This window comes from Zingiber officinale, chromosome 1B (assembly GCF_018446385.1).
Source record: "Zingiber officinale cultivar Zhangliang chromosome 1B, Zo_v1.1, whole genome shotgun sequence".
Lineage (NCBI taxonomy): Eukaryota > Viridiplantae > Streptophyta > Magnoliopsida > Zingiberales > Zingiberaceae > Zingiber > Zingiber officinale.
This window is the reverse complement of record NC_055986.1, coordinates 130,119,896-130,191,984: the sequence shown is the minus strand read 5'-3', so window position 1 is coordinate 130,191,984 and position 72,089 is coordinate 130,119,896.

Sequence of the window (72,089 nt, the reverse complement as noted above, 5' to 3'; positions counted from 1 at the left end):
CACAACAAACTCACTACACATCAACAATTACAACATAACAAACCCACAACACATCATAAATACGATAACAATCCATATGAACTAAAATGAATAATAGATACATAATAGTAAATGTAAACAAAAGTCCAAATTTAATACAAGATAAAGTTTGTCATCCTAATCAAAATAAGGAACAAGACAAAGTAATACAATACAATATATGCTAATCAACATCATGAGCAAAATCATCTCTAGGTTCTGCATGAAATTTTATTAAGATTAGTTGTGAATAGAAAATGTGATGTTAAATTACAAAAGATATAACTACTTATCTTAAATTGATGAGTAGTTTATTAGCCGACATTCTTTAAAAATACATATCTACGTCTCTAGAATAAAAATATGCAAAATCTGAAAACGATCATGGAAATGTATAATGCAACCAGAGATGCATATAATTATAAAAAAATAACATTATTTTTGATTGAAAATAAAAGTTAAGATAAACGATAACATACCTTAAAATAATCTACTTCGTAGGGGAATGATTAGGATCTTGAGTTTCCTGGGACTCCAAACGATGCAGATGGTATATTTGTGAATTCAGAGACAATATTACTGCAAATGCTTACATATGACGAACTATCTTCTCAGTCTGAGCCTGTTGCTGTAGCATCTCCCATATCTTTGCATCCCTTCCGGCCATCGTCTCCTCTAATGATGATAGTCAAGCCCGTAAGTCCTCATTTTGCTCCTGCAATTCTCGTACCTTTCTAGATGAGGAGGAAGAACTAGGACAACCCTTGATCCTTAGAGCCCTCATCCTCTTATAGATAACTTTGGTCTGAGAGCCAATCCCATAGAGGGATGTCTTCTTCATTCCATCAACGACATCATAATAAATGTCATTAACCACATCGTTAGAAAGAGATTGTGACCCTTCCCTTTTATTAAGGATTGGTGGCTGGTTAGAAGGGGGGTTGAATAGCTAGGTCACCCAAATTAAACTTTCTTTCTACAAGATGATTAGTGCGTAGTGGAAATACAAATAATAAGACAATGAAAGCAAAAAAATACAAATGCTAACATGTTTCTTTTTACGTGGTTAAGAGATTTTTTGCTCTTACTCCACGGCTTATCCTTGAGGTGGACGAATCCTTAATCCTTTAATGGATTAGTCCCTGACAATCTCCAACTAAATGAGCTCCTTCTCGGTGGAGCAAAACCTCCCACAAAGAAACTCTTCTTCTTTACAAGATTGGGAATTAGGTGTAGGAATAAGAGTGTACGCTTTGAAAGCTTGGAGGTAAAGACTAGGAGTATATCAACAAGATCAATAACCTCCTTCAATGTCCCAACCTCCTTATATATAGAGAGGAAAGAGTTGATCACACATCAACTCATTTCTTATCCATTAGTCGACTAGCAAACTCATCAGTCAATTGGTGCTACAGTTGGATGTAACCAACATCTACTTCATAGAATTAGGGATTCTGCCAATGGTCACCAATGGACACTTAACAGTCGATTGGTCGCTACTAGTTGAGCGAATAGAATACTTTTGTTCGCTCCTAGTTGACTGCTCAGTCGACTCGTAAACCCATCAGTCGATTAGTCCTAGTTACACACTCAACTGGCATCCTCTCTAAAGTCGCCCTTTGAAGCCCTCTTCCTTAGCATTCATCCCTCAGATGCACTTAAGCCCACGGATCCTCTCTATGCATCCTTCACGTTGTCTTGAAGTCCGCTTTCCTTGGCTCCACTCCATTGCTCATCGTTTGGTGGTCCCTGGAATGCCTTCCATATCATCCTTCATCATCTCAAGGACGCTAACCCTAGGATGAGCTTCCAAAACTTGGCTACACCAAGTTAACCATCAAGTCCTGCATGACTCAAACACATATCAAACCAATATGAAATATAACTTAAACTCTTTGACACACACATCAAAACCTATGATCGTACCTGATCAAAACTAGGTCGATTACACCCACACCCTTGCCCCAGGCTGAGATGCCTCAGCAACTCTAGTGGGCATTGCTTCCAGTGTCAAAATAATAATTTTATTAACCTCTACATAAAGTTTACAAATATATTCATGAAATTTAATATTGTTACATTAATTGCTGAAGAATGCCGATCAATAAATGACCCATATTTCTTCTTATGAGTTTTGTTAAATATCTCCCAACAAGTGGGAAGTATCTGTAATTCAGCAGCCTGTATATAAAAAAATACAAGTACATTAAAACTAATAAAAAATATATGTAAGAAATTTTTTATTTAACTTAATTTTAAAGTTACCAAGTCAGAGGCATGCTCCACAATCGAACGGGATCCAATAGTATGCTGTGGATCCGATGCTCGACCCAGCAGGCTTTGAATTGCAATTGCTTCAAGTAATCGCTGAATTATCCTACCAATGTTGGGTATCCCAAATGACTCTCCAAGATTTCCAAACTATATTAGGGACCTCAGATGGCTTGGTGTTCCTCTGCCTCCACTTGTACAACATGTCCCTGTATAGTTTAGAGCAGTAGACATTCTAAAATTTTTTGAACATTTCCTCTTGACTCTCCTCCCAAACATATCTCTTCTGTAACAATATATTTTGACAATTAATATCATATTAATTACAAATATATTTTTTATTCAAAATAATTATAAAAAATTTACCATAATAAAAATTCTTCATGTCATGGTCTACGAACCTCCATGTAGTATTAGTGAGAGACAATCATTCTTTAAACTTTTTTGATATATACAATGCTACCTAGTGACCATCTGGGATAAAACAACATGAAAAAATATAATGTATTAGATATGTGTGATAATTAAAAAGAAGATGAAGTACTCACATAATTACTTATCAGTCACCAACAACTCACAAAATAATTTGGTCACCATGTGGTCTCTATGCTAGCTGCATGACTATGTATGCAAAATCACAATATAAGATATACACATTTGATATAATATTGTCTTTTAACTAGGGAGATGAAAAAATAAAAAGAAAATCCATACAATATACTAAACATTGTTAATACTTTTTAATCACCTCATGTCATTCTGAATCAACTAAATTAACATTTTGTAAATTCTTATTGCTAAACTCCATTGATACATCTGTTAGGATCGATGATCGGGCTAAAGAGGGGGGTGTGAATAGCCGACCCCAAATCTTCGCGTTTCTTCCTACGATTAGGGTTAGCGCAGCGGAAATAAACAAAAGAAACGACAACGGAGAATAGCAAACCTCAAACTCGTCGATGTAACGAGGTTCGGAGATGATACTCCTACTCCTCGGCGTGTCCGTAAGGTGGACGAAGCCTATCAATCCGTCAGTGGATGAGACCCCGGAAAACCGGCTAATAACAACTCCTTCTGGGTGGAGAAACCTCGCCACAATAACTTGCAACAACAAGATAGAAATACAGCAAGAAATACAAACAATATGAATGTAAAACACCTTGCTTGCCTTCGACTGGTTTCCGTTGACGAAGCAGCAACTTCACGGAAGAACAGCAGCAGCTGACTAGCCGGGGAAGCTCACACGAAGCTTCACGAAACAGAGAGCTCAGCAAAGCTCAAGTGCAGCAAGAAGCAGGGGCAAGAAGGAAGTAGTAACTTCTTTGGAACAGTAGCTCCTCAACCCCTTTTATAACCTGCGAAGAAGACACAGAAGAGACTAGCCGTTGCTACGCAACGGCTAGGACGTGGACCGATCAGGCTTCATCCTGATCGGTCCACAAGGGTCCTGATCGGTCACAAGACCGATCAGGCCCTTCCCTGATCGGTCATGAGCACCGATCAGGTCCTTCCCTGATCGGTCCCATGACCGATCAGGACCTTTCCCTCCCGAAGGTGATCTCCTTCTGATCGATCACTGATCGGTCTGCTGACCGATAAGATAAGCAGCAGAATGCTTCTGTTTGGTTACTGATCGGTCACTAGACCGATCAGATAACCCAGCGTATCACTGGATCGGTCACCAGATCGATCCAGGTTTAGAGCTCCCAGCCCTAAACCCTACTTGGTCCAGAGAACGAGCTACCGAGCCCTCTCTGACTTCGTCCGGTCCAGAGAACGAGCTACCGAGCCCTCTCTGACCTAGTCCGGAGAACGAGCTACCGAGCCCTCTCCGACTTCGCATGCCAAGCTTCCATACTTGGACTTTTCCCGTGCCAAGTCTCCATACTTGGGCTTTTCCCGTGCCAAGCTCCCTGCTTGGACTTTTCCGTGCCAAGTCTCCATACTTGGACTTTACCCGTGCCAAGTCTCCATACTTGGACTTTTCACCAGATGTCTGGTCAACCTTGACCCATCTGGATTCCCCTTGCCTGGCTTCACTTACCAGGACTTCCGAACTGCCTAGCTTCACTCACTAGGTCTTTCCCCTGCCTGGCTTCACTCACCAGGTCTTTCCCAATTGCCTAGCTTCACTCACCAGGACTTTCTCCAACTGCCTGGCTTCACTCACCAGGACTTCCCGACTGCCTGGCTTCACTCACCAAGACTTTCCGAACTGCCTGACTTCACTCACCAGGACTTTCCGAACTGCCTGGCTTCACTCACCAGGACTTCCCAGTCAAGTATCCGGTCAACCTTGACCTACTTGACTCTTCTTCATCCAAACCTGATCAGACCCTAGTCAGTATCTCTCCGCATGGACAACTGCACCTGCATTGTCCATGTCTACATATCTTTCTGTATTGTCAAACATCGAAACCATGACCAAGGTTTATGCTTGGTCGACTAGGTCAACCTTGACCTACTGGAAATTGCACCAACAATCTTCCCCTTTTTGATGTTTGATAATACCTTTAAGTTAGGCTAATCCAATAGCCTCAACTTTCCTCATGCCACTAGGTAATGAAACATAAGTTACAACCTTACATTCTCCTTCTAAGAAGGCAACCTCCTTCTTAGATAAAGAAGGCCTAACTTAAACCCTTCATTCTCCCCCTATTGGCACACATCAACAAACTCTCCCCCTGAAGAGTAAGTTATCGTTGTTCACAACTTCACTCGTCGTGATCAACAAACTCTCCCACTAACTCCAATGTTCTTCCTTGAACATTCTCTAGACATTCTTCCCCTTTTTGACACACATCAAAAAGAGTGAATATTAAGGTCAAGAGTTTCTTCCTAATGAAAGTCTCATACCTTTCATTGAAACCCTTAATTTCCCCCTTGATACTAATGTCAATAGTCAATTTAGTGATAATCCCATATCACTCATGACAACTCCCCCTAAAGATCAACTTCCCCTTGACCATTGCACCAACAATGTCTTGGAGAGTTCCAAACCTTTAGAAACCTAAAACACCACTTCCCGAGCTGAAATTTCAGACAACCAGTCAAATTTCAGCAAGTTGGCACGCCCTGATCGGTCACCGGACCGATCAGGCTTCCTCTGGATCAGTCCAGTGACCGATCCACACAGACCTGGACCGATCAGAATCCTCTCTGATCGGTCCACAAGTCTGATATCAGAATTTCTGATTTTCCTCCCGAAATTCAGAAACTCCTAGAAAATTCCAGAAAATTCTAAAAATTGTAAAACTTTGAGGATACATTCCTCATAACATATATTATCAAGGAAAAATAGTTTTCTATGAAAATAGCTTCCATTTTTCAATCTTGATACAAAGTTCACAAGTCTTTGAAATAGCTCAAAGTTAACTCATCTTTGTATCACTTTGCTCAATGATGAATGCTATTACTAGAAAAGCTTCATCAAGGTTTTTCAAATCAATTTTGAAATGATTTTAAACCATTTAATTTAGGACCACAATCTTAGGGCTAAATGTACATGACTTGTACATAAGCTTTCCCTATGATCCCCAATTTCGAATTAGGCTCATCTAGGTACAAGAACTATGCACCTTGATCCTAACTCATAATCCTAATATCTCACACACATCTAAGGTGTATCAAACACATTCAAGTCAATTTTGATGTGAGATATGAGTTTAGGTTATCTTAGGCTAAGGTCTCATGCATTTTTCTAAACAACAATTTGATCTCCATATCAAATTGTGTTTCTTATCCTTAAATCAAGTTAATTGATCATTAATGCACAAGATGATGACATGGCATATAATGATATCATAAATGAAAACATGTGCCAATATCATGATGTCATGGCATAAAGTATGAAACTTAAATAAATCATGACATTTAACTAACCTAAGCATTATCATGACATTTCAAAAGATCATAGATTAAATATGATGTCATGACATGGCATATGACAAACAATATATGGCAAATAACATGTAAAGGTATAGAAAATACCTAATTCTAGCCTTAGTTGCCATTTTTGATAATTTTGATCATTTTGCCATAAATTCTATATTCCTAAGTGTGATAGACCTCAAATCATATACCAAAGATGTTTAGATCACTATGTGCCAATTAGATTGACTCTAGACAACTCCTCAAATTTGGTTGGCACATCCTAATTATCTTAGGAATAACTTTCCATTTCATTTTCAAGGCTTGATTACACCTTGAAAATTCTCAAAGTGCCACCTTTTGCCATGATTAGGTTAACTACCTATTCAAGTAAGGTTGGCACACTCTAATCCATCTAGCGTGATGGAATCATGCTCTTAGGAACCCAATACCTATTGGAGCTCATTGGGTTCACTAAGTATTCACTAGGGATGACTTCCCTAGCAACCCTTCTAATGACCCTCCTAGGCTTTGAAGCCTTGGTCATTTGGGACTCATCAAGATCAACTCTAGGGGTAACTCCCCTTGTGACCTTGGTGATGGTCTTCCTAGCCCTAGATTTTGTTCCATAATCGAATGGAACATTGTGATAAGTGGGCTTGACCATTTGGGACTTAGGTTTGTGACCCAAACCTTTCTTGTCCTTGGACATTGGTTTTTGACCCTTAAACCCTAGAGATGACTTCTCCAAGTTCTTAAGAGCCTTTTCCAAAGTATCAAGTCTTGACCTCAAGACTTGATTCTCCTTCTCTAATACCTCAATTTTTAATTTTTCATTTTTCTTTGAGGTATTCCTAGGCATGTGTCTAGTTGTTTTGGGGTTTCTACCTAGGTTCTCCCTAACCTTAGATGAACTAATCCTAGGGTTGGTATTTCTAGTGTTATCCTTATCTAGGCTCACATGTTTGGCACCTAAGCATGTGTATCGATTTCTATAATTATCATGCTTACCATTGTTATCAATTGCAATCAAACTACTAGCATGCATCTTATTAGAATTGCGATAATGAGCCTTAAAGGTTACCTTAGGGTTTGCCTTAGCTCCCCCTATCGATGTGCTTGGTTTCTTGTCCTTGTGAGGTTGCCTCCCCCTCGGACATTGGCTCCGATAATGTCCCCTTCGCTTGCATTGGAAGCACACCACGTGCTCCTTGCTCTTGTGTATTGGGACTCCAACTTCCTTGATCTTTGGCGCCGGTGGAGTCTTCCTAACCCTCTTTGGACATTTACTCTTGTAGTGTCCAAATTCCCTACACTCAAAGCACATTATGTGTAATTTATTTGAAATTGAAATGCTTGAGTTACCTAGGTTTGAGAGTGGATGAGAGCTCTCTTCTTCATCCCTTCCGGAGGTAGACGCTTCTTCTTCTTGCTCCGAACTTGAAGAAGAACTCTCCTCCTCTTCTTCTTTAGATGTTGGGTGACCCTCAACTTCTAAATCCATTCCTCCATGAAATGAGCTCCTTGGCTCACTTGACTCCTCTTCATGACTTGAAGTGGAGTTCTCCTCATGGAGCTTTGCCAAGTTATTCCACAACTCCTTGGCATCGTTATATCCACCTATCCTACACAAAACATCATTAGGTAAAGAAAATTCAATGATTTTCGTTACCTCATCGTTGATGGTTGATTGGTGGATTTGCTCCTTCGTCCACCCCTACTTCTTGAGAGGTTTTCCTTCTTCATCCTCCAGAGGAGTGAAACCTACTTGCACACACCTCCAATTCTCAAGATTAGTCATAAGAAAATATTTCATTCTTACCTTCCAAAACGCGAAGTCGTCGCGATCGTAGAAGGGTGGAATCGTGATGTCCTCTCCGAGTTGATCCATCTCTAGCTTGTGCTCCCTCGGGTGTTAATCCGGCGAAGAGCGACCTCGCTCTGATACCACTTGTTAGGATCGATGATCGCGGCTAGAGAGGGGGGTGTGAATAGCCGACCCCAAATCTTCGCGTTTCTTCCTACGATTAGGGTTAGCGCAGCGGAAATAAACAAAAGAAACGACAACGGAGAATAGCAAACCTCAAACTCGTCGATGTAACGAGGTTCGGAGATGATACTCCTACTCCTCGGCGTGTCCGTAAGGTGGACGAAGCCTATCAATCCGTCGGTGGATGAGACCCCAGAAAACCGGCTAATAACAACTCCTTCTGGGTGGAGAAACCTCGCCACAATAACTTGCAACAACAAGATAGAAATACAGCAAGAAATTCAAATAATATGAATGTAAAACACCTTGCTTGCCTTCGACTGGTTTCCATTGACGAAGCAGCAACTTCACGGAAGAACAGCAGCAGCTGACCGGCCGGGGAAGCTCACACGAAGCTTCACGAAACAGAGAGCTCAGCAAAGCTCAAGTGCAGCAAGAAGCAGGGGCAAGAAGGAAATAGTAACTTCTTTGGAACAGTAGCTCCTCAACCCCTTTTATAACCTGCGAAGAAGACACAGAAGAGACTAGCTGTTGCTACGCAACGGCTAGGACGTGGATCGATCAGGCTTCATCCTGATCGGTCCACAAGGGTCCTGATCGGTCACAAGACCGATCAGGCCCTTCCCTGATCGGTCATGAGGACCGATCAGGACCTTTCCCTCCCGAAGGTGATCTCCTTCTGATCGATCACTGATCGGTCTGCTGACCGATAAGATAAGCAGCAGAATGCTTCTGTTTGGTTACTGATCGGTCACCAGACCGATCAGATAACCCAGCGTATCACTGGATCGGTCACCAGACCGATCCAGGTTTAGAGCTCCCAGCCCTAAACCCTACTTGGTCCTGAGAACGAGCTACCGAGCCCTCTCCGACTTCGTCCGGTCCAGAGAACGAGCTACCGAGCCCTCTCTGACCTAGTCCGGAGAACGAGCTACCGAGCCCTCTCCGACTTCGCATGGCAAGCTTCCATACTTGGACTTTTCCCGTGCCAAGTCTTCATACTTGGGCTTTTCCCGTGCCAAGCTCCCTGCTTGGACTTTTCCGTGCCAAGTCTCCATACTTGGACTTTACCCGTGCCAAGTCTCCATACTTGGACTTTTCACCGGATGTCTGGTCAACCTTGACCCATCTGGATTCCCCTTGCCTGGCTTCACTTACCAGGACTTCCGAACTGCCTAGCTTCACTCACTAGGTCTTTCCCCTGCCTGGCTTCACTCACCAGGTCTTTCCCAATTTCCTAGCTTCACTCACCAGGACTTTCTCCAACTGCCTGGCTTCACTCACCAGGACTTCCCGACTGCCTGGCTTCACTCACCAGGACTTTCCGAACTGCCTGGCTTCACTCACCAGGACTTCCCAGTCAAGTATCCGGTCAACCTTGACCTACTTGACTCTTCTTCATCCAACCTGATCAGACCCTGATCAGTATCTCTCCGCATGGACAATTGCACCTGCATTGTCCATGTCTACATATCTTTCTGTATTGTCAAACATCGAAACCATGACCAAGGTTTACGCTTGGTCGACTAGGTCAACCTTGACCTACTGGAAATTGCACCAACAACATCAACTTCCTCATTGTTAGACATCTCTCCATTATCTATTTCCTGATAAGTGACATTAACATCTACAAGTTACATCTCTCCATTATCTATTTCCTCATAAGTGGCATTAACATCTATAAGTAATTATGATGTGAATTGTATTTCTAAATCAACTGAGTATATCTCAACTTCTTCATTTTGATATACATCATGGTTTTAAGCAATTATAGTGTTTGACATTTCTATGGTTGACTAAGGCTTTACCTGACACACTGCTAACCATTCAGTAGGTCTTCTTCTTTTTGTTGGATACTCAAGATAGAATACTTAACCAACTTGTACCGTAAAACTGAAAGGTTCAAACTTGTTGAATCTTTTGTCTATGATAACCTTAACTAAATTGTAGAAATGATGCATTCTAGTATCTATTTTTGGAGTTATATCATACCATAAACATATAAATAATACACACCTTTTTAAGGGTAAAGTTGGATACTCAATCTCAATGATTTCCTCAAGTCTATCATAATAATCAAATTGAGTATTATTGTTGTTTATGGATCCTTTTACGCAAATACTAGAATTATAGAATTATATGTAAGACTTCGTGAATTGCATTAGGCCACATGAAATTTGAATCCATTAATATAATAACTTGAGTAGACTGTTATGTTACGGAAAGGTCCCGATGTAAGATATTTTTTGTCTTTCATCTTGCACATTTGATATTCTATGGTTGTTGGCCTATAACAGTAGTAATTATATAAATTAGATGGATATACAATACAGTTGCATTGTAATAAATAATTTAATCGCTAACTTACATAAATTTGAAACCAATATATAAATTCATCCTCTAACTTGGGTTCTACCTCACATGCCCTTATTGATAGATTTTGTACATACAGTTGTTGTTCATACAAGCTATCAAAAAGGTAATTTGAGGACATATTAGATAACATGTCAAATATTCTTCAATACTGTATTATATATATACTTGAACTAATGCCTTATGTATGGTTTGACCTCTTCATAGTTCAAGAGTATATATGTCCTAGCAACATGATATTCTTGTTCATTTAACTGTCTAGAAATAGTTGCACCCATTGTCTTACCATGAAACTTGAAAATAGAAAGCATCTCTAGGTCTGTTGGTTGAGTTTCATCAGAATTTTGAGGACGCTTATCTTATTTGGTTTTTACATTATCAGCAAAATAATAAGAGTAGAAGGAAGTTGCTCTTTAACCAAATATGCATTACATATTAATCCCTCAACTCTTACTTTGTTATGAATATTATTCTTTAATTTCCTCATAAATCTTTCAAATGGGTACATCCATCTATATTGCACAAGACTACTTAGTTGTGTCTTATAAGATAAATGAATAGGTAAATATTCCATAGAATAAAAAAAAACTAGGTGGGAATATTCGTTCAAGCTTACAGAGTTATCATTGGAATGTCTGTCTGAAGCTAAAGCATATCTGGTGTCATAATAACCCTTGAAGTCAAATCTTTAAGAAAGAGACTCAAATCTATAAGTGTTTGTCAAATATTGTTAGGAAGTAGGTTATGGAATGCTATTGAAATTAGTCTTTGCATGAATATGTGATAATCGTGACTCTTCCTTCCAAACATTTTTAATCTATTTATATCAATACAGCGAGATGTATTTGAGGCATATCCATCAAGAAATTTGGTTGCTTTCAACCAAGTACAGAATGCTTGCTTACCTTCTTTGTCTAATATATAACATGCTTTCAGATATTTACCAGTTGTTTCATTCTGATGCAACTTAGGTCTGTTTACTAATTGTCTTAATTCCTCACGTGATTTTGCTACATCTTTAGTTTTTCCATGAATATTCATCACAGTATTAAAGATGTTTATTGAGGAAATTTTTTTCAACATGCATCATATCTAAATTATGTCGAATGAGTAAATACTTCTAATATGGCAGCTCCTTGAAGGATCGAAAGATGCGATAGAGAGGGGGGGGGGTGAATATTGTGTTGGACCCTAGGGTTGTTTTGAAGTGATCAACCAAGTTAGGTTAGGTCCTATTTGGTTTTGATACCTATGTCTAAGTGTGCAAGAGCTTAGGAGCATAGGAAGTCGAGTGGAAGACGCAGCTGGCGAGAAGGATGGAACGGGAAGGGAGCTGATGGGCTCGATGCGTCCGAGGGACGAAAGAGCTGTGGAAGAGTACACTGATGGACGAGAAGAATGTACGCGACGTTCGAGGGATGAGAAGCCAAAGAGGAAGCCTGCTCGAGGAGAAGGTCGGAAATTAGGTTCGGATGAGCCCTATTTCGGTTGGCTGTAATCACCCAAGCAATCGGAGCTTCAGAAGGTCAAAAGGAGCTGGAAAAGAAAACTGAAGGTGCCTCCGAGGTGACCCAGGCGCCTTCGCCTTCTTCAGGCGGGAGGGCACCCTCCATGCCTTGAGGGTGCCCTCCATAACTATCCGAGGCACCCTCAAAGACATTGAGGGTGCCCTCGACCAATCAAAGATGACCGTTTCAGCGGTGGATAAAGTTTTATCCACCGCCACGCTGGAGGCGCCCTCCAAGCCTCTTGGAGGTGCCCTCAACGTTGTAGATAGAATTTCTAAGAGCTATAAAAAGGCCCCTGGAGCTAGGAAATAGAGAATCTACTCTTGTACTAATTTCCTAGCAACTCTTAGAGCTTTTAGTGTGTAAAAGGCTTCTCCGCCTTCAAAGAAGGAGATTCTTAGTGAGCTGTTCAACCGTCTTAGATTAACAACCACCCAGGTTGTAACCAAGTCAACTGCTGGGTCTTCTTTAGTTCTGTTATTTTATTGTTGTTGCATTCCTAGAGTTGAAAGAATGAGGAGGGTATTTTTTTTGTTTCAGGCAATTCACCCCTCCTCTCTTGCCGACCCGCTATGCCAACAAGTGGTATCAGAGCCCAACAGCCTCAGAAGGACTAATCGTTGTCTGAAGCAACAAAGATCAAGACAATGGTCGGTGCAAGTATTCACCCCCCAAAATTCGACGGAAACTTCGTAACATGGAAATGCCGAATGGAGGTCAACCGAATTGGCAGCTACGTCTCCACCAAAGATCTCTAGGAGAAGTTCCTGGAGCTCCACGAAGGTACTTCAGAAGTGAAGTTAGCAAGGCGGGACATCCTCCGAACTCAGCTAACAAATCTCTGGATGACCAATGGAGAAAATGTAGCACAACTCCAAGCATGAATCAAGTACCTGATAACTCAGCTAAACAATCTCGGAGAATCGGTAACAAATCAAGATTCAATCCGGTATGTGCTCAACGCCTTCCTGAGAACTTCAAAATGGGCATCCTTAGTAGATGCATACTACATCTCTAAGGACTTTGAGGTAAGTACACTAGAAAATCTATTTTCTACTTTCGAACTTCACGAATCTCGAATCACAGATTCAAAAGACATAGAAAAGACAAACCTCAACATTACCCTAAAGGCAAGAATGGAAGATCAAGAGTCTGAGACATCCATTGATGAAGACGAAACGACTCTACTGGTAAAAAGGTTCAATAAATTTCTTAAGTCTAATAAGTTTAAATCGTAGTCAAGAAGGCATCAATGAAACAAAAGGACCGTTCGTTGCTACAACTGTAATGAAGAAGGGCATATCAAAGACGGCTGCCCAAAATTGAAGAGCAAAGATAAGGAAAAGAACAAGAAACCAGCTCGGTCCAAACATAACCTCAAAGTCACGTGGGATGATTCATCATCCTTCGAATATGAAGTCGAAGCATACGCCGGACTAGCCCTAACGGCAATCCATCCAGAAGAAGATGAGACCAGCTCAAAGATGAGCATAGATGAAGGGGGAGGATCATCGGAAGAAAGCAGCAATGAAGAGGGAGCATTAACACTTATGGTAAGTGAGGTACATACTCTTTCACCTGAGCACTCTTTGAAGTTCATTAAAGTACTTTCAAAAGATTTAGTAAAAATAGAAAAAGAGAATGCTGAGTTAAACAGAATGTTAGATAACTTCAAATCAGAAAATGAAAAATTAAAATTACAAATTGAAAATTTGAAAACAGATATATGTTGTCAAAAACCAAACAATTTTCAAAAATCAAAACTTAAGATTTATGAAAATTAAACTAATACATTAGAAAATATCAAGGACAACTTAGAAGAATACCTAAAGGATATGTACCCCTCAGATATCTAACCAACCCAGTAGGAAGGAACCTCTATTGGGTTCTAAAATCATATTTAGATTAAACCTTCTGTTAATCAAGACTTTCAGAAGAAATTAATTGTTTAAATTTCTTAAAAGGCTTTGTTTAGAAGTGGTTGATGATCAAATAACCAAGAAGGTCTAGTGTCTCGCCACAGCCTGAAAGTCGATTATCGAATTAAATGTTTAATTGACAAACTGATAAGCAATTACGAAAATGCTTTTAAATTCTTGTCAACTAGTTAAACTTTTCAAATTCTTTTTGGAAATTTCTAACTTGGAAATTATTTCAAACTTTGTTTAACTTGAAAATTTGTAACTTGAAATTTTTTTCAAAATTTTTAAAAAATTTTGTACATTGATTTTTTTTATGTGATCAAAGGAGGAAAAATAGGTACAAGTTTAGGGGGAGAAAATTATTATAACTTCGGAGAATATTTTTACTTTAGCTTAGAAAATTTTTAATTTAAATGTTGCAATTTCTTTTATTGTAATTTTTATGCTTAAATTATTAGTATGGTAATTTCTTTAAATTATTACTTGTTTATTTTTCAATTACTACTAGTTAGTTTTTACCCTAACTTGAACTTGGGTTGATGCATATCAAAAATGGGGAGATTGTTGGATCCTATGGTTGTTTTAATGTGATCAACTAAGTTTGGTTATGTCCTGTTTGATTTTGATCCCTATGTCTAAGTGTGTAGGAGCTTAGGACCACAGGAAGTCGAGTGAAAGACGCAGTTGGCGAGAAGGACGGCACGGGAAGGGAGCCGACAGGCTCGGTGCGCCCGAGGGACAGAAGACCTGCGGAAGATACATCGGTGGACGAGAAGAACGTACTCGATGTTCGAGGGATGAGAAGCCAAAGTGGAAGCCTACTCGAGGAGAAGGATGAAAATTGGGTTCGGGTGAGCCCTATTTCGGTTGGTCGCAATCACCCAAGCGATCGGATCTTCAGAAGGTTAAAAGGAGCTAGAAAAGCAAACTGAAAGCACCTTAGAGGCGACCCAGGCGCCTCCGCCTTCTTCAGGCGGGAGGGCACCCTCTATGCCTTGAGGGCACCCTCCATAACTATCCGAGGCGCCCTCAATGGCATTGAGGGCACCCTCGACAAGTCAAAGATGGCTGTTTCAGCGATGGATAAAGTTTTATCCACCGCCGCGCTGGAGGCGCCCTCAACGTTTTAGATAGAATTTTCAGGAGCTATAAAAAGGCCCCTGGAGCTAGGAAATAGAGAATCAACTCTTGTACTAACTTCCTAGCAACTCTTAGAGCTTTCAGTATGTAAAAGGCTTCTCCGCCTTCAAACAAGAAGATTCTTAGTGAACTGTTCAACCATCTTAGATTAACAACCACCCAGGTTGTAACCAAGTCAACTGCTGGGTCTTCTTTAGTTATGTTATTTTATTGTTGTTGCATTCCGAGAGTTGAAAGAACGAGGAGGGTATTTTTTTTGTTTCAGGAAATTCACCCTCCCTCTTGTCGGCCCGCTATGCCAACATAAACTTTTCCTTTTCTCATAAAAACAAGAGTAGTACAGCAGAAAGTAAAGAACACATTTCAGTTACTTGGTTCGGAGCCTAGGTTGACTCCTACTCCAAGACCCGCGATCCTTAATCGCACCATTGGGTAATCCACTAAAACTCTTCTTTCCAACATCTTTGGAAAGAAGCAATGAGTAAATATGAAGAATGTAAGATAGTAACACACTACTATCTTTTGGAAATTAAAACAATGCAAGCTTAAATAAAAAATTATATCGACACTAGATAAAAGCTGAAGCTCTGTCGGCACTTCTAGATGGAGCAGTTTGCTTTGTGAAGGTGAAGCACAGAGTAGCCGAACGAAAGGAGCTTGGCACAATGTTGACTTGAAAATTGATGCCTTTCCTCGGACCTCAAGCTCTGTTTATATAAGCCTTGATCGGTCGACTGATTAAATGTTTGGTCGACCGAACACCCTATCGGTTGACTGAATCCGCGCCTTTCCTTCTTTGCCGAGATCTGATTTTCACACATTTATGAGTATAATGGTTCAGTCTACCAATCTCCTTGTTTGATCGACCAAATAGTGAACTTTCCCTATTCGCTATGATTCGCACTTAATGTTTCATTAATAAGATGATCGTTTAGTCGACTGATCCATGGGTTCGGTCAATCGATCAACCTGGCTTCCTTCTTTACTTCAGCTTGATCTGACCTGCGCTCAGTGTCATATCATCAAGGTTCGGTCGATCAATCTTGTAGATTGGTTGATCGATCAGGCTTTGATCGGACTTTATTCTGCTCTGGTATGATCTCTGGTCTGAGTCGATTTGGTTTGGTCAACCGATCCCTTGGTTCAATCGACCGATCATGTCGGTTCCTATAAAACAGAGGTTAGCATAGTTATATGATGCATGAGCAATATTTGACAGTAATACTGTCTTGATCTCAACTTGGAAACCTTTTCGATTTCTTCAGTTGGATGAGCGACCTAGGGTTTGCTCCTTTCCGAAATATGGCCTCACTGTCACTCCTCTCCAGTTGCTTATCTCAACCTACCTAACAAACATTGGTCCTCCAGACCTGTTTGGACTTTACTAGTAAGTATCAGATCAGCTCACCAAAACTTTCCCTCAATTTTCGGTCCTCTAGACCTATCGAGCTTCCCTGCCAAGTATCGAGTCCTCTCGACCACTTGCGCTTCCACGATCTGCTAAGACTTTCCCGGTTGAGTAAACTGCCTGTACACTTAGTCAACTTATTAGATCACAACAAGACTTAACATAAACCTTTGACAACATCAAAACTCAAGTTCGATTCTGGTGCATCCTGCACCAACACTCCCAAAATATGATTCTTTTCCTCCAACCATACTTGTTCACTCTAATAATATACTTATTTATATCATCAGAACCATCTTGATATACTGGTAAAAATTTATAACTGTCAATTTCATCAAGAATTTCTTCACCTAACTTTGATATTGGAGGAAGTTTCCTAACCATTTCATTCCTTTTGAAAATTTTCTTATTTCTTCTGAATGGGTGATCAACTAGTAAATTTTTTTGATAATTATTAAACCAGAATATCTTTCTACTACAAGACAATGAAAACACATCAGACTCACTCATGTAATATGGACATGCTAACTTGTCAGCCATGCTCTATCCTAACAACATTGAGTAAGCTGGAAAATCACTAATTGTCTATAACAAAGTAGCATGCATTGTAAAGTTTGATTTACTTGCAATGTCATAAGTCTCAGACCCTACATTCCATGAATGGTATAGCTTAGCAATCAAAGGTAAAAAATATCTATTTGGCCTTTTAGATTTTGAGGACCTAAAATAAGCATAGTAAGAAACATGATTTCATCTTTCATCACATCCATGGAGGTAAGTTATATGATGTTAATATAACTGGCTAAGATGAATGTTGTTGTCCATAACTTCCAAATGGCTGAGATCTATCTACAAAAAGTCCAAGTCTCACATTATGTGGTTCTATTGCAAAGGAGAAAAATATTATATCAAGATGTTTCCACGTAGGTGAGTCACAAGGATGACACATGATATCTCATTCATGTATATGGTTTTAATGCTACCTTATGTGGCTTGCTGTTGCAGCAGATGAATACAAGTGTTGGAGCATAGTAGTTAACAGGAAGTAATACATGACTTTCAAGGGAATACTTTTCTTCTAATTCCTAGACATACGACTACTTTGTTTATAACAAAGGTATAAACAGAGGTGATTATACATTCTGCATTCCATTAGTTCACTATGATGAATACAAGTGTTGGAGCATAGCAGTTAACAGGAAGTAATATATGACTTTCAAGGGAATTCTTTTCTTCTTCTTCCCAGACATGCGACTACTTTGCTTATAACAAAGGTGATTATATATTTTGTATTCCATCAGCTCATTATCTTCATTCCAAAAGATCATGTAATTATTGATACAATAATGAATCTTCTGTACTAGTAAACTCAAATCTCTAATCAATTTCTTTGTATCCTAGAAGCTATCAGTCATGTAGTTATTAGCGGAAAGCAAGTTTGACATCAATTGACATATTTCATCGTAACATTATTTATAGAAATGATGTTCTACCTTCATGTTTAGTAAACTTACAGTAGCTGATAGTTGAGAATGGACAAAAGTAATTCCTTCCCATAATTCTCTCTCACTAGCCTTCAACATGTCATATATTTTCTAAACTTTGGACGTAGCTGTTTCCTCTATATTCGATTGATCATATGTATTCATTTGTCGTAAATCATTGATTGCATTTAGGGCTGGATTTTTTTACAAAATTCCTAACCCTTCCTGACTCCCAACCCGTTCCCGTCCCGAATTTTTCCCGACCCGAATCTTTCCCAACCTGAGTGGTCGGGATTTTTCCCGACCTGACCGAAATCAGGAAAAGGATCGGGGACACAAGTTCTACTTGACGGGATTCCTGACCTAACCCAAATATAATAATAATAATTTTTAATTCATCTTTTTTTTAAAAAATAATATAGAAAACTAGATTTAAAAATTAAAATATCTAAAAACTGAAGTATGATTTTAAAAAACACAAAAAGAAAATTAGAAAAGTAAATAAACAGTAAACTAGGGTACTTACGTTGTTACGCATCTCAAATTCTCATTCACTCATTCAGCTGTTCACTTCACGCCACACACGAATCACGCCATTTGACATTCACCGTTCGCCCTTCGCCATTCGTCGTTCACCCTTCGCCCTCACCCTTGCAGTCTCGCCCTCGCCCTTCACCCTTCGCCCTTCACCGTTCGCCGACTTATTCCATTGGAACCCTAGCCCACGCCCACACGGCCACACCTCCTTTTCGATCCGCTGCTTTCGCCTTCCCATTCGGGAGCTCTCTTATCTCTCTTCCATTTCTCTGCGTGTTCGGCTACAGTGTCCCTAACAACAGTCGAAACCACACTACCTCCTCTGTTCCCGTATCGGGTCTTCACGGCTGACGTTTCCCTCCGGACCCTCCCTCCCTTAGTCTGTGCTCTACTGGCCAGTAAGCCAAGGCAGCAAAGAACCACATTGATCTATAAAGGTATTTGCCAAAACTCATGATGGTTATGTATCTGAACCCCTTTTTGGTTATGTATATGGAATTAGAAATGTTTAAGCCAAAGTCAAGATAGGCATAGAAGTGGATGTTATTGTAGAAGATATTATGAAATGTCATGCATTAGTAGAGTTATAACAAACTGTTGCGGTTACGGAGTCAACAACGACGCATAAGAAAAAAAAAATACTTTGATACAAATTGGACATTCAATTAACTGATCACAGTGCATCATAGGAGATGACTGATGCTCCTAGAGGAGTCATTTTTGATGGAACCCATCTTTCGGAGACCGTGGACATCTTTGGAATAATTTTACCATTTATCATAGTTCCTTGTTGTCTGAAAAATGTTCAAATACTACCTGCCATTTAAGTTCCTTTTCATCTATCTTTTTTTGTCCATTTTTTTTCCATATGAAGATCATAAATGGACAAATTTTGGATTCTCTAGTTTCTTTTTATATTGGAGTATGATTATTTTAATGTTTTTAGTTTGATGTGGTTAAAATGTATTCTTGGTAACCTTTCTTCCTTTAAAATGAATCCAAGATATAGTGAATAGGGATGTAATTTCTATTTTCTAGTTGTTCATTGTGATATGTCCAATAAGTATAAATGGATCCTGGGGCAATTTTTGCTTATAGTTATCAGATTGCCTGTGGATTCTGGTCCTAGATTATGTTGAATTTTGTATGGTTATGGTAGTTTATGGAAATATCCAGGTCAATTTTTTTTTTGTATTGTATGACTAGTGTTCAAGTTACTAGCATGAGTACTACATGATTACAATCATAGCTTATGTTTGATGTTGTTGCTTTCATATGGATTCAATCAATTTATTCACCATGATGGTATGTGTATTATGTTTCTGGTGAACTGAATTTCTTATAATGTTCTCTACGTGTTATATAGGTTTTATATTTTTCTTAAATCTTACTCCCTAATTACTTGAGTATCGTGAACATGCATTTGTATGCTATTTTGTCTAGTACAACTATCTAAATATTGTGTTCTACCTTGTGATAAGTTCCTTAGGGGCTCAGTAAAGTGTTGATTCAAAAGTGTTCTGTCTTGCGATAGATTTCTATATACATGTTTAACATGATGTCAAATTGTCAATCTCTATTTTTCTTAAATCTTGCTCACCTATAATTCTCTTTTTAGTAATATTTGAATGTTTCTAACTGTGCGGCTATCTGATTCTGAACGATATTCATATTATTGTAGTCGTTCATAAGTTCATTCATGGATGCATCTAGCGGAAGTGGTAGCTCTCCTTCCATCACTCAACCTCACACAGTATCTCCATCCAAAACATCAATCATTCATGAGGAAGTAGTAGATATTGGAGGCAAAAGGAAAAAAGTAGCGGATGCATGGTCGCACGCCAAGAAAATTATAAGGAGAAATGACAAAAATGAGATCACTGCTGTTGTTGCTATTTGCAATTATTGAAAAACTAAAGTTCCTGCCCATATCAAAACACATGGGAATAATGGCATTGATGGGCATGTGAAGAACTGCAAAAAGAATCCTCATAATGCGGTGAAGTCAGGTTCTTCTCAACCAATCTTAACACAGTCATCCATGAATAATGCTTTGACACCCCACATCTTTTGCCAAAAAAGCTTGAAGATAAGGTTGTTGCATTTGTTGTTAAAGATGAGATGCCATTTAGGGTAGTGGAAGGGGCAAGGTTTGTAGAGATGATGAAGGAAGCTCAACCTCGATTCAAGATTCCCAACAAAAAGAAAATTGCATCTCTTGTATGGGATTTATATGCACTAGAAATGGCTAAGATAAAGAGTGTCATTGGTGATCAAAGGGTAAGTATCACAATCGATACTTGGATCTCAATTCAGAATATCAATTACATGGTAATCACAGCTCAGTTCTTGGATAATGATTGGAAGTTGCATAAACGAATAATAAATTTCACCAAGATTACCTCTCACAAAGGAGATGCCATTGGCAAAGTTTTAGAAACGTGCTTGAGCGATTGGGAGATAGATAAAGTTTTCACTATCACAGTTGATAATGCTAGCACGAATGATAAAGCGATGGAGTACATGGGAAAGAGGCTAAAGGAAATGGGCACTCTATTATTTGATGGTAAATACTTGCATTTGAGATGTTGTTGTCATATTATAAATTTAATTGTTAAGAGTGGATTGAAGTTTCCTAATGAGTCAGTTGAGTCCATTAGAAACTGTGTGAAATATATTCACTCTTCTGGGGCACGGTTGGACCAATTTAGGGAGTGTGCTATCCTATTGAAGATGGATAAAATGTCAACCGTTCCAATGGATGTGCCTACGAGATGGAATTCTACCTATATATATAATGCTTTTTGTTGCATACAAGTTTAAAAAAGTGTTTGGTAGGATGGCAGAGAATGTTTAATTTGTTGAATACTTTGAAGAGGTAGATGGTTCAGAGAAGAAAAAGAGAGTGGGGCCTCCTATGGAAAAAGATTGGAAGAAGGCACAAGTCTTTGTGAATTTTCTCAAGAGGTTTCATGATACTACATTGCAACTTAGTGCTACCAAGAAAACTACATAACCCTTGATTTGGGAGGAAATAGTTGTAATGAGGATGATCATTGATGAGACAATACTTGACACTACTGATCCTTCATTACAAGAAGTTGCTAAGAGAATGGAGAGTAAGTTCAATAAGTATTGGGGTAATCTTGAGAAGGTGAACAAGCTTGTTTTCCTAGGTCACATTCTAGATCCTTGTTATAAACTTCAAATGATTGGGATCCATTTGGGAGATATGAAATTGGATGCTAGTAAAATACAATCCTTTGTTGACGGTTTAAAGAATTGTCTAATGGAGTTGTATCATGCATATAAAGGGAATTCACCTTTGGATCATATTAATGGGATTGATGATGGTGATGTAGATAAAGATTTGATGGAAATGTATAAGAATGATCCCATTAAACTAAACTATCATCTAAAAATGGCTCAACTAAGAAAATCTCAAAAGCAAGCAGAAAAAACCAATGAGGTGGACAAATACTTCTCAGATCCTTTTATGAAATGGAGCTCAAGCTTCGATATTTTGGAATGGTGGAAAGGAAATACAATGACATTTCTGTTGGTTGCTACTCGGAAAGCCTAGAGGTTCCACTGTACAAAAATTTTGTACAAAGGTCTGAACCTTTTCCTAGCTACCATGTGTTCTTTTAAATTAAATTTTGGATCGCCTGCGGAACTTAACACGTTTGATCCAAAACTTAATCTATTTGTTCTTTTAGGTTTTGACTTGGATCTCCTGCGGAACTTAACACGTTCGACACAAATCACCTTAAGTTATTAATTCCATTAAATATTAATTTTCATAATCGGTTCCCAGTACTGACGTGGCGAGGCACATGGCCTTCTTGGATATGGGAGCAACCACCACCGACTAGACAAAACCTTTTATAGAAAGCTAATATTTAATTTCCTAAAATAACGTTAGGTTAACCGAAAAGAACAATCAAATCACAAGGAAAAGAAAAAACAAAAGAACACAACATCGAAAAACATATTCGAAATTCTAGAATCGTAAGCCTCTTGTATTTGGTATTATTTCCAAAAATAACTAGTATGATGCGGAAAGAAAAATTACTAGTTATACCTTTTAGAAAGACCTCTTGATCTTCTACCGTATTCCTCTTCTAACCTCGGACGTTGTGTGGGCAACGATCTTCCGAGATGAGAAATCACCAACCACCTTCTTCTCCTCCTAGCTAGGTTCGGCCACAAAAAGCTTAACCAAGGATGAAGAACAAAACACCAACCAAGCTCCAAGAGATGCTAGCTTTCTCTCCTTCTTCTTCTTCTTCTTCTCCAAGTAGTATCCAGCCGCCACAAGAGCTCCAAGCCTTTGAGAGTTTTGGCCACCACAAAGAGGGAGAGAGGAAGAGGATGGCCGGCCACCCCAAGGAATAAAAGAGGGAGAGAAATAATAGAGGTTGTGTCTCATGAAGGCACCCTCACCCATTCTTTTATATTCCTTGGCCTAGATAAATTAGGAAATTTAATTACAATAAAATTTCCTTAATTCCCTTGACATGATTTAATTGAGAAAAATAAAATAAAATTTTCCCAATTAATCTCTAATGGCCGACCACATTAAAAGAGATAAATTAGACAAGTTTTAATCAACAATTAAAACTTCTTAATTTGTTTTCGGAAATTTTAAAATTAAAATTTCTCTTTAAAAATCTCTTCATGGTTGATAAAAATAAATTTCTATAATTTTAATTTTATCAACATGTGGATAATTTTAAAGAGAAAATAAAATATCTCACCAATCTATAAATAAGGAAAGAGATCTAATCTCTTTCTTTAATCTTTTATAGATCTTTTACAAGAGAGATATTTTAATTTTAATTCTCTTTAATAAATTATTTCTTTCACATAATAAAAATTAAAATTAAAATTCTTTTTAAATTTAATTTGGCCGGCCCCCACTAGCTTGGGTTCAAGCTAGGGCCGGCCACCCCAATTTATACCTAGGCCGGCCCTAGCTTGGTTCCCAAGCTAGCTTGGCCGACCCCCTATTGGTGGGTATAGAAGGTGGGTATAGGTGGGTATAGTACTCTATAAATAAGAGGCTACGATAGGGACCGAGAGGAAGAATTGGTTTTGGTCTCCCGATAAAATTAAGCATCCCGTGTTCGCCCCGAACACACAACTTAATTTTATCAATAATAATTCATTCCACTAGAGAACTATTATTGAACTACCACACCAATCCCAAATTACATTTTTGGGCTCCTTCTTATTATGAGTGTGTTAGTCTCCCCGTGTTTAAGATATCGAATGTCCACTAATTAAGTGAGTTACTAACAACTCATTTAATTAATATCTTAGTCAAAGAGTAGTACCACTCAACCTTATCATCATGTCGGACTAAGTCCACCTGCAGGGTTTAACATGACAATCCTTATGAGCTCCTCTTGAGGACATTATCAACCTAGTATCTCTAGGACACAGTTTCCTTCTATAATCAACAACACACACTATAAGTGATACCATTTCCCAACTTATCGGGTTTATTGATTCATCAAACTAAATCTCACCCATTGATAAATTAAAGAAATAAATATCAAATATATGTGCTTGTTATTATATTAGGATTAAGAGCACACACTTCCATAATAACTGAGGTCTTTGTTCCTTTATAAAGTCAGTATAAAAGAAACGACCTCAAATGGTCCTACTCAATACACTTTGAGTGTACTAGTGTAATTATATAGTCAAGATAAAATAATACCTAATTACACTACGACCTTATAATGGTTTGTTCCTTTCCATTTTGGTCGTGAGCTACTGTTTATAATTTATAAGGTACTGATAACATTATCTTCTGCATGTGACACCACATACTATGTTATCTACAATATAAATTAATTGAACAAATACAACTAAATATATACAATTTGATCAAATGTGATTCTTTATTCATAATGAATGTTTACAAAGCTTAGGCTTTCAGTATACACTCCAACAATTTTCGGTCTTGTCTAAGATTGCCAAGGATATTTTTTCAATCCCTTCATCTACTGTTGCTAGTGAGAATGCTTTTAGCCTTGGGAGGAGGGTTGTAGATCCATTTAGGGCATCATTGCATCCCAAAATGGTGGAGGCACTGGTGTGCACTAGTGACTGGCTTAGAGGTGAAGAAATTAACTTATACAAGGAGCCGACAGAAGATGAATTCAACTTTTATAAGGATTGTGAAGAAGTGGTCACAAGTAAGTCAATATTTAATTTGTTTATCTTGGTATAGACTATAGAATATAGATTATGCTTATATGATATTTGTTGTTTGTAGGTACCCTCATTGTTTAATTATGGATGCTCCTGATTACCAGATAAAGGCAGATATTGAAGAATATGAATATCATCAGCACTAGTGTTTTGTGAATGATGATCTTTAAGACATCTACTTAGTTATCCGCTGACATTTTCATAATCAAGTTCCTAGTCATTTATGAACATTTGTATCTTTTTATTTTTGACTGTTGTAGTGTTGCTATCTCCATCAATGTGTATCTTTTCATTTACCTGAAAACCCTAAGTTTTATATTAGTTTCTGCATGAAAATTTCTTGTAAACATGGAGTATTGATCCTGGAACATGGTAATATGACATAATCCGTGTCATGATGGTTCACACTGTAATTATTGTGTACTATAGCTTTTCATCTTCATAATTTTATTGCAGCTGGCTGACCAACTTGATGGCGGTAGGAAGCATTCTCTAAGTACAAATCCTGGATAAAATATGCGAAGTCTGCTGTTCTGGACCTCTAGTACTGCTAATCCACTTAAAGTTGTAATTAATCGTAGGGCCTAGTAATGATTATTATTGGATAAAATATATGTTATAAAACTTATGTTGTTTGCTTGTAGTTATTTTGGAGGTTTATCTATTTGTTTATTTTTGATTTTCTAGTTCTGTGGATTTGATAGTAAGTTGTCTTGGACTTCATTGGACCCATGATCTCCTAGGAGCCATGATACAAGTACGCGGTAAATTGTTACTATTTTTTCCTTTCTTTTATTGGTCCAAAATATTTGGTAGGTAAAATATAAGATATAACTCAATCTAAGACATATCTAGTATTATGTCTTGGGACACAAGTTATTTATTCGTGGTTTGTCTTGGGACACTACATCAGAAACTCTGTGCGCTGTGAGTGCTTTGCTGCTTGCTTGTTAAAAATACATGATGCATTTCCATTATGTGATTCTAAATATTTCATTGTTCTTGTAGCTCATCTTGCCTAAATGTGTAAAAAATCTTCTTCTTCATTTTTTTTTTGCAATCTTTACATGATATGCTTAAAGATAGCTTTTATTCAGGTTTTTAGCGTGCATGGAGAAATTAAGGAAGGGGTTGTTATTGTAGACAAGGCAACTGGGAAATCCAAAGGATATGACTTTATTACTTACAAGCATATGACATCCACTAAAAGGGCATTGCAGGAACCAAGCAAGTTGATTGATGTAAGAAGTTTTGTCCAAACATGTAAATGTAGTATCACCGTTGTTGTGTCTCTTGTTCACTGTTATAGAATTTAAATGTCTCTTGTGTTGAATAACCATAGTTGGTAACTGAACTAATGATTTTCCTCTTAATATGGTAGCTGAACTAGAATTCCCTTCCATCTTTTCTGTTCTTCCTCATTTTTTCGTGAGAATCTGATTACATTTTGCTATTTAGAATCCTTCCTCACAATTCATTTGTTTCTTCATCTGTACAAAGCCTTAGCTATGTCATCCTCCATAGTGCTACTTTTCGTGGAGCCACAAGATTTGCAATCTTACCGGAAGCCTCCAAAATGATGCAAAGCCTCACTGCTTGCATCGCTCAGGTGAATTTTTCATCTAATTCTAGCAGCTTGTCCTCTTTGCTTGTTTTATTTTTATTATCTCTTCATTTCCAAAAGTCATTAGCGATTCTAGTTTCTTTTGCTCTTTGTCCTACCTGCTCCAGATTGCTATTTATGTTTTCTTTCAGTTTCAAATTTGATTTAAACAGATTTCTTATTCATCATGGATTTCCTCTGCTTCCTCCAGTATAACAGCAGGATCCTCTTCTTCCAAAATAGCTCCCACTCCCCTCTCTCACTTCTTCCTATTCCACTTCTCATTGGATTCCAACAGTAATATATTTTTGTAATTGCATATTTATCTATTTTTTTTATCATTTGAACTGTTTTTCCTTCTTTTGGAAGTTGATTTGGTTCATCACAACTGTTTCTGTTTCTACATACGTTTTTCTATTTCTCAGAACTTTTTCTGTCTCATTAGACTGATCTGGATATGGTGTAATGTCAGCAAAATTCCAATGTTGGTCTTCTTGGTTATAAGCCTCTTGTGTTAGGAACACCATTGATATATTAGACAATTCCTGCCGGTCTGCTTACACTTCTTTTGGTTTATTTCTCGTAGATTTACAGTATTTATGGTAGTTTGATAATATCTCAGTACTAATATAGACTAAAAATGTTGCTGTATAATGAAAATATTTGAACATTCAGGATATCATTTCCCTACCCGACGAAATCTCAAACATTCGAGATCCTGAACATTCCGGTCCCGACACTTGTCGGGTACTGGATCGGGAGAAAAATTGATTCCCAAATTTTTATCAGGACGGGATTTGGGTAAGATGATTACGGGACAGGTCCCTACCCGATTCCACCCCTAATTGCATTGCATTCACATGCCTTGATGATTCCTCTAGAGCAATCGGGTAGGATGATGAAATAACAGAAGGTCCAATTTGTTTAAATATATGCTACTCTCCATGATAATACCACTTGTAATAATTTAGAATAAACTCATACCTACATATATGAGTTTTCACTTTATCATCATCACGGAAAGCTATATTTCTATATCTGCGTTGATTACATAGACACTTTAACTTGTCACCATTCAAACATTATGGATGAGACTTAATGAAGTTCACAAACTCTTCAACCCAGCAAAACAATCTTGACTAATAAATCCATTGTCTAATCTATTGTACATTTAAGCCTTATTCATATACATTATATTCTAATGGGAATAAAATTTCTAACATGGTTAATCATGTCAACCTAAACATAATATATTTTTGAACTGGGGAAATGGGATCAAAATGGGGAGCGAAAAGACCTAACAAAGAAGCCTTGTCCTACCATGGGTGACCATGTCCAGTGGAACAGCTTGTGGCAGGTTCAAACACCCTGCCATGGGTAGTTGTGCCCAGTGTCATGACCTGTGGTAGGTTTGGCTGCCCTACCATAGGCGGTCGTGCCCAATGGCACAACCCGTAGCAAGTTCGGCTGCCTTACCAGGGGCGGGGGTGCCTAGTGGCATGATGCGTGGTAGGCTTTGCTTCCATGCCATAACATACTCGTGTCACGTTTGGCCGCCTCACCACAGGTGCCTGTGCCCAGCGACACAGACCATGGTCGTGAGATCTGAGCCTCAACGCTTGACATGGGTACTCGTGTCCAGTGGCATGGCTTGTGTCGGGCAACCATCTCTAGGATCTATAAAAGGGGATTCACCCAATCGGATTGGGGATCTCGATCAGGGGTCATCCAAGGACCAGTAGCGGAAGAGTCTTCGATTCGTCTCGAAGTCATCTACACTTTGAGGAGCCATTAGAAGCAACTAGGAGGAAGATTCATCGAGCAACTTGAGCATTTCTCCCCCTTCTCTATTTTCTCTAAATTTAAAACTATTTGATTGAGATTATTTAATCATGTTTGTTGGTTGTAACCCCTCATTTATGGGGTAATTTCCTAGATTCTAGGATTAGGGAGTAACCTCTATGTGATGTAGACACTACTCTTCGATCTATGCATGTTTTATTATCTTGTTTCGATAATGTATTGGATTATGGTCTGATTCTTTGTTTTAACTCGATATCAATTCCAAAAGTATGAGATTCGTATCCCACAAGGGTTTTGGGACGAACTGAAAGGAGAACTTGACCCTCTGACTCATAGAAAACCAAGACGCAGAGTGTCAGATATGAAAGTGCAATCGGGTATGCCACGTGGAACCTTAGGTGATTATAGAACCTAATAGATCAAACCTAATTCGTTGTCACACGGTAGGAAAAGAAGGTAATTAGGGGTCATGGGATCTAGTGACAACCCCCCCCCCCCTCCTTGGGTTATGATCGCTAATTATAATCCTTCCAAAAGTAGACAATGATTAGGGTTAATACGCCATTATAGAAGCAAAAGGTCACATAGGATACTTAGTATTGTCTACCTATACAAGTCAATATTGAGGATGAGAATTGAGACATAAATCAAGTGTTTGCTAGCATAGAGGTGAAATCAAAACCCTAAGATCATTTTCTCTGACTGTCTTTCCTTTGCCTACTTTGCACTTCCCTTTGAGATCATACTCTCTCATCCTACTCTGATCTCGCACTTCTTCTTGTTTGGATCACACTTTGCTTTTCTATTGTGATCTCTCTATGATTTTCTTCTTTCTCTTATCCTTTTGCTTCCCTTTTACATTTAGACTTTGATTCGCATTCGTGACAACCAACACTTCTGATTTGGTCTAGACTATTAGGTTTGATTGGTAGGTTAGTACTCAATCACAAGTCTCTGTGAATTTGATCTTTTTATTACTTGACAACACTTTCGTGCACTTGTGAATTTTCACACACTAAGTTTTTGGCATCGTTGTCGGGAACTGGCGTAGATTGATATTAGTTGAATATCAGAATGACTGGATTAGGTCATTTCTTTTCTATTTTCGTGTTATTTACTTTGTTATTACTCTACATATTTGCTTTGACTCCGCATTTTATTTTCAGTCTTACTTGTCCAGTTCATTCCTTTTTGCCTCAGGAGTTTGTAAGGAAAGGTGCATGCAAAGAACCTTAAAGGAAGAAGATTTATTACCTTTCGATCTAGAGATTGATTGAATATTTCATCGGAGACTTAGAAATTAGAAAATAATGGAAGGAAATCTAAATCAAAACATCCCCAATTTGCAAGGGATAAATAACCATAGACCTCTTGGAGATTATACCTTACCCAGTGTTTGGGGATTCAGATCAAAGCATAGTGTGCCCTATAATAGAGGCAAACAATTTTGAACTCAAGACAACTCTTATTCATATGGTGCAAAAATCTCAGTTTGGTGGAGCCCCTATGGAAGATTCAAATATACATTTGGCAAACTTTTTGGAGATATGTGACACACTCAAACAAAATGGGGCTTCTGCTGATGCGATACACCTAATGCTATTTCTATTTTCATTGAGAAACAAGGCCAAGTTGTGGCTTATATCATTTCCTCCAAAATGCATATCTACTTGGGACCAATGTGAGTTGAGGTTTCTGAGCAAATTCTATCCCCTGAGTAAGACAACCCAATGTGATACTTGATTACCAACTTTATGCAAAAGGATGAGGAAAATTTGTTTGAGTCTTGGGACTGTTTCAAGATCATGCTTCAGTAGTGTCCCCACCATGGGCTAGAAAGATGACTAGTTATCCATACATTCTACAATGGAGTTTCATATCCTGCTAAGGTGTCATTGGATTTAGTCGCTGGAGGAGCTATCATGAACAAGACTTTAGAGAAGGTCGAGGAAATAATAGAAAACATTGTAGGATCAAAAAGAATTTAGATATCTCCACAATGACATGATATTGTCCACTTTGGGCCTAAGCCCTCATGGTTTTGCTCTTGGGCTCTCCCCAAAAGGCCTCATGCCAATGGAGATATCTTTCTCTTATAAACTCATGATCTTTTCCATGTGTTTTCAATATGGGACTATGTTTGCAACCTTGCAACCCCAACAATCCTCCCCTCAAACAAAGGACCATGGGCTTCCCACGTCCGATCCTCGACCCACCAGGTCTTCCTGCCCCTCGGTCTACTCGACCTACTAGGACTTCCTGCCCCTCGGTCTACCCGACCTACTAGGACTTCCTTGCCTAGCCGCAACTAGGACTTCCTGCCCCTCGGTCCACCCGACCTACTAGGACTTCCTGCCTGGTGTCTGGTCCTCTTGATCCGAACATAGGAGCCCCCACTTTCTTTGTTCGAGGTCAATATTGTACTCACATGGTTCAATCAGACCATAGCTCTTGTGCACAGTCGGCGGTTAAACTTTCTGGCAGTCCGGGCTCTGATACCAATTGTAGGATCGAAAAGAATTTAGATATCTCCACAATGACATGATATTGTCCACTTTGGGCCTAAGCCCTCATGGTTTTGCTCTTGGGCTCTCCCCAAAAGGCCTCATGCCAATGGAGATATCTTTCTCTTATAAACTCATGATCTTTTCCATGTGTTTTCAATATGGGACTATGTTTGCAACCTTGCAACCCCAACAAACATGACTTTCAGCCACCACTAATAGGCCAATGAAAGAAACACTCCAAACTAAACTCCATGAATTCATCAAGTAAGCCAAATGGATTTGATGGTAGTCAGATTATATACAATGAGCAAGAAATTTAACATAATGAATTTAAGTACTTCAAAAGCCTTAGTTGGTTCTTATGAAATTTATGAAAATTCCAAGCATGATGGGGAAACTTATTCGACATTGGCATCCTTACAAGGAAATCAAGCGGAACATGTTGATGCGATTAACAACTTCAATCAAAAACTAAACAATCCCTATTCAAACACCTACAACTTGGGATGGAAGAACCATCCAAAATTTTCATACCTGACCAACCAAGAGTAATTTCAAGGCCAAGGAAACTTTGGAAAACCCTCTAAACCTCAACCATAGAAATCAAACTTGGAAAGGATGATAGAGCATTTTATTGCAACACAATCCGAATCAAACAAGAAATTCAGCAAACAACACTCTAACCATGAAGTAATAATCCAAGAGTTGAGGGCTCCAATGGATAGCTTGACTAGTCACATGAAGATGTTGGAGACCCAGATTGTCCAAGTGGCTAATACAATGTCAAGGACTACTGAAAAATTCTTGGGGCAACCCGAAGTCAATCCTATTAAATATTGCAATGCTGTGAATTTGAGAGTGGGAAGGTGCTCCATGACTTGAAAGGGAAGGTAATAGAAGAACCAAAGAGTCATACAAAGGAAGATAAATCCATGGAAGCACCCAAGATGGTAGAAGAGGAGGTAAATCAGCATGAGAAGCCACAGAAGGATCCTCTATTGAAGCCTGTTGCTCCAATCTACCAACCTCTAGTTCCTTTCCCTCAAAGGTTGGCCAAGGCTAAATGAGATGAGGAATTTGGAAATGTTTTAGAGATAATGAAGAAAATTAGTGTGGAGGTATCTTTGATTGAAGAAATGCACCAAATGCCATAATTTACCAAGTTTTTGAAAAAGATCATGTCTCACAAGAGGAGTAAGGAGATACATGAAACTGTTACACTCATTGAAGAAATACAGCGCAATAATTCAACATAAGCATCCCCAAAAATTGAAAGACCTAGGGAAATTTTCTATTCCATGCATTATCATGGATAAAAGATAAACAAATTGCTTTCTATGATTTGGATGTGAGTGTGAGCTTAATGCCAACCTCTTTGTGTAAAAGACTAGATTTAGGGACCTAAAGCTCACCACTATAACTCTTTAGTTGGCGGACCACTCATGTAGATATTCCTTGGGGATTTTTGAGGATGTTCTTATACAAATTGAGGATATTATCGTGCCAACTGACTTTGTTATCTTGGATATGGAAGAGGACTCTCAGATCCCTATCATACTTGGAAGACCATTTCTAGCTATCATTGGGGTCATTATAGATGTAAAGAATCACAAGCTTTCCTTTGTCGTGGGGAACAATAAGCTGGAATTCAACTTTTATAAAGTGTCAAGTGATTTTATTGAAAACCAAAAGGGAGAGGAATAGAACTTTAAGCATTTAGAGGAACATTCCGAGAGACCCCCTGATATTAAGCCTAATATACAACCTCCAAAATACAATAAGTACATTATTCTAGCTAGAGTGTCACCAAGAGAAGAGACCATCAATTTAGGAACAATTGGAGGAGGGGAAAGGAATCCCCTCTAGGCCAAAGCTCTAAGTTGAATTTTACAAAAGGGGTCGAGCTAATGATCATAAACAAATGCTTCTTGGGAGGTAACCCAAGAAATTCCATTCATAGAATTTAGCCTTTTCAGTTGATAAAGTTTGTTTGAAGTAGTTTTAATCAAGATGTTTCATTTTACAAGTCACTAATTGAGAATTCAGAGCAAATGCTAGTTCAAGAGATGCACATGGGTGATCGTGCCTAGTGGCACGACCTGTGCCCAACTCTGTTGCCTTGCCACTGGTGGTCGTGCCCAGTGACATGACCCGTGGCCCATTCAGGTGAATTACCATAGATGCTCGTGGGGAGTGGCACGCCCGTGTCACACCGATATTGTTTAAAGCCTCGTGCCCGTGCCCGTGCCCGTGCCCGTGCCCTAATTTCCATTACCTGTGCCACCGATTCTCTTCACCCATGCTCTCAAAGATATTGCAAGTTCCTTAAGCCTTCTTCTTCAAGCTCTCCTTCTTGTGCCTTAGATCCACTTTGCAAACCTTAGATCTGTTTCTTCAAACCCTAGACCTTCTCTTTAACCCATCTTTCCCAAAGTTCTACTCCTTGAACCAGAGATCCTCCCCCTAACTCTAAATCCAAAGAGATCATAAAGAAATCAAGGAAAGGAGAATCATCTATATCGCAAGGAAAACCCACGCAACAAAGGTGACAATGTTTATGGTATTATCTTTCATGACGACATTCAAAAACATCATTTTGAGACTCTTACTAAATGGAAGATTGCACCTACTAGATATAGATGAGAATACAATGGTGGTCCTAGGGATCAAGGAATATGTTGGGATGAGTTGATTAGTATTCGATGTCCCACCTATGTTAAGATCACACTAGAGTTTCATAGTTCCTTAGATGTAGAGGTCCTATCAGGAAAAAATATTTTAGATGGACTTACTACCTTTAGGATGTTTAACGAGATGGACCCTAAAACAGTTTAATTTTAGATTTGGCTTTTCCTCTGGAGGAGATAGGAGGTCACATAGGGATTTCATCCCCTATGTGTTTTAGAGGGAATTAATAGGAAAGGGTCCCTATGATCCCTCAATTTCAAAAGCCTTAAACCTCTAAAATCTTGTAATCTGGTACATGCACAGGATAATGGTAAATAGTATTTTCAGTAGGGGAGATAGCGAAGGAGTAGTGAGTGTTGGGATGTATATTATAATCCTAGTTTTTGTATGAACATCTGTTTTGAAATATTTTGAAATGAGAATCACTTTGATAAAATGTTTGCATTTTATATTTATATATGTCAATGCAGTTGTTCATTTAATTTATATTGTAGATAACATGGTGTGTGGTACCACATAGAAGATCATGTTATCGGTTCTTATAAATTATAAATAGTAGCTCACAACCAAGATGGATTGGGACAAACCATTGGAACGGTTGTAGTGTAATTTGGTATTAGTCTATCTTGACTATAAAATTACACTAGTACACTATGTGTGTATTGAGCAGGACCATTTGAAGTTGTTTGATTTGTACTGACTACATAAAAGAACAGAACCTCTGTTATTATGGATGTGCATCCTCTTAATCCTTATATAATAACAAACACATATACTTAGTATTTATTTCTTTAATTTATCAATAAGTGAGATTTATTCATTAAATCAATAGGCCTGATGAGTTGGGAAATAGTACTGTTTATATGGTATGTTATTGATTATAGAAGGAATTTATGTCCTAATTATTTAGGTTGATGATGTCCCCTTGAGGAGCTTATAAGGATTATCAAGTAAACCCTGCAGGTGGACTTAATCTGGCATTATAATAAAGTTGAGTGGTACTACTCTTGGAATCAGATGTTAATTAATTGAGTTATCAGTAACTCATTTATTTAACATACATACGATATCTTAAATATGGGGAGATTAACGCACTCATGATAAGAAGGAGACCATAATGTAATATGCGATTGGTGCGGTAGTTCAATAATAACCCTTTAGTGGTATGAGTTATTATTGGACTTGAGTTGAGTGTTCGGGCCGAACACAGGAAGCACAAGCCCATCAGGAGGCCTAAACCAATTCCTCCTCTAGGTCTCTATAGTAGCCTCTATATAAAGCCTCACATCCACCCATCCATAACTTGGTTTGGTTTAACTTGGTTATAAAAAATAAAAGGGAGATTTTTTCTAAACAGAATTTTGTTATAAAAAATAAAAGGAAGATTTTTTCTAAATATAATTTGGGTATAAAAAATAAAAGAGAAATTTTTTCTAAATGGAATTTGGGTATAAAAAAAATAAAAGGGAGATTTTTTCTAAACAGAATTCTGTTATTTTTTTCTTTGTAACCGACGGCAAGGGTTATAAAAAGGGGAGGTGGCGCCCCCTAAACATAAGTTTTCCACAACTCTCTTGCTTAGGGTCGGCGGCACAAGGATCTCCTTTTCTCTTGCTTAGGGTCGGTGACACAAGGTTCTCCTTCTTCACCTTAGAGTCGGCGCCACCTCCATCCCTTGCTAGGGTCGGCGGTTCCTCCACCTTGCTAGGGTCGGCGGTTCCTCCACCTAGCCAAGGCCGGCAGCTCTTCCTCCTTGCTAGGGTCGGTGGCTCTTGCTTTCCTTGGTGGACGGCGGCTTGGAAAAGAAGAAGAAGAGGAGAAGGTGCCCCATCCTAGCTATTATCTTGGTGGTCAGCGGTTTGGAAACAACGAAAGGAAGGGTGTTTCTTATCTTGGTAGATCGTCATCCACACGACATCTAAGAAGAGGAGAGGAATACAACAGAAGATCAAGAGGTCTTTAGCTACAAAAGAAAGGTACAACTAGTTCTTTAATTTCGCTGCGTAATTAGTTTAGTTTTCTTTGTATCGATTTTGAATACCAACACAAGAGACCAGTGATCTTGTACTTCGATCAAGGTGTGCTTTGATCCGTCAAGAACTTGCTTGATTGATCAAACACATATCTGATTGAACATGTGGGCTGCTAGGAAAAGTTCTGTACTTGTATAATTTGTGTACAAGAGAAATCTAAACAGAACAGAATTCCAGCGCCTTCAATTAGTATCAGAGCAAGTTTTCTGGTTTTGTATGATTGGTTTTCGGTTAAATTGTGCACTGTTCGTACATAAGTTTAGGCCGGATAATAGTAAGATGTGCTAGATAGATTAACTCTGTGGTTGCAGACATCCTAGATCCAACTATTATGGTTTTTTGTGTGTTGTGTATGATTTGAACCCTCGGGCATGTCGAGGTTGTTGTGTGTGCATGATTGTAATAATTAAATATGACCGGTTGTCGTATTATTATTTTTTTTACATTCTGTTCGATCTAGATTACATGTAAATTCCTTTGTGGAATATAGGATCGATAAATGTAAATTTTATTTTATTTTTGTTGTGGCTTGTATCCTTGCTACGCGTGGTGCTATTTTGAGGACCGGAGGCACGGCGGAGAAGGAAGAGAGATAGACGCGACGGCTTGATCCATTAGCGGCATATTGGAGGACAGTGTTGGATGATGCCATAATAGTTAGAAATTTTATTTTCATATTTATTGCCTTTATATACTGTTTTATGTGTTGTGATGTGTGCTGTGATGTGTATGCATGTTAAAATTCCTTGATTTAAATAACTAAGTAGAAGAGGTATTATTTAAATAAATCTCATGGTCTCCATTACTGGTTTGTAAGTGATACATTCAAACTTGCGCGTTGGCTTTAAGTGCCTTCCTCCATATCGGATGAGTTTGTTTGCGGATCATTAGATCAAACTTCCTCTATGGATGATTATAGGAAATTATTTAGGTATGTGTAATCTTCTCCATCTAAAGGAGCACAATCCTAATTAATGGACTAAGTATCAAGTAATGGTATATACTTAGGTGCATTTAATAGTATCTTCTCCATTGGAGTCACTGCTATTATTTGTATGACCGAAGATGAACCAACTATTAATTTTATTTGTTATAAAGTTAGGTTGACAAGATAATAAAATTAATGGGTAAAACCTCTTACAAATGTTTGAATTAGTATACGTCCACACTATCGTGGCATACGAAATTCACGGTGTTTTGAGGTGTTGGTAAATTTAAATTATATTGTTTGAGGAATCAATATTATTTTAAATTCTGAAATTTTGACCAAATATTTTATTTTGTGATTCTCAGGATTTCAAAATACTTTTCAATTCTCTTGCTGTTATTTTAAAAGAAAACAAACTTACTGGTCCAAATTATATTGATTGGAAATGAAACTTGGGCATTGTCTTAACTGCTGAAGAATACAAGTTTGTACTTCTTGAGCTCTATCCTAGCGTGCCTGATAAGAATTCTAGTAAAGAGGAGATAGAGAGACATAGGAAATGGGTCAAGGCAGATGAGATGGCACGGTGTTATATTTTGGCTTCTATGTCAAATGTGCTGCAACATCAGCATCAGGTCATACCCACTACCTATGATATGATGCTCAATCTCAAGGAACTCTTCAGACACCAGAATAGGGATGCCAGGTAGGAGGCCATGAGAAAGGAGAACAGTAAATGTATATCTTATTCATCAGTTGTTGAAACATATTTAGCGGTGTTATTTACAGGTACATGGTGTGTAGATACGGGAGCCACTGACCATTTCTGTAATTCATTGCAGGGGTTCCAGGAAACCCGACGACTACATGAAGGGGAGATCACTGTCTACATGGGTAATGCTACAAGAGTGGCGGCTGTTGCAGTGAGAGATGTTTATTTATCTTTTGATAGGAATAAAACTTTGATTTTGAAAAATTGTCTTTACGTACCATGTTTTAGAAAGAACTTGATTTCAGTTTCTAAATTATTTATGGATGGATATTTTGTTTCTTTTGATGACAAAGTGGTTGTCAAGAAAAATAGGATGGTTATCTGTTCTGGTGCGTTGGTTGACAATTTGTATACTCTTAATCCAATAACTCCTACGATGCAACAAATGAAAATTAATAACACATCTTCTAATTCTAATAAGAGAAAGCAACCTTCGAAAATGAACCAAACATATCTTTGGCATCTAAGGTTGGGTCATATTAACTTGAGTAGGATTCAAAGGTTAATAACTAATGGACCTTTGGGTTCATTGGTAGTGAAAAACTTTCCGACCTGCGAGTCTTGCTTGGAAGGAAAAATGACCAAGAGGTCTTTTAAGGCAAAGGGGTATAGAGCCAAAGAAGTGTTAGAATTGATTCATTCTGATTTGTGTGGGCCTATAACTATGTAGGCAAGAGGTGGTTTCAAATATTTTATCTCTTTTATAGACGACTATTCGAGATATGGGTACATTTACTTGATGCCCCACAAGTCTGAGTACTTTGATAAGTTCAAAGAGTACAAGGCTGATGTGGAGAAACGTCATGGTAAAAGTATCAAGACACTATGGTCTGATCATGGTGGAGAGTACCTCTTAGGAGAGTTTAGGAGTTACTTATCAGAGGTCAGGATTCAATCTCAATTGTCTGCATCTGGTACATCCCAACAGAATGGTGTGGCGAAATAAAGGAATAGGACTCTTATGGAAATGGTTAGATCAATGATGAGTTATTCAGAATTACCAAATTCATTTTGGGGATACGCTCTGGAAACGGCGGCGTACATTCTGAACTTGGGGATATTTTGCTCATTGACAACAATGTCAAAGTGTTGTCAGACGTAAGGGTATGGATGTCCAAGCAGTTTGATATGAAGGACTTGGGAGAATGTGGACATATTCTTAGGATCAAAGTAATAAGGGATCGCAAGAAAAGGATGTTGTGCTTATCCCAAGTTTCATACATCGATATTATCCTAGCTCGTTTTAGCATGCAAAACTCCAAGAAAGGTTTGTTAGGACCAAAAGTAGCTAGAGGGGGGGGGGGGGGTGAATAGCTCATCGCTTTCGCTCGTTGCTCGGCGTTGCTTGTTTCTTCAAAGATGTGCAGCGGAAAATACAGAAACACTCACACAACGCTAACACGGTTGGTTTACTTGGTATCCACCTCACAAGAGGTGACTAATCCAAGGATCCACACCAACGCACACACCCTCCACTATGAATAACACTCCTTTATGGTAACTACCAAGGGTGGAGAAACCCTACAAGACTCAATACAAGAAGAAGAAAGGGTAGTAAAGAAATACAAGCTTACAAGCTTACAATGAGTGCACAAACCCTAACCCTAGGTTCTTCTTCTTGCTTTGATCCGCCTCTTGACTTGGAAGAGCCTCCAAGAACCTTCAAGAACTGGCGATCTCGAGCTTGAGAAGAGCTGTGGAGGAGCTGGTGAAGATCTGGAATGAATCGGTGAAGAGATTCCGAAGGAATCGTGCGCCTGCGGCCTTTATCGACGCTAACGGTCGGATCCCGATCGATTCGAATGTTCCCAATCGATCGGGGAGGCTTTGGATCGATCCACGGATCGATCCAGAGCGCCTCTGTGCTCTGGAGTAACGCCTGGATCGATCCACGGATCGATCCAGCGCTTATCGCGCGAAGCAGCATCATCCCGATCGATTCACTGATCGATTGGGACATCTGGATCGATCCACGGATCGATCCAGAGGCTCTCTGTTCGCTAGAAAAGGCCTGGATCAATCCACTGATCGATCCAGCTCCTGGATCGATCCACTGATCGATCCAACACTTGGTTTTTGCCCAAAACCAAATTCCAAGCCTCTCAAACCAACATCCGGTCAACCTTGACCTGTTGGTACATCATGCCTAGCATCTGGTCACTCCTTTGACCTGTTAGGACTTCCCACCAAGTGTCTGGTCAATCCCTTTGACCCACTTGGACTTGCCAAGTATCTGGTCACTCCCTTGACCTATCTGTATTTCCTCGTGCCAAGTATCCAGTCAATCCTTTGACCTACTTGGACTTCCCAACACCAGATGTCCGATCATCCTTGATCCATCTGGATTTTCTCTTGCCTGGCTTCACTCACCAGGACTTTCACCTAGCTTCACTCACTAGGGTTTTCCATCTGCCTAGCTTCACTCACTAGGGCTTTCACCTGGCTTCACTCACCAGGATTTTCCATCTGCCTAGCTTCACTCACTAGGGCTTTCACCTGGCTTCACTCACCAGGACTTTCACCTAGCTTCACTCACTAGGGTTTTCAATCTGCCTAGCTTCACTCACTAGGACTTCCCTTCTGCCTGGCTTCACTCACCAGGACTTCCATTCTACCTAACATCCCAGTTAGGACTTCCCAGTCAAGTATCCGGTCAACCTTGACCTACTTGACTCTTCTTCAATCAATTTCTTATTGTCAAACATCTAAACTCAAACCAAGACTCAGCTTGGTCAACCAGGTCAACCTTGACCTGAGGGATGTTGCACCAACAAGGTTTTCTACCTTTTCGGTACGGAGTACCTTTATCTAAAAAGATGTGTCCTAAGACACTAAAGGAGATAGAGGAGATGAAGGTAGTTCCTTATGCTTCGGCTGTAGGAAGCCTAATATATGCAATGCTATGTATGAGACTGGATATCTGTTTTGTCGTGGGCATGGTTAGCAGATATCAAAGTAACCCAGGACCGGGACATTGGACTGCCGTTAGGGGTGAACATTCGGTTAATTAGGTTAATTTGAATTAATTTTGTATAAATTCTTTTTATTGTTATTTTAAACAAATTTAGTTAATTCGGTGTTAACTGAAATAACTAATTCAATTAATTCAGTTTTAGTAAAACTTTGATTTGATTCGGTTAGCCAATACTAAATCAGTTTTCGGTTAATTCGGTTAATTTATGGACCGAATTAACCGAATGCTCACCCCTAGTCTACCGTAAAGCTTATATTAAAATACTTGAAAAGGATTAGAGATTATATGCTGGTTTACCAGGCAGATGATTTGCTCCCTATGGGTTACACGGATTCAGACTTCTAATCAGATAGGGATAGTAGTAAATCAACCTCGGGGTATGTGTTTACTTTGGGAGGTGGAGCTATAGCATGGAGGAGTGTTAGACAGAAATGCGTTTCAGACTTCACCATGGAAGCTAAGTATGTGGCAGCCTCTGAGGCAACCAAAGAAGCTGTATGGCTCAGAAACTTCTTGATGGACTTAGATGTGATTCCTGGTTTACCCAGAGTTGTCACAATTTATTGTGACAACAGTGGTGCAGTAGCAAACTCGAAGGAACCATGAGCCTATAAGGAAAGTAAACACATTGAGCGTAAGTACTAACTGTTACGAGACATTGTAAAACGAGGAGAGGTTGTTGTCGCCAAGATTACATCAGCAGATAACCTGGTAGATCCTTTCACCAAGGCCCTTCCGGCGAGAGCTTTTAATAGGCATGTTGAGAGGATGGGAATCAGATGTATGGTAGCATTTATGGCAGCATAGTCTTTTAGTATAAGTGGGAGATTAATGGGATGTATACTATAAGCCCAGCTTTTGTATGAACATCTATTTTGAAATATTTTGAAATGAGAATCACTTTAGTCAAATATTTATATTTTATATTTATATATGTCAATGCAGTTATCCATTTAATTTATATTGTAGATAACATGATATGTGGTGGCACACAGAAGATCATGGTATCGGTTCCTTATAAATTATAAATAGTAGCTCACAACTAAGATGGATTGGGACAAACTATTGGAACGGTTGTAGTGTAATTTGGTATTAGTCTGTCTTGACTATAAAATTACACTAGTACACAATGTGTGTATTGAGCATAACTGTTTGAGGTTGTTTGATTTGTATTGACTACATAAAAGAACAGAACCTCTGTTATTATGGATGTGCATCCTCTTAATCCCTATATTACAAGCACGTATACTTAGTATTTATTTCTTTAATTTATCAATGAGTGAGATTTATTCGTTAAATCAATAGACCTGATGAGTTGAGAAATAGTACTGTTTATATGGTGTGTTGTTGATTATAGAAGGAATTTGTGTCCTAATTATTTAGGTTGATGATGTCCCCTTGAGGAGCTCATAAGGATTATCATGTAAACCCTGCAGGTGGACTTAATCTGATATGATAATAAAGTTGAGTGATACTACTCTTGGAATCAGATGTTAATTAATTGAGTTGTCAGTAATTCATTTAATTAACGGACATACGATATCTTAAACATGGGGAGATTAACACACTCATGATAAGAAGGAGCCCATATTGTAATATAGGATTGGTGCGGTAGTTCAATAATAACCCTTTAGTGGTATGGATTATTATTGATAGACTTGAGTTGAGTGTTTGGGCCGAACACAGGAAGCCCAAGCCCATCAGGAGGCCTAAATCAATTCCTTCTCTAGGTCCCTGTTGTAGCCTCTATATAAAGTCTCGCATCCACCCATCCATAACTTGGTTTGGTTTAACTTGGTTTAACTTAACTTAGTTTGATTTAACTTGTTTTGGTTTAACTTAACTTGGTTTGATTTAACTTAACTTAGTTTGGTTAACTTGGTTTGGTTTAACTTAACTTGATTTGGTTTAACTTGGTTATAAAAAATAAAAGGGAGATTTTTTCTAAATAGAATTTGTTATAAAAAATAAAAGGGAGATTTTTTCTAAATAGAATTTGGTTATAAAAAATAATAAGAGGGAGATTTTTTCTATACAGAATTCTGTTATTTTTTTTTCTTTCTTTATAACCGACTGTAAGCGTTATAAAAGGGGAGGCGGCGCCCCCTAAACATAAGTTTTCCACAACTATCTTGCTTAGGGCCGGTGGTACAAGGATCTCCTTTTCTCTTTCTTAGGGTCGGCGGCACAAGGTTCTCCTTCTTCACCTTAGGGTCGGCGCCACCTCCATCCCTTGCTAGGGTCGGTGGTTCCTCCACCTAGCCAAGGTCGGCGGCTCTTCCTCCTTGCTAGGGTCGGCGGCTCTTGCTTTCTTTGGTGGACGGCGGCTTGGAAAAGAAGAAGAAGAGGAGAAGGTGCCCCATCCTAGCTATTCTCTTGGTGGTCGGCGGTTTGGAAACAACGAAAGGAAGGGTGTTTCTTATCTTGGTAGATTGTCGCCCACACGATGTCTAAGAAGAGGAGAGGAATACAACAGAAGATCTAGAGGTCTTTAGCTACAAAGGAAAGGTACAACTAGTTCTTTAATTCCGCTGCGTAATTAGTTTAGTTTTGTTTGCATCAATTTTGAATACCAACACAAGAGGCCAACGATCTTGTACTTCGATCAAGGTGTGCTTTGATCCGTCAAAAACTTGCTTGATTGATCAAATACATGTCTGATTGAACATGTGGGTTGCTAGGAAAAGTTTTGTACTTGTACAATTTTTGTACAAGGGAAATCTAAACAGAATGGAATTCCAGCGCGTTCAGTGAGATTAGATGAGTTATTATACCTTTAGACAATGTTACATGGAGGAGACATTATTTATGGATCTTATTTTGCCAGACACATGATAAAGGTGGGGAAAGCCACTTCAATGATATCATTATCGGTGGTTATATCACCCACATCCCTCAAAAATAAGAGTATGATCTGAGTGGAATTAAAGCTATTAAGAGACACTCCAACATATATTTGGGGATGTGTCTAGCCTCTAGAATGATTATTCTAAATGGGATTCATATGCAGTTGTACTTAAGGGTCAAGAGAAATTTAAATTGCCAAACACTAACTATACCACTGTTATCAACCCCACGAATTGGAGACTAACATAGGTTCCACCAATCCCTCAGTTTGGTAAGTCATATGTGCTTCCTTCCGAGGGACCACACGCCCCCATGGTACACGCATACAAAGAGGTTCACTTATGAAGAGAAATCTAGACACTGAGTGGCATAGACCTTCTTTTCCTCACTCCGAGTACATTCCACAGCCTCCTATATATGTTTTTCTTGACTTTCGCACTAGGCTTGATGGTATTCATATATAGTAGGTCGCTATGAGGTAATTATTTGAGCAGTAAGTGGGACCTAGAATAGTCGGATTTGGAGGCTTGGAGGGACATTTCTAGAGAGCAGATGCACATTACTAGGAGACCCATTTATATTTTAAAGCTAAAGAAAAGGGGAGAGAAAAGAGGAAAGAAAGTGGGAAGAGTAAAGAGAATTCTGTGGTGAAATAAGACAGTTCATGGTGTTAGGACCTTCGGATGGCTAGAGAGGGGGGGGTGTGAATAGCCTCCTTTAAAAATCCAATCAATTTCCTCACAAGAGTTTGTTAGCACAGCGGAAATAAGTAAAATGAAAACTGATGCAAGGAACAGAACAAACCACCACTAACAAAATGATGTACGAGGTTCGGGGATAACTTTCCCCTACTCCTCGGCATGTCCGTAAGGTGGACGATCCCTTGATCTTTAAGTAGATCACACCCCGGACAAAATCCGACTAAGTGTTTCTCCTTCTCGGTGGAGTAACCTCTCCACAAAAGTCACAGAATAGATTTGAAAACAAAGCACAATGACTTACAGAGTTTTGTGGCTAACGGAATGAACAAATGAAACTTACAGCCACGAAGCAAAACACATGCAAAGATAGAAGGAAGTCTTCAGTCATGAGCTCAACAACACAGCCTCTTGATCGACAGAGAGTTTTTCTCAGAACCTTAGCAAACCTCTCTTCTTCCTTCTTCTTATTCTTCTTTCTCACTGTCCCGAATCACTGTCACCTGTGTCGAATCGCTGCAACCAACTCAGGCGTCGCCAATCACTCTTCCTTCTCATCTGGTTCTCTGAACTCACACCAATACCATCCATGGTCTTCACTGGTGTCTCTGATCTCGAACCAACGAGCAAGAGTCCAACTGATCGCGGCCAGTGAACGTTGAAGCCCGAATTGCATCACTTGCAGTGAAATACAGCATAAAGGGCACTTGTTCTTATTCTTCTGATGGAGCTTCATTTGAAATTAACCAATGGCACGATACCTGCAACTCAGAACTTAAAAATCTCACAGATGATTTGATCGGTGAATCGAAGTGAATCGAAATATCGAGGAGCGAAAAACCGACAGGTTGATCGGTCCACAGACCGATCGCATCATCCCGACCGATCAGGATGAGTCCTGATCGGTCCAGAGGGCAATCGAGGCTTCAGTGGCGGTGACGAACAGATGAATCGGCAACTTGCAGTCCGTATTCTTTTATTCTGATCACTGCTTCTTCTTGATCGGTCCCAGACCGATCAGATAACCCACGAGACTTGTCCGTAACGGTCCGCAGCATTTAGTCCGCAGCGTAGCACTGCTGTATCGATATATAGATATATCATGTATCACTGGATCGGTCTGCCGACCGATCCAGACAACCAGAGTATCACTGGATCGGTCAACAGACCGATCCAATGTCCTTGTGTTAGTTTTAGAGCCTCCCAGCCCTAAACCCTAACGTCTTCCTGGTCCAGAGAATGAGCTACCAAGCCCTCTCTGACCTAGTCTGGAGAACGAGCTGCCGAGCCCTCTCCGACTTTGTCCGGTTCAGAGAACGAGCTACCGAGCCCTCTCCGACTTTGTCCGGTTCAGAGAACGAGCTACCGAGCCCTCTCCGACTTCGTCCGGTCCAGAGAACGATCTACCGAGCCCTCTCTGACCTAGTCCGGAGAACGAGCTGCCGATCCCTCTCCGACTTTGTCTGGTCCAGAGAACGAGCTACCGAGCCCTCTCTGACCTAGTCCGGAGAACGAGCTGCCGAGCCCTCTCCGACTTCGTCCGGTCCAGAGAACGAGCTACCGAGCCCTCTCTGACCTAGTCCGGAGAACGAGCTGCCGAGCCCTCTCCGACTTCGTCCGGTCCAGAGAACGAGCTACCGAGCCCTCTCTGACCTAGTCCGGAGAACGAGCTGCCGAGCCCTCTCCTCATGATCATCCTTGATCATCAATCAGTCTGAGTTTAATTAATATCTGATACAAACTTAAATCAGTGTCAACATCAAAACAACAACCAGGTCAGACTGTATCAACAATCTCCTCCTTTTTGTTGTTTGACAACACGATTTAAGTTTAGATCAGAAATGTTCATATTTCCATATTTCCCTAATTTTAGGGGAATCAAGATCCTCCCCCTAAGACAGATACAACACCATGTAAGGATAGGGGAATCAAGGTCCTCCCCCTAAAGCCAAACTTTCATTTATCTCTAAACTTAGTTATTCTCTCCCTCTTTGTCAAACACCGAAAAGGTGCGAATTAGGTAAGAAAACTTTAAAAAAACTCCCCCTTAACCATACTGTCTTTTTCTTAATTCACCTAGAACACCCTCTAAATGTATTATAAGACAGTGATAAATAAATAAGAGACATACAAGACATGGCATATGAACAGCATATTAAAAACCAATAAGGAGTGAAACATAAAGAAAGAAAATAAACAGCATAAATAGAAGAAATCAGTAAGTATCCAGGACAGACATACATATCCAACAACCAACATCTAAAACATAGACAGTCAAAATGACATCATAGAACAATGTATATCAATCAGCCTCCTCATCATGAGGAGCATCAGCATCATCAACGGGAGGAATGGGTCCCTGAGGTGGCATGCCACTGCTCGAGGATGGATAACCCGGGAAATCCTGCGGAGGTGGGTATCTGGCCATCCAATCCATAATTGCCTGATGTGTCACCAGCTGTTGACTACGTAAATCATCGTAGCGTTGGTCAATCCGGACGCGCAGCCCGTGAAGCTCAGCAACCAGCAGCTCATCGTGCTGATCAAAGTGACTCTCTAGCTCAGCGATCTGCCAGCGCAGATCAGGATCAGCCTCTCCATCGTCAGCAGCAGGAGGAGCAGCAACAGGAGCAGCTTCAACCTGTCGTGGAGGTCCCCGTGGTAACTCACCTAGAGCTCTCCCATCCTTCCACCAAACATCCCCATTTTGTCCTATGATTCCAGACTTGGAAAATGCCCGCTTCCCAAGTCTGCAATCCTGTCTGACCATCTTGACTATTCTACCCTTAGAGACATCAATCTGAAGGGTCTCGAGCCAATCTGTAATTATATGCCCATAAGGCATATAAACAGTGTAGCCGCTCGGCTCACTATAGGAGATGATCTAAAAGTAGATGCTAGATATGATGTCAAAGTCGAGACGCCGACCCAATCCATAAAGCATCAGGCAATGATATGGTCGGATCTCAGACAATGGTTTAGATGTGATAGGCAGAAGGCAGTTTGTGACAATTTTAAAAAGAATGTAGTCTTGAGGAGATAATCTCAAGGCTGCAAAAGTAGGAAAGTCAACATCTAGCTCATCAAGGCCACCCGGTCTAGGATGTCTGAAGAAGTACTCATAAATATCGTCAGATGAGATATCAAAGGGTGGAGGTAAAGGATCTGGTAAATCAGGAAATATCGAAAAGATATTGCCGGAACACCTCCGACAACCGAGATAGTCAAAGAAGGATGAGAAACTGAAATCAAGAGTCCACTTATCAACTCTTGTTTTATAACCTACATCATTAGTCTGATGAAGGTTGTTATAAAACTCAGAGACCAAGTCATAGTTGATATCCCGTTCTAAGTAGACAAGTGAGTCAAGTTTGTAGTAGGCAATGATTTCAGACACAGTTGGACAAAATTCGTCCATGAATTTACGATCTACAGACCTACAAGGGAGTAATTTAAAGGTTCTTTGTCTAAAGGCTTCCTCAAAATTGTGGTTCGGGAATCTCCCGGAAACAGATGGTTGAGGTCGGGAAGGAGCCTTAGACTTCGACTTCTCAGGTGACTTAGAGGTCCCCTCACCCACTGGTTTCTTTCTAAGAGTTAACAAAGTGATATAATGGGGCAAGTAAGTGAGCACCGGAGCCACCCGAAACAAAAACCACAGATATGGTGAGAAATGAGACTGAAATGCCAAGTTCTAGAGAAGTAAGGAGTTACCTTGGTGCCATTGAAGTTTTGGCTAGAGCTTTGGCTAGGGTTCCGGCGTGCAAAGAGAAGAGAAGAGGTGAGGTGTAGGGAAGAGTCGGCTAGGGCTTCTGCGTGAAGAGGGAAAAGAAAGGATCGGGAAGTTTTAAGGGGTTTCTGATGGGTGTACAGTTGATGAAATGATCGGACGGCTGTCCGATCAGGAGGTATCAGGACCGATCCATGGACATCCTGATCGGTCTATAGACCGATCGGAGACGATCATAGTCGCTGATCGGTCCTGGACCGATCAGGGAACTTCCGATCGGTCGGTAGATCGATCAGAGAATGATCAGTAGTTGATCTGATCGGTCTCCGGACCGATCAGAGAACTCCCTGATCGGTCTGTAGACCGATCAGAAAGTGATCAGTAGCGTGCCAGGCTGACCTGATCGGTCCGTAGACCGATCAGTGTCTGATACTTAGATCTCTCCAGTAATTTCAGTAACTGAAATTCATAGAGATGTTCGAACTATCGTGGAAGTTTCTCTAGGAAAACTTCCAAGTTCAGAACCTAGAACCTGGAGGATCTACAAGCATAACGATTACCTAAAAATTATGGTCTGAACTTGTTTATAGCCCTAAAGTTGCAGACATTTAGAAAACAGACAACTTAAGGCCTGAAAACTGAAATTTTTGACCTTTGTTATGTTCAGTTTCAAGTTTGTCAAAATATAACCAACTTGCTATCATTCTTTCAAGGACTTGTCCTAGTATCAATCAAAATCATGAAAAGCATCGTTCAAGTGTATCAAACAGTCCATCAACCAAAGTTTCATAATTTCTAGGTAAAGGTCCAACCAAGTTTCCTTGGTTGGAATATATGAGTAAGATCTAGGAACCAAATACACATGAATTATGTAATGGTCTTCCCCATACTCAATTTATGTCTCTTCAACCTAATTATTCAAGGGATGCATGATACATTTTGAATAATTCGGCTGATCCTAGCATCTCACCCCATTTCTAGCAAACAAAAATCATTTGTTAAACCTTATAGTTTGTGTGAGATGTTCCCAAGTTGCCCAAATTAATTTTCCTATTTCTCTTGTTGTTTTAATTGTCCTTATTGATCATGATGAAGTCTTAATGGCCTATTGAGCCAAACACATTCCCAATTCTCTCCTCAAATGACTAAATTCATTTTCCGGAAGAGGTTTGGTGAAAATATCGGCTAGGTTTAACTTTGACTCAACATAGGTGAGTGCAATGTCTCCCCTAGCTACGTGATCTCTAATGAAGTGGTGACGCACTTCAATATGTTTGGTCCTTGAATGATGGACTGGGTTTTTTGTTAGGTTTATTGTGCTGATGTTGTCACACAACACTTGCACTCCCTTATATGAAAGTCCATAATCTTCTAGAGTGTGGATCATCCACAACAATTGTGATACACTCTCTCCCATGGCAATGTATTCAGCCTCGGTCGTGGAGAGAGCAACACAATGTTGCTTCCGACTTGACCAACTAACTAATGATGAACCTAAAAATTGGCAACCCCCACTAGTGCTTTTCCGATCCAATTTGCACCCAGCGTAATCGGAGTCGGTATAACCTATCAAGTCAAAAGACTCCGTGCGAGGGTACCATAGACCTACTCGAATTGTGCCCTTAAGGTATCTCAGAATTCTCTTAACTGCAATTAAATGAGATTCCTTGGCACAGACTTGATATCTAGCGCACATGCCCACAGCAAAAAGTATGTCCGACCTACTAGCTGTGAGATATAGAAGACTACCAATCATGCTTCTATATTGCGTTAGATCAACTGGTTTTCCACTCTCATCATTGTCAAGGCGAGTGTTTGTCGCCATTGGAGTGGATACTTCCTTAGAGTCACTCATTTTGAATTTCTTGAGCATCTCTTGAGTATATTTTGTTTGATGGACATAAATACCATCTCGAGTTTGTTTGATTTCAAGTCCAAGGAAGAATGTCAATTCTCCCACCAGACTCATCTCAAACTCACTTTCCATGTGAGTGATAAATTCATTCAAATAGCCCTTGTTGTTTGAGCCACAAATTATGTCATCGACATACACCTGGGCTACAAATATGTTTTCACTATCTCTACGTAGAAATAGTGTTGGGTCTATTTGACCTCTCACAAAACCCTTTTCTAATAAGTAAGTTGACAACCTTTCGTACCATGCTCGAGGTGCTTGTTTAAGCCCATAAAGAGCTTTCTTGAGCTTGTACACGTGGTTTGGAGCTTTGGTATTCACAAACCCTGGTGGTTGTTCAACATAGACCTCTTCTTTAATGAAACCATTTAAGAAGGCCGATTTAACGTCCATTTGATAGAGCTTGAAGCCTCTATGTGCAGCAAAGGCTAGCATTAAACGAATGGACTCTAATCGAGCCACAGGAGCATAAGTCTCATCATAATCGAGGCCTTCGACTTGACTATAGCCCTTGGCTACAAGTCTTGCCTTGTTTCTTACTACTTCTCCCTTTTGGTTTAACTTATTTTTGAAGACCCATTTGGTTCCAATAATGGTGGTCTTCTTAGGTCTAGGAACTAAGTCCCACACTTGGCTCCTTTCAAATTGACCTAACTCATCTTGCATAGCTATGATCCAATCAGGATCGTGCAATGTTTCATCAACTAATTTTGGTTCAATTTCTGAGATCAAAGCGACCTCATTAGACTCATTTCTGAAGAATGATCTAGTCCTAACCCCTTGTTGAATGCCTCCCACAATCTGGTCTTGGGGATGACTAGAGGCTATCCTAGATTGCCTTGGTGTTGACGGTGCCTCATGAGTGATCTCACTAGACACAGGCAAGGGCTCAGTATCAGGTAAAGGATCAGACTGAGCCCTCTCTTGCCTTTGCTCATCGTCATCGGAGTCAGCCTTGACTCTTTCTATGTTTTGATCATTTAAACTTAGATTTCTAAGTTCAAATTGAATTTCTCTTACATCCCTTAATTGATCATTTGATTTAGGGATTTCTTCAAATGCTACATCCGAGGACTCTTCAATCAACTTAGTCCTATTGTTATAGACTCGATAGGCTTTGCTGGTGAGAGAATACCCAACTAGTATCCCTTCGTCAGCCTTAGCCGTGAACTTTCCATGATGATCCTTGGTGTTCAAGATAAACACCTTACAACCAAACACCCTAAGATGTTTAATTGTAGGGGGTTTCCCAAACCAAAGTTCATGGGGAGTCTTTCCTAAAAACCTATGTATCAAGACTCGATTTTGCACATAGCAAGCGGTATTTACCACTTCAGCCCATAAGTAGCTCGGTAATGAGTACTCATTGAGCATGCTTCGTGCAGCCTCTTGCAAGGCTCGGTTCTTTCTCTCCACAACCCCATTTTGTTGTGGGGTCCTTGGAGTAGAGAACTCATGCCTATAGCCTTTTTCTTGACAAAATTCTAAAAATCTATGGTTTTGAAATTCTCCACCATGATCACTTCTAATTGTTTTAATTGTTGTCGATTTTTCATTTTCAGTTCTTCTACAAAAAGAAACAAAAACATCTATGGTTTGATCCTTATTTTTCAAAAAGAAGGTCCATGTATATCTAGTAAAATCATCAATGATCACTAAACAATATCTACTCCCATTCAATGAAATAACATTACTGCAATCAAACAAATCCATATGCAATAAATCTAAAGCAGTAGATGTACTTACAACGCTTTTACCTTTATGAGCCGCTTTTGTTTGCTTACCCTTTTGACATGCATCACATAGTTTTGTCTTTTGATACTTGATGCTTGGTAAGTCTCGCACTAATCCTCTGTTAGCCAGCTTTCGAATATTCTTCATGTTTACGTGGGCCAACCTTCTATGCCACAGCCATGATTCTTCTTCTTTTGACATGAAACACTTAGCAGAGGCATTAATAGCACTTTTAAAGGATACTTGGTAAATGTTATCTACCCTTGTGCCTACTAGTACCGTGTCAAGTGTGTCAATGTGTTTGACCAGACATTGACTTGAATGAAACTCAATTGTGTTACCCGTATCACACAATTGGCTGACACTTAGGAGATTAAAGGTCATCCCCTTGACTAGAAGGACATTTTTGATTTGGAGACATTCGGATATTTGAATATCTCCAACTCCTATAACCTTAAGACTACTATTATTACCAAAGGACACATTACCTCTATTTTTATTTTGAAGGGTAGTAAAGAGTGACTTGTCCCCGGTCATGTGCTTGGAGCATCCACTATCAACAAATCAAGTTGATAGATGCTCCCCCTTGACAAATGCCTACAAGACACGAAAGATAGATGTTTTAGGTACCCAAATCTTGGGACCTAATGCATCTACAATGAAAGACCTAGGAACCCATGCCTTGGTCACACCCTTCCTAGTCTCATGAACCCTAGAAGCATGTGATTTATGAAATTGGGTTCTAGACACTAAGGAAATGAAACTAGACTCCTTAGGTTGATATCCTAATCCAGCCTTGTTGTAGACCGCCCTTTGGGCATTTAGAATCATATCTAAGGTCTTAGAGCTAGTTGAGAATTTCTCAAGCATTTTCTTGAGTTTCTCAACTTCACTCTTTAAGGCTTTGTTTTCATTCTCAAGAAGCTCTTGATGAAGGTCATCAACCTCATCTTCCCTAAGAGTCTTCAAGTGTTCTACTTCTTCTTTTAATAATTTGATTTCAGTTTTTGATTTCTTAAGTAAAGTTAATAAATGTGCAATAGTTTTATAGCATTTTTCTAAATGTGGAGAAGTTACCTCTTCATCATCCGAAGATGATGAAGCCGTGGTTGATGTATCACTTCCGGAGTCCGATTCCTCCCTTGCCATGAGCGCTAATTGACGAGTGCTTTTCTCCTTCTCTTCCTCCGATGAGCTTGAGGAGGATTCATCCCAAGAAGCTTTGAAAGCTTTCTTCTTCTTGGCCCTTTCTTCCTTCTTCTTGAGTTTTGGACACTCGCTCCGATAGTGTCCTTTCTTGCTACACTCATAACACGTAACGTTAGTCTTATCAATATTTTGATCAATAGACTTACCTTTCCCTTTGTATCTCCGGCTCCTTCTCATGATTCTTCTCACGAAGTTGGCCATCTCGCTTGATGATGATTCACCTTCATCATCGGACTCGGAGGAGGATGAGGATGTAGGAATTTCTTTCTCCTTCTTCTTTTCTTTCTTCCTTCTTCCATCCTTGCTCTTTTCTCTTGCAACTAAGGCAATACCTTTCTCTTTTTGACCCTTGTTAGCAAATTCATGAAGTTCCATTTCACAAAAGAATTCATCTAACTTAACAATTGAAAGATCCTTGGAGACCTTGTAGGCATCTACCATAGATGACCACAAGACATTCCTCGGAAAAGCTTTGAGAGCGTACCTTACAAGATCGTGATTCTCTACGCGTTCATCTACGGAATGAAGACCATTGATGATCTCTTTGAACCTTCCGTGTAGTTCACTTACCGTTTCGTTCTCCTTCATGGTGAGATTTTGTAGTTGGTTTAGGAACAAGTCTCTCTTGGCGATCCGAGAGTCTCGAGTTCCTTCTTGGAGCTCAATGAGTTTGTTCCACAAATCCTTTGCACTCACAAATGGACCTACCTTGACAAGCTGATCTTTGGCTATTCCACATTGTAGGGTGACCACCGCCTTGGCATCGGCTTGTCCTTTGCGAGTTTGCTCGGCGGACGACCTTGACGACTCTAGTTCCTTACCTTCTTCATCCTTCGGAGGTGTGAAACCTTCCTTGACCGAGAACCACATGGAGATGTCGGTCTTAAGATAATACTCCATACGACTCTTCCAATATTGGAAATCCGCTCCATCGAAGTAGGGTGGGCGATTGGTACTAAAATCTTCCTTCATAGCCATCTTCTTGCTCTTTAGGGTGTTAATCCGGATGAAGAGCGCCTTGCTCTGATACCACTTGTTAGGACCTTCGGATGGCTAGAGAGGGGGGTGTGAATAGCCTCCTTTAAAAATCCAATCAATTTCCTCACAAGAGTTTGTTAGCACAGCGGAAATAAGTAAAATGAAAACTGATGCAAGGAACAGAACAAACCACCACTAACAAAACGATGTACGAGGTTTGGGGATAACTTGCCCCTACTCCTCGGCGTGTCCGTAAGGTGGACGATCCCTTGATCTTTAGGTAGATCACACCCCGGACAAAATTCGGCTAAGTGTTTCTCCTTCTCGGTGGAGTAACCTCTCCACAAAAGTCACAGAATAGATTTGAAAACAAAGCCCAATGACTTACAGAGTTTTGTGGCTAACGGAATGAACAAATGAAACTTACAGCCACGAAGCAAAACACATTCAAAGACAGAAGGAAGTCTTCAGTCAAGAGCTCAACAACACAGCCTCTTGATCGACAGAGAGTTTTTTTCAGAACCTTAGCAAACCTCTCTTCTTCCTTCTTCTTATTCTGCTTTCTCACTGTCCCGAATCACTGTCACTTGTGTCGAATCGCTGCAACCAACTCAGGCGTCTCCAATCACTCTTCCTTCTCATCTGGTTCTCTGAACTCACCCCAATACCATCCATGGTCTTCACTGGTGTCTCTGAGCTCGAACCAATGAGCAAGAGTCCAACTGATCGCGGCCAGTGAACGTTGAAGCCCGAATTGCATCACTTGCAGTGAAATACAGCATAAAGGGCACTTGTTCTTATTCTTCTGATGGAGCTTCATTTGAAATTAATCAATGGCACGATACCTGCAACCTGTAACTTAAAAATCTCACAGCAGATGATTTGATCAGGTGAATCAGAAGTATCAGAGAAGCAGCAGAAATAAACGACAAGTTGTGGATCGGTCAACAGACCGATCGATAGCTCTCTGGACCGATCAGGACTCATCCTGATTGGTCTGGGAAGAGTATGATCGGTCTGTGGACCGATCAGCCTATGGGTGGATCGGTCCACAGACCGATCCCCCTATCGCTTTGAGTCCTAGCGTCTTTCTGATCGCTTCTTTCTGATCGGTCTGTAGACCGATCAGATAACCCACAGAATACTTCTGTGTGGTTATTGATCGGTCCCCAGACCGATTAGATAACCCACATAGACTTTCTGTGTGGTCACTGATCGGTCACGAGACCGATCTGGTGACTCATGTATCACTGGATCGGTCTGCCGACCGATCCAGACAACCAGAGTATCACTGGATCGGTCAACAGACCGATCCAATGTCCTTGTGTTAGTTTTAGAGCCTCCCAGCCCTAAACCCTAACGTCTTCCTAGTCCAGAGAACGAGCTACCAAGCCCTCTCTGACCTAGTCTGGAGAACGAGCTGCCGAGCCCTCTCCGACTTTGTACGGTTCAGAGAATGAGCTACCGAGCCCTCTCTGACTTTGTCCGGTTCAGAGAACGAGCTACCGAGCCCTATCTGACCTATTCAAGAGAACGAGCTACCGAGCCCTCTCCGGCTTCGTCCGGTCCAGAGAACGATCTACCGAGCCCTCTCTGACCTAGTCCAGAGAACGAGCTGCCGATCCCTCTCCGACTTCGTCTGGTCCAGAGAACGAGCTACCGAGCCCTCTTTGACCTAGTCCGGAGAACGAGCTGCCGAGCCCTCTCTGACTTCGTCCCGTCCAGAGAACGAGCTACCGAGCCCTCTCTGACCTAGTCCGGAGAATGAGCTGCCGAGCCCTCTCCGACTTCGTCCGGTCTAGAGAACGAGCTACCGAGCCCTCTCTGACCTAGTCCGGAGAACGAGCTGCCGAGCCCTCTCCTCATGATCATCCTTGATCATCAATCAGTCTGAGTTTAATTAATATCTGATACAAACTTAAATCAGTGTCAACATCAAAACAACAGCCAGGTCAGACTGTATCAACACATGGGGGAGTAGAGAGAGCAATGTGATTGGGAATAAGGACACCAAGAATAAGAGCGGATGACAGTTGTTCAAACCAAGCGTATGTATGTATCTCTGGCAGCGACAACATAACTTCACAGGCTCAAGTACAAATAGAGGGGGATCTGACCCACCTTTGCCTCCTCTAGATGACTAGGATTGAGTCATGGTAAGCTCTTTTTGTACATATTCTTTAGTGGTACCTACAGTTAGGAACTTTACTTTTTCATTTTGCATCCATGTTCATGTTTTTAGTTGGTGAATGAGAATTGCTTAGGTTGCTATTCTTTAAAATGGTTTTGAAGCATGAAACATGAAGTGTCCTTTAAAGAATGATTTATGTGATGGAGTTTTGTTGATCCCATGTGAACTTATTCTTTTATTTTTGGTGATTTATGTTTTCCTATCCCCTGGTAGAACCTTGATAAAGTGTATTGAGTTGGTTTGTTTTCACTATAGCCTACTTGATATTTTGATATTTCACTACACTCACAATTTTTTTACTAAGGGGTGAGTTAGTACAAGCTAGTCATGATTCATTTAGTTGGATTAGTATCATGGTAACCATAGGTGACCTTCTTTCCCAATATTTTAGTTACTGTATCATACTCAGTTTGTGATAGCCCATTTAGAAAAATCAAAATCCCAAGTGAAAAAAGAACAATAAAATATTTGAGTGAAAAATGGAAAGTGACAATAATGGGATAAAAAAATAGTTGTCATGTGTGGAAAGGATAATATATCCTTTTGAAACTGAGTTAAGTTATTGGGAAAATATTTATCTATTTCTCTCAATACCCAGCATACCTCTTCGGAACCTTCGAAAACGAGTGCGGACTCGTGGCTCGATTCGGGTTCGGACCCGTCTTCCGATTCCTCTGATTCGTCTTCCGTTTCAGCTTCGCGAGCCATCAGCGCGAGGTGACTTTGGTGCTTTTGCCTTTCTCCCTCCGATTCGTCTGAGGAGGAATCGTCCCATGTTGCTTTGAGGGCTTTCTTCTTTGTTGACTTTGGTTTGTCAAGTTTCAATCTTGGGCATTCGTTCTTGTAGTGCCCCTTTTTGTTACATCCGAAACATGTGACATTTCTTGAGTCGGCTGGCGAACTGATCTTCTGAAGATCCTGTTTGCTGAAGCTTCTCTTTTTCCTGGTGAACATTTTCCTTACCAGGTTCACCAGGTGTTCTTCGTCTTCAGAGTCTTGATCGGAATCTTCTTCAGATTCGGGCTTGTTCTTCTTTTCTTTAGAGGAACCTGCAAATAAAGCTACACCTTTCTCGACCCCGGCGTTAGTTTGCTCATGAAGTTCTAATTCACAAAAGAGTTCATCCAATTTTAATTTAGATAAATTTTTTGAAATTTTGTAGGCATCTACGATTGATGCCCACAAATTGTTTCGCGGAAAAGCATTTAACGCGTACCTGATTAAGTCTCGGTTCTCCATTTGGTGGCCTATCGCGTGGAGACCGTTGAGGATATCTTTGACCCTCGCGTGGAGCTGACTTGCCGTTTCTCCTTCCTGCATTTTTATATTAAAAATTTTATTTAATAGCAAATCTCTTTTTGTTACCTTCGCATCGCTTGTTCCTTCGTGCAGCTCGATCAGTTTATCCCAAAGCTCCTTAGCGTTTTGATGCGGTCCGACTCGGTTCAGTTCTTCTCGTGTTAGTCCGCAGTGTAGAGTATTGATGGCTTTGTTTTCAATTGATGCCTTTTTCTTTATATCATTTGTCCAGTCTTCAGGGTCTACTATGTTCCCGGAGTTGTCTACTGGAATTTTGTAAGCCCTTGTGACGCTCATCCATTGGTCGTAGTCTGTCTTCATGTAGACCTCCATTCTCCTCTTCCAGTACGAAAAGTCATCCCCGTTGAATAGGGGAGGACGTACTGTGCTGAAGCCTTCTTGTTGAGACATCTTATCCTGCACACACTAAATTAACTGGAAAAAAATCCCAAGACTTCGTCTTGGATTAGCAGTGCGGGAGAAATAGAAACTCTAAGTTGGTGTTGTACCAATTTAGATTTTAAATGCAACGAGAAAAAATCTTCCAAAAAGATAATAATATCAGTTTGGAATTGTTAAAAAAAATGATTTCACCCCGTCTGATTGGTGGTTGCACCAAATCGGAGCGTGATCCCACGATCACTTGTAAGACCGTTAGATTCGATAGAGGGGGGGTGAATATCGATTCGAAAATCTCGAGTTAAAACGCAGCGGAAAAGTAAAGAAGTAAAGAGATGAACACTGTTGATTTTTACTTCGTTCGGAGCCTGTGACGACTCCTACTCGAAGGCCCGTACTCCTTGAGTACTTTCGTTGGGCAATTCACTAGCAATTCGGATAATTACAATTTACGTACAAATATTGCTAATGAAAAAGAAAGAAAACAAAGCTAACCGACAAACAATGAATTAAAAAGAGAGCCGGAGTGAGTCGTCGGAGCTTTGTGAACGTTGTTGGAGCGCAGAGCAGCAGAGTGATTGGACTCAGAGTTCTCAGAAGACTGATATCTAGAAGCTCCTGCCTGGGGCTTCTTTTATATGCTGCTCCGGGCACCTGGATCCCTTCCGGGCGCCTGGAATGTGACGTAACACTCCCAACCAGCATGCTCCAAGTGTCAACGTCGTCCTGGGGATAAAATTTGCCTCTGGGCGCCTGGACCCCTTCCAGGCGCCCAGACTTCCGGGCGCCCGGACCCTCACTGTTCCCTACCTGCAAAACAGTGTTAGTCCGAGGCAAATAAACCCTGCAGCACAGTTGGTTAGCACATTTTTACAGATACGCTAGGTAATAAAAATTAACATCAAGAGTATGACTTAGATTCCGTCTTTCCGAGACCGGAATCTAGTCACGATCTCGACTTAGATATCCGAAATGGATCTAAGCCGGATCGACGCCTAATGTTCCCTTCCCGGGAACGCGTCCTCGCAGTCACTCCCCTCCAGTGACTTACCTTACTTACCTGCCAGACGTCCGGTCAGCCCGTCGACCCGCTTGGACTTCTCGCCAGCTATCCGGTCAGCCCGTCGACCTAGCTGGACTTCTCGCCAAGCGTCCGGTCAGCCCGTCGACCCGCTTGGACTTCTCGCCAGCTATCCGGTCAGCCCGTCGACCTAGCTGGACTTCGTGCCAGACATCTGGTCAGCCCGTCGACCTGTCTGGACTTCTCCTGCACACTCGATCAAAGTGTCAGACAACAACACAACTAACTTAACCTATTTGTCATTCATCAAAATCTGGGTTAGACCGTTAGTGCTACCCGCACCAACAATCTCCCCCTTTTTGATGGAATGACAACCTGGTTAAGTTAGTGAAAGCATATGTACGAAACAACATGCATTTGTGTGGTTTTAAAGTTAAATTGGTTTAGCTAACTTAACCACCTAACCCTTCTCCCCCTTTGGCATTCATAAAAAAAAACAAGGGTAAACAATCATAGTGTAGAGTTACTTAAAACAATAACACTTAATCTTGAAAAATAACTGAGTTTGGTTCAGGATTCAAGGATAAAAGTACAATTTTTAAATCCAAGAAAAGATCAAGTTGACTGGGGGGAGTATAAAGATTTGAAAACTTTTAAGTTTAATTTTCAAACATAAGTGTATAAGGTCTAAATTTCAAGATTAAATTTTCAAAACAAGTTTCAACTTTGAAACGCTTTTCAAACATAAGTTTTCAAAACCAAAATTTCAAAACTAAGTTTGAAAAATCTATTTTTCAAAACTAATTGAAATTTATTTTTCAACACTAAGTTTGTAAAAGATTCAATTTTCAAAATCAAGGAAAATGATTTTGAGAAGCTTAGTTTGTAAAATAATTTTTGTAAAATTTAACCTTCAAATCAAATTGTCAAAACTAAGTAAAATCAAATTTTAAGAACTAGATGCAGGAACATTTTCAAAGTAAAGTTAAATTAAATTTAAATCTTTACTTTTTAGAATGTTTTGATAAAATTTGTTTTCCAAAATCAAATTTTCAAAGTTTAAACGTACTAGATTCAAAACCATGGTTTAAAATACTTGAAAAGTTCAGTTTTCAAAGACTAGGTAAAAAGGATAAAAAGTTTGTGAATTAAAAAAAATTTCACAATTTTAAACAAGTTGTTTTTAAATTTTGATTTTCAAAATTAAGTTTAAAATTTAATTTGAAAAACTAAAGTAGTTTTATTTCTCCCCCTGAATTTGATACTTAACTCTTACCAGCTGTCTAACCAATTTGGTACTAACTAACTATCAGAAGATAGTAGCTTTCACTTGGTTAGTCAGATTAAGTTAATTATGATCAGTCAGTGTTTGACTTGACTGATGAACTTTAATCTGATTAATATCTGAATTGTATTTAATGTCCAGACTTATGCTGATGCACTGAAATAAGCATCTTAAGTCCAGACAGTTGGCCTATGCATCTCACCCCTTTCTATGTTTATCAAACACAAGCAAGGTAAACCTAAGATGTTGGTGAGATGCTCAAGAACTAAACCTATGGGTACATGTTTTCTAAGGATGTACAACTAGTCTAAGGCCAAAACTGCTTTCGAAAGTCTAAAAAATGGAAAGTTTGAAAACAATCACGTTTAGCCTATAAGTTGATAAAATCATTTTTGAAAGTATTTTTGAAAGATCCTAGTCTATTAAGATAGAACATATTCAATGTAAGTTTGAAATGCCACTAGATAAGTCCAAAATATTTTACAAATAGTGTAGCTACAGAAGTAGGTCATCACTAAAGCTACTGAGATGATGAAGGGGGTGGTCCAGATCCCAAGGATCGAAGAAGTGCCATCAGCTACTGAGCTGCGGGTGTCCCCGGCAGCTCATAACTCGGCAACCTCTCGCCGTATGTCCCGATGAAAATCGGAGTTCTCCTGCTGGAGACTCGCCATGGCTCTCTCTAGTCCGGTCATACGGTCGGCTAGGGTGCGGGGAGCGTGTCGTGGTGCTCGAGCTGGGGGTGGTGGTGGAGCCGGTGCGGCTTCCTCCGGAAATAGTGCGAGCATGAACTCGTCCATCTGTGCGTCTGGATCGGGCTGGTGCTGTGCCCCCCTCCGCCAAGTCATAGTCCCGTCATCTCTATCTACCTGGATGCCGGCTAGGGAAAAGTTCCGAGAGGATATAACATCGAACTCGGTCATATGGGCAACATCTCCTCTAGTGACATCAATGTGCAACGAGGACATATAGGCTGTCAGAATGTGACCAAATGGCATATGGACTCGACTGTCAGTCACGAATCCGGCTGAGTAAATGATGGTGGAGAAGATATGTAGGCTAATGTCAATTTCTAACCTATGAATCAGGGCATAAAGTAAGAATGAATGGAATGGGCGCATTACAGCGATGTCCCGAGTAGTCAGTGGTAAAATGCAAAGAACTACAACCCTATAAAGAGCGTAGTCCTGGACTCTAAGTTCTACTGACCTAAACTGTGTCACAGTGGGATCTCTCTCTCCCTCAAAAAAATACGAATACATCGTATCGAGAGTAATATGTGAGTAGGGATCGTCGAACGGTAGATCCCTCGGAGGATAGCACAAAAAGGAGCAAGTAGATGGACGCAACTCTAAAAACTCTCGGATAGTCGTAGGGGAAAATACGATATCAGTGCCTGCTGCCCTAGTGGTATAGGTGAAATCGTCTACTTTTACTAGGTTATTGCAAAATTCGGCACATAGGCTTATGTTTATTGGACTGGTACATTCGACAAGGTTCCTTAAATTATAGTGGCCTATAACCTCTAAAGCAGAGGGACATGACCTAAGGAAGAACGCTCTATCTATGTAGGTAGTCCTAATGGCCTTATAAATGGTGGACTCAAATTTAATCCTAAGTTCGTCTGTGGGAAACCTAGGGTCTGTACTAGCATTGGAGGGTCCAGCACCAGTATTTGTTCGTTTCCTACTGTATATAAAGAATATTAAAAAGAATTTAGAAGACAAAAAAAATTTTAGAGAGGGGAAGAATGTTTTACCGAGGAGCCATCGAAAAAAATATAGATTTGACGACCTCGGTTGAATCGCAACAGCGTCTTTACCGCAAGAAAATTTTGATTTAGAGTACTTTCGCACTGAGGTTCAAAGTGAACCTTGGCAAAAGTGAGAATGAGTGGGGCAGAGGTTGGGGGCTGCTGCCCCTTATTTATAGGGGACTCCGGGCGCCCCCGACGAGAATACCAGGGGCGCCCGCCCCTGGTTTTTGACCTTTTTTTTTTTTTAATTAAAATTTTGAGATTAATTTAGATTAAAATTTTGAAATTGATTTAAGTTTTAAGATTAAAATTTTGAAATTGATTTAAGTTTTAAAATTAAAATTTAGAAATTAATTTAAGTTTTTGAAATTAAAATTTTGAAATTAATTTAAGTTTTAGAATTAAAATTTTGAAATTAATTTAAGTTTTAAAATTAAAATTTTGAAATTGATTTTAAGTTTTAAAATTAAAATTAATTTAAGTTTAAAATTAAATTTTGAGATTAATTTAAAATTAAAATTTGAAATTAATTTAAGTTTTAAAATTAAAATTTTGAAATTAATTTAAGTTTTAAAATTAAAATTTTGAAATTGATTTTAAGTTTAAAATTAAAATTAATTTAAGTTTAAAATTTTGAAAATAATTTTTAAGTTAAAATTTTGAAATTTTGAAATTAATTTTTAAGTTAAAATTTTGAAAATAATTTTTAAGTTTAAAATTTTGAAATTAATTTTTAAGTTAAAATTTTGAAAATAATTTTTAAGTTTAAAATTTTAAAATTTTGAAATTAATTTTTAAGTTAAAATTTTGAAAATAATTTTTAAGTTAAAATTTTGAAAATAATTTTTAAGTTTAAAATTAAAATTTTGAAAATAATTTTTAAGTTAAAATTTTGAAAATAATTTTTAAGTTTAAAATTTTGAAATTAATTTTTAAGTTAAAATTTTGAAAATAATTTTTAAGTTTAAAATTTTGAAATTTTGAAATTAATTTTGAAGCCTTATTCATCTCACCCGATCTATATTATCAATCAGGGAATCCTATGATTTTGTGAGATGAAATTAGATTTTTAATTATGGAGTTTTGGTTTAACGTGTGTTAGATTCAGATTTAGTTTTGGTTTCCACAAATAGGCATTTTTCGAATAAATTTCTAAGCTTGGTGAGTCACATGGACATCATTAGAAGTAACCAACCTTTAGAAGTTTTCCGAATAGTCCTATCCACGGAACTTAGTACTAAATCTTGGTCTAACTGGTTAGGATTCGTTTAAGGGTAGCTTCGGTCAGTTCCACTTGGCCAAATGCACCAGATCGAAGCCATATCTTTCTAGACATGCGATGCCCAAGCTTCCCTAACGTACTATCATCTAAAAACTTCACCAGTACCATGAGTCAAGTTAAACTTGGTCTCTCTTTAACTAATCCTAATTACCCTGCCGGGTTAGTTTGTTTTGGGTTACCCTATCGGGTAGGTTAGTTTTGGAGGTGCCAGCTATTCTGGAGCCTCCCCCTGAATTCTTGGCCATTAATTTAGATTTTGGGTTTGTGTCGATTCTTTTTATAGTTATAATCAACTTGGTGATAATCTAAATTTTGTTGAGTTTTGAATTTTGATTTTAATTTAGATTTATATTTTAGTTTTTGATCTGATTTATTCAAGTTTATATAATGTATTTTATCTTTAGGTATATAGAATTGATTAAGTCCTACTTGCGTGGTTAAGCACGCTTTCGGGACCTAAGCTTGTTTAGTTGCTTTGTGTTGGGTTAATAATGATTTAAAGGTTTTGTTTGAGTTTGATTTATATCCAAGTCCGGTTTTATTATAGCATGCCTTTTGGTTATTTAGAATTAAATCTAAATTTTTAGATCTTGTTGTGAATTTTTCCAACAATTCTTTTAACTTATTAATTTCATTTTTAATGATAAATTCTCCTCCTCAAGTGTTCGATCTTGAGTTGGATTCGAATTTTTTAATTGTTCCTTGAGGTTTTGATTTTCCTCAAGAAGCGATTTATTTTTATTTTCCAATTTAACTAATTTTTTATTTAAACACGAGATAATTCTAAAGAATTTACGATTTAAGTTTAGGTATACCTCTTCGGAACCTTCGGAAACGAGTACGGACTCGTGGCTCGATTCGGGTTCGGACCCGTCTTCCGATTCCTCTGATTCGTCTTCCGTTTCAGCTTCGCGAGCCATCAGCGCGAGGTGACTTTGGTGCTTTTGCCTTTCTCCTTCCGATTCGTCTGAGGAGGAATCGTCCCATGTTGCTTTGAGGGCTTTCTTCTTTGTTGACTTTGGTTTGTCAAGTTTCAATCTTGGGCATTCGTTCTTGTAGTGCCCCTTTTTGTTACATCCGAAACATGTGACATTTCTTGAGTCGGCTGGCGAACTGATCTTCTGAAGATCCTGTTTGCTGAAGCTTCTCTTTTTCCTGGTGAACATTTTCCTTACCAGGTTCACCAGGTGTTCTTCGTCTTCAGAGTCTTGATCGGAATCTTCTTCAGATTCGGGCTTGTTCTTCTTTTCTTTAGAGGAACCTGCAAATAAAGCTACACCTTTCTCGACCCCGGCGTTAGTTTGCTCATGAAGTTCTAATTCACAAAAGAGTTCATCCAATTTTAATTTAGATAAATTTTTTGAAATTTTGTAGGCATCTACGATTGATGCCCACAAATTGTTTCGCGGAAAAGCATTTAACGCGCACTGATTAAGTCTCGGTTCTCCATTTGGTGGCCTATCGCGTGGAGACCGTTGAGGATATCTTTGACCCTCGCGTGGAGCTGACTTGCCGTTTCTCCTTCCTGCATTTTTATATTAAAAATTTTATTTAACAGCAAATCTCTTTTTGTTACCTTCGCGTCGCTTGTTCCTTCGTGCAGCTCGATCAGTTTATCCCAAAGCTCCTTAGCGTTTTGACGCGGTCCGACCCGGTTCAGTTCTTCTCGTGTTAGTCCGCAGTGTCGAGTATTGATGGCTTTGTTTTCAATTGATGCCTTTTTCTTTATATCATTTGTCCAGTCTTCAGGGTCTACTATGTTCCCGGAGTTGTCTACTGGAATTTTGTAAGCCCTTGTGACGCTCATCCATTGGTCGTAGTCTGTCTTCATGTAGACCTCCATTCTCCTCTTCCAGTACGAAAAGTCATCCCCGTTGAATAGGGGAGGACGTACTGTGCTGAAGCCTTCTTGTTGAGACATCTTATCCTGCACACACTAAATTAACTGGAAAAAAAATCCCAAGACTTCGTCTTGGATTAGCAGTGCGGGAGAAATAGAAACTCTAAGTTGGTGTTGTACCAATTTAGATTTTAAATGCAACGAGAAAAAATCTTCCAAAAAGATAATAATATCAGTTTGGAATTGTTAAAAAAAATGATTTCACCCCCTGTCTGATTGGTGGTTGCACCAAATCAGAGCGGTACCTGCTCTGATACCACTTGTAAGACCGTTAGATTCGATAGAGGGGGGGGTGAATATCGATTCGAAAATCTCGAGTTAAGACGCAGCGGAAAAGTAAAGAAGTAAAGAGATGAACACTGTTGATTTTTACTTCGTTCGGAGCCTGTGACTTTCTCGAAGGCCCGTACTCCTTGAGTACTTTCGTTGGGCAATTCACTAGCAATTCGGATAATTACAATTTACGTACAAATATTGCTAATGAAAAGAAAGAAAACAAAGCTAACCGACAAACAATGAATTAAAAAGAGAGCCGGAGTGAGTCGTCGGAGCTTTGTGAACGTCGTTGGAGCGCAGAGCAGCAGAGTGATTGGACTCAGAGTTCTCAAAAGACTGATATATTGAAGCTCCTGCCTGGGGCTTCTTTTATATGCTGCTCCGGGCGCCTGGATCCCTTCCGGGCGCTTGGAATGTGACGTAACACTCCCAACCAGCATGCTCCAAGTGTCAACGTCGTCCTGGGGATAAAATTTGCCTCCGGGCGCCTGGATCCCTTCCAGGCGCCCGGACTTCCGGGCGCCCGGAGCCATTCCGGGCGCCCGGACCCTCACTGTTCCCTACCTGCAAAACAGTGTTAGTCCGAGGCAAATAAACCCTGCAGCACAGTTTGTTAGCACATTTTTACAGATACGCTAAGTAATAAAAATTAGCATCAAGAGTATGACTTAGATTCCGTCTTTCCGAGACCGGAATCTAGTCACGATCTCGACTTGAATATCCGAAATGGATCTAAGCCGGATCGACGCCTAATGTTCCCTTCCCGGGAACGTGTCCTCGCAGTCACTCCCCTCCAGTGACTTACCTTACTTACCTGCCAGACGTCCGGTCAGCCCGTCGGCCGTCTTGGCCATGCGTCCGGTCAGCCCGTCGACCGCTTGGACTTCTCGCCACTATCCGGTCAGCCCGTCGACCTAGTTGGACTTCTCAAGCGTCCGGTCAGCCCGTCGACCGCTTGGACTTCTCGCCAGCTATCCGGCCTACCTTAACTTACCTGGCAGACATCCGGTCAGCCCGTCGACCTAGCTGGACTTCTCCTGCACACTCGATCAAAGTGTCAGACAACAACACAACTAACTTAACCTATTTGTCATTTATCAAAACCTGGGTTAGACCGTTAGTGCTACCCGCACCAACAATCTCCCCCTTTTTGATGGAATGACAACATGGTTAAGTTAGTGAAAGCATATGTACGAAACAACATGCATTTGTGTGGTTTTAAAGTTAAATTGGTTTAGCTAACTTAACCACCTAACCCTTCTCCCCCTTTGGCATTCATCAAAAAAAACAAGGGTAAACAATCATAGTGTAGAGTTACTTAAAACAATAAACTTAATCTTGAAAAATAACTGAGTTTGGTTCAGGATTCAAGGACAAAAGTATAATTTTTAAATCCAAGAAAAGATCAAGTTGACTGGGGGGAGTATAAAGATTTGAAAACTTTTAAGTTTAATTTTCAAACATAAGTGTATAAGGTCTAACTTTCAAGATTAAATTTTCAAAACAAGTTTCAACTTTGAAACGCTTTTCAAACATAAGTTTTCAAAACCAAAATTTCAAAACTAAGTTTGAAAAATCTATTTTTCAAAACTAATTGAAATTTATTTTTCAACACTAAGTTTGTAAAAGATTCAATTTTCAAAATCAAGGAAAATGATTTTGAGAAGCTTAGTTTGTAAAATAATTTTTGTAAAATTTAACCTTCAAATCAAATTGTCAAAACTAAGTAAAATCAAATTTTAAGAACTAGATGCAGGAACATTTTCAAAGTAAAGTTAAATTAAATTTAAATCTTTACTTTTTAGAATGTTTTGATAAAATTTGTTTTCCAAAATCAAATTTTCAAAGTTTAAACGTACTAGATTCAAAACCATGGTTTAAAATACTTGAAAAGTTCAGTTTTCAAAGACTAGGTAAAAAGGATAAAAAGTTTGTGAATTAAAAAAAATTTCACAATTTTAAACAAGTTGTTTTTAAATTTTGATTTTCAAAATTAAGTTTAAAATTTAATTTGAAAAACTAAAGTAGTTTTATTTCTCCCCCTGAATTTGATACTTAACTCTTACCAGCTGTCTAACCAATTTGGTACTAACTAACTATCAGAAGATAGTAGCTTTCACTTGGTTAGTCAGATTAAGTTAATTATGATCAGTCAGTGTTTGACTTGACTGATGAACTTTAATCTGATTAATATCTGAATTGTATTTAATGTCCAGACTTATGCTGATGCACTGAAATAAGCATCTTAAGTCCAGACAGTTGGCCTATGCATCTCACCCCTTTCTATGTTTATCAAACACAAGCAAGGTAAACCTAAGATGTTGGTGAGATGCTCAAGAACTAAACCTATGGGTACATGTTTTCTAAGGATGTACAACTAGTCTAAGGCCAAAACTGTTTTCGAAAGTCTAAAAAATGGAAAGTTTGAAAACAATCACGTTTAGCCTATAAGTTGATAAAATCATTTTTGAAAGTATTTTTGAAAGATCCTAGTCTATTAAGATAGAACATATTCAATGTAAGTTTGAAATGCCACTAGATAAGTCCAAAATATTTTACAAATAGTGTAGCTACAGAAGTAGGTCATCACTAAAGCTACTGAGATGATGAAGGGGGTGGTCCAGATCCCAAGGATCGAAGAAGTGCCATCAGCTACTGAGCTGCGGGTGTCCCCGGCAGCTCATAACTCGGCAACCTCTCGCCGTATGTCCCGATGAAAATCGGAGTTCTCCTGCTGGAGACTCGCCATGGCTCTCTCTAGTCCGGTCATACGGTCGGCTAGGGTGCGGGGAGCGTGTCGTGGTGCTCGAGCTGGGGGTGGTGGTGGAGCCGGTGCGGCTTCCTCCGGAAATAGTGCGAGCATGAACTCGTCCATCTGTGCGTCTGGATCGGGCTGGTGCTGTGCCCCCCTCCGCCAAGTCATAGTCCCGTCATCTCTATCTACCTGGATGCCGGCTAGGGAAAAGTTCCGAGAGGATATAACATCGAACTCGGTCATATGGGCAGCATCTCCTCTAGTGACATCAATGTGCAACGAGGACATATAGGCTGTCAGAATGTGACCAAATGGCATATGGACTCGACTGTCAGTCACGAATCCGGCTGAGTAAATGATGGTGGAGAAGATATGTAGGCTAATGTCAATTTCTAACCTATGAATCAGGGCATAAAGTAAGAATGAATGGAATGGGCGCATTACAGCGATGTCCCGAGTAGTCAGTGGTAAAATGCAAAGAACTACAACCCTATAAAGAGCGTAGTCCTGGACTCTAAGTTCTACTGACCTAAACTGTGTCACAGTGGGATCTCTCTCTCCCTCAAAAAAATACGAATACATCGTATCGAGAGTAATATGTGAGTAGGGATCGTCGAACGGTAGATCCCTCGGAGGATAGCACAAAAAGGAGCAAGTAGATGGACGCAACTCTAAAAACTCTCGGATAGTCGTAGGGGAAAATACGATATCAGTGCCTGCTGCCCTAGTGGTATAGGTGAAATCGTCTACTTTTACTAGGTTATTGCAAAATTCGGCACATAGACTTATGTTTATTGGACTGGTACATTCGACAAGGTTCCTTAAATTATAGTGGCCTATAACCTCTAAAGCAGAGGGACATGACCTAAGGAAGAACGCTCTATCTATGTAGGTAGTCCTAATGGCCTTATAAATGGTGGACTCAAATTTAATCCTAAGTTCGTCTGTGGGAAACCTAGGGTCTGTACTAGCATTGGAGGGTCCAGCACCAGTATTTGTTCGTTTCCTACTGTATATAAAGAATATTAAGAAAAAATTTAGAAGACAAAAAAAATTTTAGAGAGGGGAAGAATGTTTTACCGAGGAGCCATCGAAAAAAATATAGATTTGACGACCTCGGTTGAATCGCAACAGCGTCTTTACCGCAAGAAAATTTTGATTTAGAGTACTTTCGCACTGAGGTTCAAAGTGAACCTTGGCAAAAGTGAGAATGAGTGGGGCAGAGGTTGGGGGCTGCTGCCCCTTATTTATAGGGGACTCCGGGCGCCCGGGGTTGATGGGGCGGGGCGCCTGGAATCCCTTCCGGGCGCCCCCGACGAGAATACCAGGGGCGCCCGCCCCTGGTTTTTGACCTTTTTTTTTTTTTAATTAAAATTTTGAGATTAATTTAGATTAAAATTTTGAAATTGATTTAAGTTTTAAGATTAAAATTTTGAAATTGATTTAAGTTTTAAAATTAAAATTTAGAAATTAATTTAAGTTTTTGAAATTAAAATTTTGAAATTAATTTAAGTTTTAGAATTAAAATTTTGAAATTAATTTAAGTTTTAAAATTAAAATTTTGAAATTGATTTTAAGTTTTAAAATTAAAATTAATTTAAGTTTAAAATTAAATTTTGAGATTAATTTAAAATTAAAATTTGAAATTAATTTAAGTTTTAAAATTAAAATTTTGAAATTAATTTAAGTTTTAAAATTAAAATTTTGAAATTGATTTTAAGTTTAAAATTAAAATTAATTTAAGTTTAAAATTTTGAAAATAATTTTTAAGTTAAAATTTTGAAATTTTGAAATTAATTTTTAAGTTAAAATTTTGAAAATAATTTTTAAGTTTAAAATTTTGAAATTAATTTTTAAGTTAAAATTTTGAAAATAATTTTTAAGTTTAAAATTTTAAAATTTTGAAATTAATTTTTAAGTTAAAATTTTGAAAATAATTTTTAAGTTAAAATTTTGAAAATAATTTTTAAGTTTAAAATTAAAATTTTGAAAATAATTTTTAAGTTAAAATTTTGAAAATAATTTTTAAGTTTAAAATTTTGAAATTAATTTTTAAGTTAAAATTTTGAAAATAATTTTTAAGTTTAAAATTTTGAAATTTTGAAATTAATTTTGAAGCCTTATTCATCTCACCCGATCTATATTATCAATCAGGGAATCCTATGATTTTGTGAGATGAAATTAGATTTTTAATTATGGAGTTTTGGTTTAACGTGTGTTAGATTCAGATTTAGTTTTGGTTTCCACAAATAGGCATTTTTCGAATAAATTTCTAAGCTTGGTGAGTCACATGGACATCATTAGAAGTAACCAACCTTTAGAAGTTTTCCGAATAGTCCTATCCACGGAACTTAGTACTAAATCTTGGTCTAACTGGTTAGGATTCGTTTAAGGGTAGCTTCGGTCAGTTCCACTTGGCCAAATGCACCAGATCGAAGCCATATCTTTCTAGACATGCGATGCCCAAGCTTCCCTAACGTACTATCATCTAAAAACTTCACCAGTACCATGAGTCAAGTTAAACTTGGTCTCTCTTTAACTAATCCTAATTACCCTGCCGGGTTAGTTTGTTTTGGGTTACCCTATCGGGTAGGTTAGTTTTGGAGGTGCCAGCTATTCTGGAGCCTCCCCCTGAATTATTGGCCATTAATTTAGATTTTGGGTTTGTGTCGATTCTTTTTATAGTTATAATCAACTTGGTGATAATCTAAATTTTGTTGAGTTTTGAATTTTGATTTTAATTTAGATTTATATTTTAGTTTTTGATCTGATTTATTCAAGTTTATATAATGTATTTTATCTTTAGGTATATAGAATTGATTAAGTCCTACTTGCGTGGTTAAGCACGCTTTCGGGACCTAAGCTTGTTTAGTTGCTTTGTGTTGGGTTAATAATGATTTAAAGGTTTTGTTTGAGTTTGATTTATATCCAAGTCCGGTTTTATTATAGCATGCCTTTTGGTTATTTAGAATTAAATCTAAATTTTTAGATCTTGTTGTGAATTTTTCCAACAATTCTTTTAACTTATTAATTTCATTTTTTAATGATAAATTCTCTTCCTCAAGTGTTCGATCTTGAGTTGGATTCGAATTTTTTAATTGTTCCTTGAGGTTTTGATTTTCCTCAAGAAGCGATTTATTTTTATTTTCCAATTTAACTAATTTTTTATTTAAACACGAGATAATTCTAAAGAATTTACGATTTAAGTTTAGGTATACCTCTTCGGAACCTTCGGAAACGAGTGCGGACTCGTGGCTCGATTCGGGTTCGGACCCGTCTTCCGATTCCTCTGATTCGTCTTCCGTTTCAGCTTCGCGATCCATCAGCGTGAGGTGACTTTGGTGCTTTTGCCTTTCTCCTTCCGATTCGTCCGAGGAGGAATCGTCCCATGTTGCTTTGAGGGCTTTCTTCTTCGTTGACTTTGGTTTGTCAAGTTTCAATCTTGGGCATTCGTTCTTGTAGTGCCCCTTTTTGTTACATCCGAAACATGTGACATTTCTTGAGTCGGCTGGCGAACTGATCTTCTGAAGATCCTGTTTGCTGAAGCTTCTCTTTTTCCTGGTGAACATTTTCCTTACCAGGTTCACCAGGTGTTCTTCGTCTTCAGAGTCTTGATCGGAATCTTCTTCAGATTCGGCTTGTTCTTCTTTTCTTTAGAGGAACCTGCAAATAAAGCTACACCTTTCTCGACCCCGGCGTTAGTTTGCTCATGAAGTTCTAATTCACAAAAGAGTTCATCCAATTTTAATTTAGATAAATTTTTTGAAATTTTGTAGGCATCTACGATTGATGCCCACAAATTGTTTCGCGGAAAAGCATTTAACGCGTACCTGATTAAGTCTCGGTTCTCCATTTGGTGGCCAATCGCGTGGAGACCGTTGAGGATATCTTTGACCCTCGCGTGGAGCTGACTTGCCGTTTCTCCTTCCTGCATTTTTATATTAAAAATTTTATTTAACAGCAAATCTCTTTTTGTTACCTTCGCATCGCTTGTTCCTTCGTGTAGCTCGATCAGTTTATCCCAAAGCTCCTTAGCGTTTTGATGCGGTCCGACTCGGTTCAGTTCTTCTCGTGTTAGTCCGCAGTGTAGAGTATTGATGGCTTTGTTTTCAATTGATGCCTTTTTCTTTATATCATTTGTCCAGTCTTCAGGGTCTACTATGTTCCCGGAGTTGTCTACTGGAATTTTGTAAGCCCTTGTGACGCTCATCCATTGGTCGTAGTCTGTCTTCATGTAGACCTCCATTCTTCTTTTCCAGTATGAAAAGTCATCCCCGTTGAATAGGGGAGGACGTACTGTGCTGAAGCCTTCTTGTTGAGACATCTTATCCTGCACACACTAAATTAACTGGAAAAAATCCCAAGACTTCGTCTTGGATTAGCAGTGCGGGAGAAATAGAAACTCTAAGTTGGTGTTGTACCAATTTTGATTTTAAATGCAACGAAAAAAAACTTCCAAAAAGATAATAATATCAGTTTGGAATTGAAAAAAAATGATTTCACCCCCTGTCTGATTGGTGGTTGCACCAAATCAGAGCGGTACCTGCTCTGATACCACTTGTAAGACCGTTAGATTCGATAGAGGGGGGGTGAATATCGATTCGAAAATCTCGAGTTAAGACGCAGCGGAAAAGTAAAGAAGTAAAGAGATGAACACTATTGATTTTTACTTCGTTCGGAGCCTGTGACGACTCCTACTCGAAGGCCCGTACTCCTTGAGTACTTTCGTTGGGCAATTCACTAGCAATTCGGATAATTAC